Source organism: Leptosomus discolor, chromosome 18 (genome assembly GCF_034619465.1).
Source record: "Leptosomus discolor isolate bLepDis1 chromosome 18, bLepDis1.hap2, whole genome shotgun sequence".
Taxonomy (NCBI): domain Eukaryota; kingdom Metazoa; phylum Chordata; class Aves; order Leptosomiformes; family Leptosomidae; genus Leptosomus; species Leptosomus discolor.
This window is the reverse complement of record NC_141408.1, coordinates 8086993-8147940: the sequence shown is the minus strand read 5'-3', so window position 1 is coordinate 8147940 and position 60948 is coordinate 8086993. Positions and strand designations below refer to the sequence as shown.

The 60948-nt window shown below is 51.1% G+C and overlaps 1 protein-coding gene across 1 annotated transcript; it reads right to left on the bottom strand.

Moving 5' to 3' along the window:
* Nucleotides 1–439: 439 nt before the first annotated feature.
* Nucleotides 440–40640, bottom strand: TBX4 (T-box transcription factor 4). The gene is made up of 9 exons (XM_086475240.1): nt 40629–40640; nt 35245–35403; nt 34257–34351; nt 22231–22350; nt 20256–20403; nt 6908–7060; nt 3254–3342; nt 2445–2686; nt 440–1062 (listed from the first exon to the last, which is right to left on the bottom strand). The coding sequence occupies exons 1-9, from the start codon at nt 40638–40640 to the stop codon at nt 440–442; spliced, it is 1641 nt and encodes a 546-aa protein (XP_086331366.1).
* Between the last annotated feature and the right edge of the window lie 20308 nt (nt 40641–60948).

The following is a 60948-nucleotide window of genomic DNA, read 5'->3' as shown; positions in this document are numbered from 1 at the left end:
CCTTGAAATGCGCAACCAAATAGATCGCTTTTTCCTTTGAGTTTTGGGATGCTGTGACTTCATGAACCAAGCACCATAACAGTGAAGCTCATATTTTTCCAAAATAGCCAAAATTTGCTCATGGATGTTTAGTATTACAAGCAAAAGAACATGACTAGCTACTTCACTTGTTATTCATGAAGATGATTTCTACTGGATCAGTAATGAAGACGTGAGAATTAATTTATTTGGGAGTCAGTAAGAGACTGATGAATCCAGCCCACTGAGACAGGAGATGTAATTCTCCATGTGTCTGAAGATACAAGCTCTTCACCCACACAAATCCCTCTGGAAATGCACGTTTGTCTCACTGAAGTGCAAGTTACCCACAGGTATCAACACTGATTGAACACTGTCCTGGAGCAGTAACGTTGGCTGTGGCATCGCTTGGCCGTCAGAGTCATCCGTCAGTCCAGTTCTCCACAGTCCCCATCCCTGAATGATACTGCAGCGATGACTCCCTCGACAAGGAAAAGCTTTGTGAGTACAGGAATTCGTTCGCCGCATTTAGGTGCGGAGAGGGGGGTTTTCTCTCGCACACAGACGGGTGCACCCTTTCCCTTGGGAAAGATGAAGAAGGAACACGCTCCCGAACCTGAGACTGGGACAGCTGGTTATAGACACTGAAGTGGCTGCTACCTGGCGGCTGCGAGCCTTGACCCGTGATGGATGGGAGCCGCGGCATCATGGTGGTGGCAGTAAAATGAGCAGGGAAAGGCTGGTAAGGGACAGTTTCCATTGTCTGAACACTGTAGCTGGTGTAAGGTGCGACAGAAGTCCACATATTGCAGCTCAAGGGGGGAGGTGGAGGCGGCAAGTCATCAACTGTTGAGACACCAGCAATTTCGGCCCCAGAACTAGAGTACATGCACGCTTCCCTCGGAGTCACCTCGCTGCAATAGGAAGGGCTTAGCATCTGCTGGTCGTACGGAGGCGGGGAACGGAAATAGTGATCGTCTCCTACAGAAGAGGAGGCTTCCAGGTAGGAGCGTTTGCAGGGCAGGTCCAGGTGCCGAGCACTTTCTGCAACAACAACAAAAAAAAGCACATTCAGGAGTAGCTCCCAGAGCAACCATGTTTGACAGCAATCAGCTAAGAGCCTGGGGTGGTTTTATGGAGTCCCCTTAAAGCCGAGCATGCACTCTGTGATCAGTTCACCAAACAACTCGTGCTCTTTTTCAGATTAATCCAGTTAAACCATTTCAGTTTGGAAAGACAATGTACAGCATCAAAAAGACATTGTGTTGCAAATGTCAGGCTAATCCCCTCAGCCTCAAAGCATTCTGGTGACATTTATCAGGTTAAGTGAGTGGCTCGGGCTACTATTCTCACATCAGAGATTACTCCACGTTCATCCAGATAACAGAGGTCCCGGACACTCTCGCAGTGTTACTCCTGACAAATTCAAGAAGTCTCTTAAAGGGTCTTATCGCAGCCTGCCTTCCTGTCGTTACAAAAATGACTATACATTTCCCAGATATTCACGTCAAAAGCTGCAGAAATATTTCCAGATAAAGGAGCCCTTTCCCAGTCATCAGTCCTTCCCCTCAGCTTTATACTGAGAAGCTGTAGCCCCTCTCCTGCGGGTTACATGACCATGGCTGTGTTTACCAGCAGCTTTCTGTTAGTTGTTAGGAATATTCTCTGGATGAATTAGTGAATACATCTGCTAATTAAACAGCTGCTAAAATTACACATTTGCCTTGCAGTCCTCATTACTGGTGCTGTTAGAGTCTTCATTTGCCCCTGATCAGAGGAGTCTCACAGCTTAAATAAATTAGCGACCAATGAGACATGCAAATAGGATTCTTTTTTCTGTGCAAAATTTTTCCATTTGACCAAAAACATGCCATGATCTCATCTGGCGCTGGACTAAAAGGAAGAGAATGTAGTTACAGCTCACTTAAACTTGAGAACCAGTGGATAAGAAGAAAGGGGTGCTTACACCCAGCTACTACAGTCTCACTAATCTGCAGACATTGAGAGAACTGCTAATGGCTTCGTCCTGGAATAGTGTTGGATGTGTATAACTTCATTAGTGCTAACGGCAGTCAGAACATTTGGGGATAGATAAGGCCTCCTCCAAACAATTATTAATTCAACTGATGCTAACAATGGATAATTTTCCAGCGTAGATGCCATTTGAATTATGCATCCTGATTATTTTTTTTTCAGCTCTGACTCAGAGTCTGAATTTGCCTTCTATGGGACAAAACCACTAATAACTGCCCAAAACCCAGCTCTTGGGCCCTGACCCTCTAAAACACTTCGATCACATCAGTATCTTTGAAGATGGAGGCCTAAGAGACTGAGCCAAAACGAACTGGAGTTAGCAGTATGCTTTCAGTGCTCATGCTCTTAGGTTTATTTGCTGCAATATTTTTCTAGATGTAAACTCGAGTTACCTCTTCTTTTTAGGCAATGATAGAAGAGCCCTGAATCTCTCTGTGCTGTGAAGGTGTTGAGTGGCAGATCTTGAGTATCTGAAGCTGCAAATTGCATGTGAGCACCGTTCTCATACTGATAATGTTGAAGAGTCTGGTGATTCCCATGAAGTGGGTTAACATCTGGCTTTGTTGAAAGCTGGCCATGACTGGACACCAACCTCTGCCTCATGATGCTTTTGGAAATTACTGGATATTCTTTGCTAAAAGAGGTGAGAAAAAGTTTTTACCAGTTAGACAGCAACCAGCATTAGCAGAAGGATGCAATACTAGTTTGGCTTCCCTAGAGCATCTTCATCCAATGACTTCTACACCCTTTGCCAAATACGATGAGCTCACACTCACCACACTGCTGGGTGTGGGCAAGTATTACAACAGCAGTGTGTGTCATTGAATTATGGGAAGAGCTTTTCAGGGGTATAAATGGCATTAAAAGCCCTAATGCCCTCAAGCACAAGAAAATGGGATGTCTCCACGGTGTAGGCACCTTTTAACTGTTTCTCCAAAGAGGTGCAGCACGTTAGGAGCAGAGTAAGGATTCAAGCCCAGCTGTGAGGCTGTGTTTCTGCACAGGGCACGGGTCTGAAGGGTGTGCTGGCTGGTTGCGTGTCAGACCCTGCCTGCCCATACGTGGGTTCAGTGCACCCATGCCCATGTGTGTGCACCCACGGTCACACTGCAGCAGCTCCCCGACCCCGACGAGGCGGGCAGGAGGCCGCCCCGCTGAGCACCTCCTCACCGCCGTCCCTCCTGGGGCCCCTCAGCCGTACCTTTGCAGTCGTGCCACACGCAGGTCGCTGTCGTCGCTCCCCCTGAATCCCTTGGCAAAGGGGTTGTTTTCGATTTTCAGCTGGGTTATCTTTAAAAGAATGAAACCATAAAGCGTTTGAAAAGGGATCAGCACCGTACATGCCGCAGCAGGTCTGAGGCTGTAGGTTTCTGGCTGCCCTGTCCTACACCACACCCCATGAAATGCGGAGTCCACAAGAGTTTCGGCCCTCTAAAGATGCCAGTGGCAGAGATTGCGCCTCGGCGTTCAGCACTGAGAGAGAAACTGAGACCTTGCAGAAGCAGCTTTTAAAGCTGACAACATTGCTGATTACGAGTGAGGACAAGAATGCAAATTTCCTTAAGTTTGGGTCCTGCATTCTTATTCTGGGCTCTTGTTAGAGAGAATATATTTGTCTGATTTAAAAGAAGATTCCCTATGTCTCCATGTAAAAGACTCCTGTTCCTTGCAGCGTGGCTCTCCCTCGTGTCCATAACAATTTTAGATCTCTTTACATTCTTCACTCAGTCATTCTTCCTCTGTGAAAAGACTCATACTGCAAATAGTGAATTGGCTTTGGGCGAGGGAAAGTTGCTGCCTTTTGCAACAACTGCCTTTCCCCCCAGGGGCTGTGGTGTATTAAAAGGGTCAAAATGCCTTAGAATCGGCTTAGGCTAGACTTAATTTTGATGGAGCACAGCTTTTTTAAGGGAACTGTGAAAGCTCTGCCATTTCTTGAAAATTCTATTTAAAAAAATGTGTGAAATTTCCTTCAAAAATATTCACTACTTCGTCTGTCTTACAGCCCCAGTAATTATAGTTTTCCCTTGCCAACCCTGCCACCCAATCCCTTCCCTTTGTAAGGCAGGTACAAACCAAAGCCATTCAACAGTCAGGAATGTTGGGAAGAGGTACTTGCTTGTCCAGTGAAAAATGAATATACATCACCTCTTTAACAAACGATTTCGTAAAGACAAGCAGGTAGTGAACAAGCTCACCTGAGAGGGTTTCAGGAGATGCCAGAACAGCACCAGAACATTTGTAGGTACATAGGAGCTCCTAAAAATATCCCTTGTCCACCTCCCAAAGAGATGTATGTATGTCTGTGCCCAAACATACACCAAAGGCTCTTTGGCAGTAAGGTTATAGATAGGTCTAACACGTACATCACGGGCAGAATTGGTCAGGCCTTATTAATGAACAGGTCTTATTAATGTCCTTCCCTGCTAAGGGACACCAGTGGGTAGGATCATCTCCTTGGGCACTCATTTATCACTGAAAATACCTTTTCCAGGAGGAAGCGAGGTGACAGCGTGGCAGGACACTGGTAGGGAGGCGAGGACACGTATCTCCCTGCAGACCCACTGCCCTCGGGTCCCATCTCTGTCCGAGGCAGCACAGCCCTCTCCTCCCTGCTAGCCAGCCGTGGGCCTGCACCAGCCTGCATCCCATTTTAGCGGTGAGGATAACGAGCAAGTTCTGCCTTCGGATGATTTTGCAAGAATGTGGCTATAACGAACAGCCACACTTTTAGCAATGCTGAAAAATATCCCTCACCAACGAACTCCTGAGAAAACAGCTGGTCGGTGTCTGTGATGGAGAAGGAAGGTGGTGACATGAATTTAACCAGCCTCGAGGGCTCGAGCTTTTCCTCTCTGCTCCCGCAGTCCGCAGCAGCTCCAGGGTAGCTCCCAGTCAGCTGAGGGAACACGTGAAGTGTAGGGCCCTTCCTAACCCTCAGCCTGACATCAGGTTTGTACATCTTAATTTAATTTTGTTATTTGGTGACTGTGGTTTTCCTCTGACATGAGGAGAATCAGGGCTTCAGTCACTCCTTGTCACCTTCCCCTGGCTTCACCCAGCCCAGGAGGGAGTTTTGGATAAACACCTACAACTTCCTCACCAAGCTGCACTCATCAGCTTTCTGTCTCTGGGAGCCCACAGTCAGCTCTGCAACCACAAACCTCATTTTTTTTTGTTTAGAAAGACAATTATTCGTGCTCCCCTTGCCAGGCAGCATCCAACCCCCACAGCCTGCAAATCACAGAGCAAGTGCTGGGCAGCAGCACAGCGGCTCCCCGCAGGATCTTCACAGAAGACTTAGGGCTCGTCTGGGACAGTTTTCCTAAATCGGTTGGGTCCACCCTGTGCTGCCACCCAGGTACCAGCCTCCCCCCAGCAGTGGCTGTCTGGCAATGACAGTGGAAGTGTTAAGTTTACGAAGCACTTTGGGAACCTTAGGGATGAAAGGCACTATTGACACGCCAGACATTTTAAGTAGGTATTAAATAAGCTCTTTCGAGCCTTTTTGGTTAACCATGTTTGGGCAACTGGTCATTTCACACCAACAGCTACAACTCTTCATACAGGATTCACTTCAGTGTCCAAATAGGGACTTCTTTTTTTTCCCTGTGTTTTACCATAACACACACATCCATACTTCTGCTCTGAGCCTTTTAACTGGCTCACTAATTGCAAAATCTTGCAAGGACTCTACGCTACAAGCATCAAAGGGCATACAGGCATCCTGCTTGGGAGGAAAAGGTCTGGTCAGATTATTGGGGAGGAAGAATTTCACATATGTTCCTGTTCCTGTAGTATTTTCCTATGAATGTGTAGAAAAGCAGCAGATACAGTAACACATGGCAGATTTCACATTCGGGGTGACAGGAGGGCTCCAGCGGTGCTCCTTCTCTCTGCACCTTTATTTATGAATCCTGATGTACTTTTAAAACTCCAATTAATCCTCAAACAACCCTGCAGTCAGACTTTACTCTTAGGAAAACCACAGGGGAGCAGCAGCTTGTGCAAACACAGGCAAATAGGCTGCAGGATTGAAACCAGAGCCTCGCCATCCCCTGCCTGGCATCCTCTCCTCCCCTTGCCCTGGTGACAGTGCACCCTCTGTCACGGGGAGGTGGCAATGAACTGTCACATTGCTGTCCATCCTGCTAGTAACCTGGGTTGGTAAAGCCCTCAGAGGGAACGCTACCCACTGCTGCCACTACCAGCACGCTCAAAAGAGAAGCGAAGCCAAACCCTGCAATAAGCGGGTGTCAGTGACACGCACCCAAAGCACAGCCCTAAGCCCTTTGTACTTTATATTCCCCCCAAAACAACCCCAAACCCCCGAACTCCCGCCTGCCTTCATGTGTTAACCACAGAGCGGGCTCTTAGCTGGGTTTTTATGGTTACATTCCTCGTATGTCTCGCTAAATACACACACCATAATTACTTTTCACTGTAGATTTATGAGCAAGCTTTACTAGTCATTATTAGATTTGCTTGCTGTTTTGAATGACATCTTAGCGTTTATGAGCACAACGATTCATCAGTGTCTGGACTCGCAGGGTTTGCCAAGATATTGTTACCCAGCGATGTTCATGCCGCTGCTTAGCTGCATCCTCCAGCTCGTTGCTCTTGCTTAATGCTGGGATGGAAATATGTCATTTAAAGCAGGCATTTACTGCCGCACAATAGCAGCATAATAACCTCTCGTCCTCCCTCCGAGTGAACAGATCCTGTTCATCAAAGCAGACGTCGCTGTGCCGCTGCAATTTGGACGATCGTTTTGCAGCCATCGGCAGCAGAGAGCTGTGAGTGGCAAAATCCCACAAACAAAAATCAAGTACATTTAGCCAGAAAAGCACCCTACCTTGTGATTCTGGTAGGAAGTCACTGATATGAAGGATGTCTCTGGAAAAACGTGGGTGCAGAAGGCTGTGTTCTTCGACCCGAAAGCGTTGTTCTCATCTGCCTTCACAATATGCAGTCGTGGCTGGTATTTATGCATTGAATTAAGAATGATCTGAAAAAACAATTGATGCTAAAGTAAGAAATCCAGTTTAAAAAAAAAAAAAAAAAAGGACAAGGCATAGCTATTCAACAGACTTTGCTAGCAGGACACAAAAGCCCGCTAGCGCTCAGCTTTAGCTTTGCTTTCGAATTAGAGGAGAAAATTACATTATAAAAGTGCACATGAACCAAGGCAGAAAGGTATCTGCTGCTCTGGCAAGCAGAACTGAACTTTGAGATTTGCTGTTAAACCCTCATCTTCTTACTGCTATTGGACAGAGTCAGTCTGGGTGGAAAAAAAGTCATAATTTTTTTCTTCCCAGCTCATGCTGAAGCTGTACTATATATATATATATAATTCAGCAGCAGACTGGTCCGTAAAGATTCCTATTAAATACTTTACTGAGCTGAAAAATACACAGTTTAGCAGAGGCAGAAAAATATCACACAAACCACAGGGGGGGAAAAAAAAGCAACTTATTTTTCTTTTATCTGCTGGTAAAAGAAAACTACAAAAGAAGATTTATTTTTTCCTTTCCCGTTTGTGGAGCAGCCCTGCCCTGGGTCCAGGCACCCCTCGCAGCCACCCCACAGCTCCTGCTCTTCCCAAGTCTCTGTGAGTGAGAGGCAGGAGCCGGCCAAGCACTTATTTTTGGTGGGGGCTCGGGGAGGTGAGGAAGAGCCGAGCTCCAGTGGGGATTGCTCATCCCAGGCTCAGGCCAACGCAGGGCTGCTCTGATGAGGCGTTAGGGGCCGAGCAGGGCTGCCCGAGCAGGGAGCGGCCACGCTGCCTGTCCCAGCCTGGCCCCGCAGCAGTGATCTTCCACAAAGAAGGGATGTGCCCAGACGCTACAGAAGAAAATGGTTTTAAGAACTGGAATTTCTTTTAAGAACAGGGACAGTTTTAAGGAAAGCCTTTATTCCTTTTACCGCACAAAGAAGAAATACTGCTTTCTTCTTGTTTTCTTGGTGTAACCCTTTTCATTCTCTTCTTCCCTTTCCCAAATTGCCTAATTGAGTCTGTCTTCTCCCTGCCCAGCTGGTCCTAGCGGTAAGAGGACCTCCAGCCAAGCTTTGGGCAGCCTTACTGGGGTGCCCAAAGCAGCTAACAAGGGCACATCTGTCCTCAATGGAGACATGGCCAACAGGTCAAGTAGGGAAGACTGCAGTAGGTGGTGTCTTCAACCGGTGGTGGATGGATGGATGGATGGATGGATGTACACAATGCATCAGAGCAACATCAGTTTACAGTAATTGAGGATTTGGCCAATTTTAAATGAGAATTACTAAGAAGACAGAAGACATTTGCTCTATGCTTGGCTTTCGTGTTCAGGAACCCCTTCTATTTCATGCCCGACCGTGCTGAGGAGAGCTCGCAGTGGCAGCACTGCTCTCTGTGCTCCAGCTGGGACAGGAGGTAGCGTAGGGAGCTTGTGCTCTTTAAACCCCTTCGTCTGGCTGCACGTAACTCTGCCCACAGTAGCTGGCTGCATTATATACCACTTAAATGCAATTTTTATTGTTGACATTTTCCAGACAACCCTCCCTGCTCCCCAAGAGAGAGAATGAGGAATTTTTGGCATTTTATCAGCTTTGCATCAAGTCTCTTAACCACTTTGCGACTGTTGATGTGCAGGGTGTAGATCTGAGAGGGTCGGCTCAGGTTTGGGTTTGGAGTCTTTTCTCTGCTTTCATGTATCAGCCACTCGTAAAACAAAGCCAAGATGAATAATGCTAGAGGGCCGAGACTTTCATAAGAAGGGGCATTTTAATTTTCAATAATTAAGAGTTGAGCCAAACTGATAAATAATAGTTGTCCAGAGCAGAAGCTGGGATGTGCTAAGCTCTCCTCACCACCTGTCCCAAACCACCGAGGTCTAGCAAGGATGGGTGACTTGTCCCCAGAGTCAGAGCAAGTCAACAGCAGGACAAAGAAAACAATCTTAAACCGAGATTCCCAAAGGGAAAATTAGGAGCCTAATTTTCAATACACTCTGAGTGAATAGTCTGTATTCCTGCTCCAAAGTAGTACCCTGGGCTATAATGACCCCTCAAAAACCTTTTCCTTTTCTTTTTTATAACCTCTTTAAACCCAGGGCATCCAAACAATTTCTAAAATGAACGAGGCATTACTTTTTGGAGCCTGATAGACACACGCAGGAAAGGATTTCTGACAGATGCTCGAGGATACAGTTGTGGCTGGAAACCTGCCTGGAGGTTCATCATAACCGCTTGATATCTGTGGGATGTTGCAGGTGCGGGGGGAGCCCTAAATCCTTTAATTTAGCCACTATATTTACAAGGTTGGGCATTTCTGTCCCTTGCACTGAAGTGACTATTTGCCCACACATCTCACTGTAAGTACTCGTTGGAAAGTGCCGAATTTCTTTGAGTGCACAACTGTGAAAGGAGATCCCCCTTGAGATGTGCCAGATCAAAGCCCAACAGCCATCACTGAGCGCGAAACATGATTGATAGATGTGAGGACCGCAGAGCCCCGAGGTTAACTTCACTGAGTCAGTGTCCACGGACATGGATGGGGAACAGCTTCCAGCAAAGCAAAGCCCCATAAAAATACACCATTCTCACACGACAAAGAAAAATCCCTTCAGATATTTGGCAGAGCAGACAGCATGTCAGATTGGGGATGAAAATGGGAAGTCGTGGTGTTATTTCGGATGACCTCCCTGTGCCTGCTGCATGGGTGATTTCTCACATCTTTTGGGGGGGGCAGTGACTGCTCTCCGCATACTCACAACCAAGGTTTCACAGGCTTGAAAACATGAACTCATGTACAGAGGCTGTGTCTGTACACGTACCCTCCTTACTTGTGCTTGGTGTAAGCCTTCTGCATTCAAAAAGCCTACAAATCATTCAAAAAACTCTCCCAACCCTCGGCTACAAAACACTGTGCCTGTGCAAAGTGAAATGCCAACAATTCAGGCTAAATAGTTTTCAAGGCTGCTGTGGAAAACTGGCCACTGGCTAAAAATATACAAAACAAATGCAAATTCCACTCCGATGACGAACATCAGTGGAAAGATTAACTTAAAGAATTGTGTCAAAAATGAGAAGTATTTTAATTGACGGGACAGAGCACGGCTGCTGCTGGGCAGTGCTGGGCAGGCAGGGCTCCAGCAGCAGCACTGAGCAGGACAGAAGGTGATGTGGGAGCTCTCAGCCTTGAAGACGATGGTGAAACAATAACTCTATATTTTCCTGCAATGATCATTTTCTTTGCGAGGGCAGATTAAGTCAGTGCCAGACACTGTCACACTCATTTTAAAATTGATTTTGGTACAAAATGTAAGTAGTTTTTGAAACAGGTTAGTGACTAAAAAAGAAATCGTGTTTGTCTCATCTTGCCATGGAAAATAGTTACTGGTGTATAGGTTAGAGGGGAATTTTAAGATGACAAAGGACAAGGATATAAAGTTAGTATGGGAAACTGGAAAACAGCGTTTCTTGAGCAGCACTGGAGAATGGTGGGTTAGTAACTGAAAGCCTCTGTGACTTGGTGATCTTATCTATTTGCCTATGAAAGAAACAGCTCAGCTTACATGAAATAGCGGCATATTTAGGAGTCTAACAAATACAACTTTTTTTCTGTATCCAAAAAAAAAAAAAAAAAAGTAAATCAAACAGATATGCTAACCAGAATCCTCAAATTATCTGGGCAACCCCAAATTTAGGAAGCAGATATTGGCTCAATATCCTGACGCGGGCCCCCGTGGGGATACCATCTCCCACCACCGCCACCCAAGAACTCTCTTTGCCTGGAAAATACATATTTTCAAGAAATAAAATGGCTGCTAAAAAATACCCATGATGTTTATGTCAACCTCCTCTTTAAGAGCACCAGTGCAGGCGGCACCAGAAGGCTGTGAGGAACCACCTGCGCTGCTGCGGGCACCCAGCAGCGGGGACCCTCCCTGGGCTCCGCTGGGCAAGACCCAAACAGCTCCTCTAACATTTGAGAAACATTTTACGCCTCCTGCTGTCCCAGGCGGTCACCGTGCTGCACGGCCCAACGCAGGCGGGGTGCCTCCCCCTGCCCGCGCACCCCCCGCCTCGCTGTGGGGCTGTGTTATTGCTGGACGGAGAGGAGCCAAAGCGGATCTCAAGGGTGATGTCACTTCTACCCCCTCAATGTCGCACGTGTGGACCAGATTGTGAGAGAGATGGACTCCAAAGTCAAATGTGAGCTTACACAAACATCTTTTTTTTTTTTTTTTTTTTTTTAACCTCCCCACCTCCCTCCTTTGTGCTGATCACACAGTTGGCAGCTGGAACTTAAGCCGTAATAGAGCTCAACTTCTTTATTTTTTTGGCATTCCCCAGTCAGCAACAAACGTCAAAAAAAATGGTGTCATTCGCTCCTTCCATTTCATTTTACTTAGGAAAACACGCTCCTTTAGCATCTAATCTTGCACACTGCTGAGTAATGTCAGCTTCAGGGCTTGAGGACATTTGCAGGATCGGGCCCAGAGGCCAGGAGCTTAGCAGAGTAATGGCACCACATTGCTTGTCGCAACACAAACTTGCCTTGGAATCACCAGTAAAATGTATTTACTTTCATATGAAATTTGGGGAGTTGATTTAAGAGCACTCCTTGTCTCGCCAAGGTATCAAATGTCGTATGATGCAGTGGTTGTTATGGCAACTGCCCTTTTTATATTGAATAGTAAATGGCTACGAAAAAGCCACATAATTTTATGGTTGCTCCCGGGGGATCACATAACTAATACAAAATCTCTCATTTTAATATATTTTCTGCTTCTTTCTTCCTTCCTTCTATTCTTTCAAAGTGGAAAAGCCTTTGAGCTGAGGCTGGCTCTTGTCCCACACGGGGACACTGAGCTGGGGCGCAGAGGACCAGAACAAAAACCTGACAACTCAGTGTTCATCAACGGGGCTCTTGCAGAATCACAACCACTGCTGCACTTCATCTGTATTAGTATTTGGAGCATGTGATGGTACAAGCCATCCCAAACCTAACCTTTTCTTTACTAGCAAGCAGTTCAGGGATGCCACACGTCGGTACGGGAGTTGCCCCAGCCGGGCTGCCCGGGATGAACGGGACGTCTCCAGAGGAGATCTGATGGGAGCACAGTGCCACCGTCCCAGCTGCCCTCGCTGCATCCGCCTCGGGGGTTCGCAGAGATGCATCGCCCCAAAGCAAGCAGTTAAAGTCATAGAGTCATTTAGGTTGGAAAAGACCCTTCAGATCACGGAGCTGACCAAATAAAACGGTATATTCGGACAACCTCTACAGCAGCTAAAACACTAGCTCTAAAGTTTCCTGAACTTCACCCTATTTATTTTCAGTCTTCTTCAGGAAACGATTCACCTGGCTCTGCTCAAAGCCTGGCAGAGCCGCCCAGGGCAGGGCTGTGCCGCAGCCCCCCACCGATGGAGGGAAGAGGCTCTTCTCAGCCCGCCCCAGCCCTGAAGCCGCCCAGGCTGCTCCCCACCGGGCTGCCAGAGGAGCAGCCTCCCAAACCCACACGTTTGTCCTGGCAATCTGCACAATGGGGGGGGGGGGTGGGGGGGTGGAGAAAAGAAAGAAAGGCTGGAAAATCCTGGGAAAAGGTTCAACATGAGCTCAGACAAACTGTTCCTTACGAGAGGGCCAAAGCTCAGATTTTTTTTTTTTCCTCAGTCCTTTTTCATCTAACGTCAGCTGAAATTCGTCACAGCATTCCCTGGTCTTGTGATACAGCTTTGGGGCGGAGGAGAAGGCCACCTCCACGCTTGCTCGTGGGCATTTGTTTCTGACAGGACAGGGCAGGGCAGAGCCCAGATGTGCGATGCTGGGGCACCCCCAGCTGTGGGGGGCAGAGCACGCCCTGCACCACCCCACGCTGCTGCGGGGCCTCGTGTCACCCGGGGACACAAAAGGTCTTTGGCGAGCTGTGACATCTTCCCTTGCCCTTCCCCAGGCCAGCTCCCCACGCGAGACTGGAAGAACAGTCTCAGGATCTGATTCTAGTTAAACTTCACTAAAAGTCACTGCGTTTGACTCATATAAACTAGTAATGTAACAACAAAAAGATTTAACAGGAGAGATGTAAATCTTTTCAAACAAGAACTCCACTGGGCTTTTCTTACCAAGCTATTTAAATCACACACTTGGATCTATTCACCCCTGTGAAACACATGCCATCCCCAGGAGCACTCAGCTCCGCTCCTTCTTTTTTGCAGGAACAAAATGTAAAGCTTCACATTGGACTTCACAATTTACTTGGACACCACTATTTCTCAGATCAGCTGTAAAAGACATTTCCTAAAATGGATGGGTCAAAAAAGAAGAAAATACCCTTTTCATGGACAGTTTTTCAGCAGAAGACTTAGTGATGCTCCAAAAAAAATTGACTTCAAATTTAGGGCTGGACAAAAGGTTTTTTTGAAGTTCTAAATGGACCAAGAAAAAAAGCTAGTTTAGTTATGGGAGAGCTGTATATATATGAAATTCTTATATATTTCTTATTTATAAATATATATTATAAATTTCTTATATATATATAAAAGAAATCACATATATATAAAAGAAACCATATATATATACATGCATAAAAAAGAAATCTGATATAGATATATATATAATATATATGTAAGACATTTTTAGCTGAAAATAAGGATGTCAAACTGCTCTCTTGCTACAGAGCTACTACAGCCTTGCTCTAAGTGAGGATGAGCGCGGTGCAGCCAGCGAGGCTGCGTCTCTTCCCACCAGGCAGGACTTTGCCTGGGAGCTGCCGCGGCCCCATCCCTTCAGCCACAGGCAATCCAGGGCCGCAGGGAGCTGCTGCCGAGGCAGCACATAAACCTCATACCAGCACCCGGTGAGGAAACTGCTTGGCCGCAAATCATAAAGCAAACAAATAAAAAAAAAATCTAAATAAAATCCAAGGTTTCATAAGATTCCTAGGACATTAACCTAATGAAAGTGCCTGAGTGTGCCTGACGAGCAACGACAGAAAAATGCTAAAATAGAATTAATATAGAAAAATGAGAGGGAAATCCCAAGAGTAAGGGAAAAATTAAGCCTTTCAGTGATAATCAAATAAAACCAAGTGTGCAAATAATAAATCTGGAAAGAAATAACAAACTCATCAGCATTAAAGAGTAAAGGCATCAGCATTAAAGAGTAAAGCCAGTAAATAGCAGGTTTGGGACAAGAAAACCAGGAATATGATTTAAAATGCTATCATAAGTGACAGACCATCTACAACATCCTGCAGCTTTAAACCTCAGCAGGTTACATCTCAGAAATTAAAATAACCCCACACTTTAAAAGCAGATGAAGTCTATTACAGCAATTAAAAGGCACTGTCAGCAGCCAAGGAGCAAGGTAGATACAGGGCTGTAACATAACCAAGCTCAGCAGTACTGTATCGGGCAGGGGGGATTAAGTTAAATATCTACTTTTATTTGTCACAGCCTTCACTTGTAATCTTCATTTATTCCTTGCCTTTCCCCCCACCCTGGAACATCTTTATATATTCTGAAAAAAAAAAAAAGAAAAGCATTTCCAATTGATCTGGTCCCAGCTGAACCCTGCCAGAAATACCGATGTGACGCTATCGCCCTTTCCAAGCTGGCCTGGCTGCAGAAGCCCATGAGAAAGGCTGATTCCTCTGGCAGAGGTTTAATTTCAGCAGAGTCATTAACAACAGCAGCAAAAGCAGAAAGCCCTGATGTGATGTGCTTGCTCCTCTGCCGTTTTCCAGCATAACCCCACGCCTACGAGCGCTGGCCTTACGTGGCTCTGTGTGTTCACAGCCTGCCTAAAATCGGGGGCAGAGGGGGCCTGAGAGTAAGACAAGGTTTTCTTCCATTGCATCTGTGAGATGGGCTTCCCTCAGAGCTGCCATCCAGCCCATTGTTAACTCCTCTGGATACCGAAAACCCCATTCAAAAGGCCCTCAGGAGAAAGATCCAAGCACAGCTGGTCTCCTGTGCTGCCAGCACGTCTTTGGAGACAGCTCAGGAGCTACGACCCACAGCCCTCCCCACGGCCGTACCTAGAGCTGCCGCTCTTCACAGCCAGTCCTCTTGCCGACGCCTGACAGGCATCCTCATGTCCTCCCTATCTATCACGCACAGAGTGTAAAACCCAAATTAAAGTCTGCCCTAATCAACAGCCTCTGCTTCTTTCCTGCAGCCCTTGTGTTTTACGACATTGCTTAACCCTTGCTGGGCGGTTTCTAGCCCTTGCTGCTCATCCTCGCCACCCCTCAAGGTACATTAAGCACCTTCATGTACATTATTATGTACCATTAGCAGGAGGGCTGGCTGGGCCAGGAGCTTGTCGCTGTCGGGCACGGCACGCCGCCCGATGCTGTGGGCACTGCGGGGCAGACGGCCCCCGTGCCCCGCACGATCCCGTGGGAGCAGGGACCCTGCCCAGCAGCCTCGCCAGCTCTGCCCACCGCTCAAGCCCAGGGCAGCAGTTGCAGGGTCTTGGGGAGCCAGAGCTGCGGGCCTGTGTGCGCCACGGGGTTATCAGGGCTACCTGTGTCATCGCTGTGCCTCGGGCACTCGTGCTGTACTGCTCAGCACGGCAAGTGGAAAAGAGAAGAGATGATTTTTGCTTCGAAAATCTGCCGGTCTCAGCAGTTTAAATAATACCTTGAGTCAGAAGATCAAGAAAAGCCCAAACAGCGAAACAACAAAAACCTGATTAGCTGAAATGAGTTGCACAGCAGAACAACCTCACCGCGGGTATGAGCCAAAGCCCCTCAGCAAACCCCCCTGTGCCCCTTCGGTGGCTTCACACCCACCCTGAGCACCCCTCACCTGCCGGGGCTGAAAGCTGCTCACACCACCCCGCAGCTCCCCGGCCATAAGGACTGCCTCACGGGCACCCTCCACCCTGCTGTTTACATACTTTAAACCTCTGAAAAAAAGTGGAATTCCATTCATAAGCATTTATCACAACGAGGTTATTCGTCAGGACTCGCTCAATATTTCCCCACATGCCCTGAACTAACCTTCCAAAAGAAATACAAGTATTATGTTACCCTTTCCAATGGAGAGGTTATTTTTGTGCATCATCTACAGCTGCTATTAGCCAACCGATCTGTTAGCACTTGCAACGCTACAACCTGGGTCATTATGAAGGAGTCATTCCCATTTTTCACTTGGAAAACACAGCCAGGTGCTTCCCAGGCAGAATACCCTGGGAATGGGTAAGTGATGTGCCACCCTTGAGCAGCTTGCTGGCATTTAGGAGAGTATCTTTCTCTCCACAGACAGGCTATATGTAACTGCCTATTATTCACGTGGCATTAGAGAGAGAAGCATCAGCTCTGCCAGAATCACTAACCCTGTCACTCACCAGCCCTGCATAAATCAGAGGCTCTATCAGGCTGATTATCTCTGCATGTAAAGCTTTGAAAATACATAAATTAAGATTTTACTCTAAGCATAGGTGGCTTACAATGCTTTCTTTAGGATCAGATAGACCTCGCCATAGCTAAACATTACAGTGGCTGCTGATTTCTTAATCCATACTCAACATGAGCATTTCTCAGTTGTTAAGCCTGGTGTGAAAGAAGCCTTTCATGGTCAAAAAATCCCCCAAGAGGAAAATATACAGCCCACATTTTCAGGCCGTGGTGTGTGAGCTGGGCACAGGCTTACCTGCCACAAAACCTGTTCAACCAAAGGGGTTTGCAGACAGATTACAGACCTCTGCACGCACTTTCTTCTTATTTAAAATCTGCATTGAAAAATGCCTCTCATGCCTCTGACTTAACTAATAATTTGCCACAATAGATAACTGGCCAGTGGAAAAAGCAGGAGTGAGGGGTTTTTTTGAGACTGAAAAGGAAAGGTTGGTGGCTGGGTTTTATGGACTGGGTGTCAGAAAGCAAGGCTTTCCAGAGCTGCCTGTAAGCCATCCCCTCCCACCAGCACAGTAAATAATCTTCAACCTAATTCCGTGGACTGCAGCAAGGGCTTCAGCTCTATGGCTTATTAATTAAGCTGTTTAACTTACTTATTTTAAGCCTCAAATGTACCTACACTTCTCTTTATGAACTCCGTGGGGCTGCTTGTCCCTGACATTAAGTATTACAGCGCATGGAGTCAGGGCACAGATTCATTTATCAACGAATTCATTGAAATAATGCAAAATTTCTGCTCATTTATATTTCAGGTGAGATCCTAGGTGCCCAGGAGCCAGGCTCAGAGAAGCTGCGCCCCACGCCCTTCAAACTTGCGTGTCCCCACACACCACGCAGGGCGGCTGTGGACAGGGACTGAGCCCAGCAGCCTGTCGTGCTCCAGCTGCGTCTGCGACCGTGAGGCCATAAAATCCACCACGTTCTTCTTGCAAGACCCCTGTAACACCACGCACGCTCCAGCCTGACGCCAGGATCAGCTCCCCACGCCCGATGTTAACTGACAGGTGAACAGGCAGGGCAGCTGGAAGAGCTCCTTTCTTTCCCCCCTCCCCCCCATATAAATGTCTACCAAAAAAATCGTCAACCCAGATAAGGAATATTTAGCGCGAAGATATTTCGTCGTGCGCCTCTCCCCCACCTCCTTGCCCCTCCTGCCCCTGAGCAGCAAGAGGTTTCTGTTCGAGTCCCTGCACATCAGAGCACGGCAGGGGCTGGAGGAGATTGCTCCCACACAGCAAAGAGCTGTGGGCAGGGCGGGGCTCTGGGATTTTGGGATGCCAGGAGGAGCTGGAGCATAGGAGGGTGGGAACCAGGTAGGGATCTCAGTGCCTACCTGCGGGCACCCACAGTGGCCGAGGGTGCCAGGGAGGGTGAGCTGGCACAGCTCTGGCTGGGCAGCTGCCCGCACACCAAAGAAAGCACCAGCGGCAGCCTGCAGAAATCATCGCTCCGCGTGGGTTTTGAGGTTTGGAGAAAATCAAAGACAAAAGGAAATGGCAGACAGGCTTCGCTGGAGCACGAGAAGGCAAACAAACCCTGTGGGTTTTCTGACTTGTTTTTTCTTAGGGAGCTTTAAGAGGCAGTTTGCAATCGCTGGGAACAAATTCCTAGAAATGAGAAGCTGTTATTACACGTAATGTAATGCCTTCACAGGCGGGGCTGGGAGGACTGTGCTGTGCTGGGCAGGCACTGCCTGTCCCAGGGACATCAGCCACCCCTGCGACAGCAAGAGAACTGTTCCCAGCATGAACTGGTAAGAAAATTCACCCTCACCTGCTGCAGAGTCCAGGTCTCCTCTGTGTGCACAGCAAAAAGTGAGGTACCACTTCTCTAAAGCAGATGATTAATTTAGAAGCCTAACGAGGAGCTGTCTGAGAAGGGGCTAAATCCCATTTAGCCAGGCAGGTTGTCAGTGCCTGAACTGCACAGCGACACTTAAAACAGGTCATTTTAGGCACTTTCCCAGCAGCGTGAGGCAGAGCTCACTGGGCTGTGGTATGAGGCTTGCACGGCACGTCGGGACTGAGCAGGGCTCATCTGGAACATGGCCACTGCATCATGCTGCGGGTATTGCCCCAAAACACGAACCAGAGTCCCCTCTGTGTCACTAGGGTTGCTTTATGGGAGGACAAACAGGCTGTTTATTAAAAGGCATGGGCAGGAATCTTCCCTGTTAAAATGCAGTGTTAAAATGGCAGTTAAAAAATGACAAAGTCAGGAAAAGCAAACGTTTAAAGTTGCAAAACCAACACTGCACATCCTGTTTGTTTTACAGCCACATCGAACATCCTGTATGTTTTACGGTTTACATTTTACAACGTAAACAGTCATATATTAAGCTACACAGTTAACCAAGAGAAAAACACAGGAGTAAAAAAATGCCATGTGCAAAGCAAGTGGGTCGGTACTGCTGCAGACGCCAAAGCGTCAGCATTTGTGGGCTTTTTGTAACTTTGACTGTGCGACCCTTAACGCAGTTGTTTTCATTTCCGTGGTGCTATCCCCCTTAAAGAAGAGTGAAGGGGTGAGATCGCCTGTGATTAATAACGTCAGCATTAAACGGTCCTGATTAGCCTTTGAAGTTCACACATGTTTCATTGGGGTCAGTAGGTTGGGGAAGAGGGTCAGTTCCCGGCGCTGCTGACGGCTTCGCGCGGGGCTGGGTTATCACCGTGTCACGCTGCCAGAGCCCGGCTCTGCTGCGGCACCGCGCGGAATCGGCACGCTTGTTTTTTTAAGGTTCGAAATTCACAGAAAATTATGAACACAACGAAAAATTCAGGATTTTTAGCAGTGTTTTAAGCTGGTAGGGTCACCCTGCCTCTGCAGTCAACCCCATAAAGCTCCTTCTGATTTAGCTGAGTCAGAATCACACTTTCTGTACGGCTTTAGGTGGCATCAGGACGATTGACTCCATGCAAAAACCTGCTCTTTAGAGGCTTGATGCATGATCGTTTCAAGCCAGACTTAAAGCAACACCCTTTCCCCCTCTGTACCCTTCTTCAGGACCTTTTCACAGCCCCTCTCACCCCCCCAAACTGCTGCTGCTTAAAGACTGCCAGATTAAAACCCACATTTGATGATACAAAGTAGATTCTCTTACCTGTGGTACTAGGAGGAGCTGATGGCACTAAATCTAACAGGGTTCTAAACTCTATCTTCCCTTCCTCCAGCCAGTCAGGTTTGTTTATTGTTATGTGACTTCCAGCTCGGACAGTGCAAACCAGACAGGTCCGTGGTTTCAAGTGCAGTACCTAAGCACTTGTTTGCCTGGCAGGCTGGAAGGGCCCCTTGTGCTAAGTTATCAAATGCACTGTGGTAGATGATAACTGTGCGCTTCCCACTTCTGCATTCGAAATACACATGAATCAAGATTTTCCAAATAAAATACTTCATCTTTTATAGGGCTGCCAAAGCCAGCTTGGAAAATAATGAGTTTATGCAACCTGTTTCTGCGAGCTGTATGTACCGCACGCAGCAACAGCCGGGCTGAAAATCCCACAGCTCTGCCTGGAAAGTTCCTGGGCAGAAAATAAAAGGTTGGTGGCATCCAGCAGGACACGACTGAGCGAGTCAGAGGATGCATTCCCAAGAGCAGGGGAAGCAAGCAGGCAGCCATGACAGCCCCCCGCCTCCCTCAATATTAAACACCCCCTACCCAGCTGCACTGGCAGCACAAAATAAATTTGCTTCTCATTCTTAACTGCAACATCCCAACCAGCATCCCAGTCCAGACACAAATTCGGCATCGCGGGCCCGCCTCTGACCAAAACCCTTGCAGAACATCTCTCTTACATGTCCAAAGGGATCCAGGTGGTTGTTGGTGAGTTTTAGCTTCTGAAAGGACACCAGCTGCCGCATCCAGTGCGCTCCCGTGGCCGGTGAGTCAGGGTGCACGTACAGCCGCCCCGGCATGGCCGGCTCTGCCTTCCCGGCCACCATCCTGCAAACACAGCAGTTACAGATTGCATCACCTCAGCAGCCTTTACCAGCCAGACATAGGAGAGTGTTTTGTCCTTGAACTCAACCCAGCAACCCTCTTGCCAGCCGTGGGGGGACACGCTGGGGCACTGGGGCTCAGAGAGGCTCCTGCTGCTCATGGGGGTTTCAGGGCTCCTCGTTTCAGCATCGCAGGCTGGCAGAGGAACCCCATCTCTGTTCCCACGTGGTATTTCCTTGGGGCAGCGTGTCTACACGGCAATTGTGCTGGCATCGGTCAAGGAGGAAATCTCGTCTGGGTTTTTGGAGAGGACAAAGCCTTCAAAGGCCATTCTGCAAAGGGAGGTGGTCTCACACATTTCCCCCAGGAGCAGGAGCAGCTACCGGCGTGGATGCACCCTCCGCAGCCATGCAGGGCTCCTGCAGACCTCAGCCGGGCAGCAGCTCTGGTGGGAAGGGGCTGCTCGCTGCTCCATGGCTGCATGCTGGCACACCGTGCTGCCCCTCGTACCCTTCTGCCAGCTCCCCTTGTCCCCATACCAGCACCACCAGCTCTCATGGACACAAGACCCAACCATGAGACATCACTTAATGGCAACTCCTCCATTACTGCGCATTGTTCTCCTCTTATAAAACACCAATAAAAGCAATATTACCAAAACCAACAGTGACTTTCCAGCAGCAATAAAATGAGAAGGGGAAACAGCTCTAGGGCTGGCAAAAGCTAAATTAAACAGAGTTAACAACTATCCATCATCTAGGGCTTAATGGTTAAAACACAAAGTGGCCGCCACACCACAGAGGCCCTCAGTCCACTCCTCTTACCCAGCGGCACTTCAGGACAAAAGCAAGTGGAAAAGGGATTTTTTTTTTTTTTTTTAAACTAGAGCAGCCCTAATGTGCAAGTAAATTATTACTGTTTTATAGAATGTCACCAGGCTCGTTCCCATTAAGATGACTACAAAATTTTCCATTGCTCGTCTTTTCACCAGGCAGTGGTTAGCGGAAGGGTTTGGGAAAAGCACAGTGAACAGTCGCAGTGAGGGAGGCTGCTGGGCACATTTGGGGGTAAAAATCAAAAAAGAAAAAAACATTCTTCCTTCGTCAGAAAGCAAAAATCATAGCTGCCTCTCAGGTAAGTAACTTTTTTCTATCAAAGGCACAGGGAAGGGAAGAATAACAGAAGAGAAAGAAACTACAGAGGAAGAATAAATTAAAAGAAAAAAACTTCTAAACTGAATCTGGCATTGGACTGTGATAGGGGGAATTGCTGCTCCCTTTGTCTGCCAGATCAGCATGGCTGAACCAGGGCTTTGAGCTTTGAGTAAACCACCCTACATCTTGCTTTATAGCTGATGGCCTAAAAGCAAAATATTACCATAAAAGAAAGGAATTTAAAACTTTTCTCCACTCATGTGGATACCTAATTTTAAGATCATCTAGCCCAGCCTCTGGTATAATGCAGGCTGTGGCTTTACCTTCTTACACCTGCACACAGCCAGGTAACCTACACTTGGCCTAAAGCACCTCCTCTGAAAAGACGTCCAGTCTTGAGCACTCTGGAAACGAACAATCCACCACCTCCATTAGCAGTTTGTTCCAGCAGTTAGTCCCCCACCCTGGCAAGAATATTTTATTTTATGTTTGTCTGGTTTTAACTTCCAGCTGTTGGCCCTTGTATCTATTGCTGCTCCACAAAAGAAGAGCTCTGGGATGTTGGCATCCCTCCCGTGGGAAGGTATTTATGTGGGTTTCTGAGTTTGCACAGCAAACGGTTGATCCAGTTGCAATTTTCTTATGGAAAAGAAGGCAAACAGAAATGTTATCTTACCATTTATTGTCACAGAATTTATACCGGTGGTCATCAGCTGGGACAATGTCGATCAACAGGATGTACTTGGTCTTGGGGTTCATTCCGGTCACTTTAACCTTGTAACTAGGAAACATCCTCCTTAGGAAAAGCAAAGGGTTAACACATTAGTCAGCAACCTGGAGCAGTGCTGGAACTGATGGAAACTTGGAGCCCTGCCTCAAAAGGCAGAGCCACCATGTGATGAATTCACACTAGGACAAACGAGCTACAAAACATTATTGCTGCACATCCGTCACCTGAATTAAACTCACCCTCCCCAGAGCATGGGCTGCACAGGGACAGTGCAAAATGGGTTACAAATAAGGATGAGGGTATATAGAGGGGGTTTATGTGCCAGTGCCAGGAAAAGGTGTGTGTAGAGAGAGATATGATGGAGAGGGGGGGCCTATCACACATCCCTGCTTAAAGGAGACTGAGATAGGGAGCCCTCACCCTGCATGGTTTATGGCAGCCTCAAAAATGTAGATTTCTTATTGCCATGAACATGCGCGAAAAGGTCTAACGACAGTTCAGAAGAAATGAAGCACACACAGCTTTCTCATTCACATCTTCCCAATGTCCACGACACCACATCCCACCACGTCATCTCCCAACACAGTGGCTGAACCTGCGTTCCCTGCCACAGACTGAAAACTGAGGATTGACAATGCCTGGGGGGAGACGAAGGGTTAAGCCCTGTGGTAGTGTGGACAGCCACCCTCCTCTGGCCTTCCCTAATTTCCCGAATTCACAGCAAGCCTGTTAAGCCTTGTTTGAGCCAGAAGCACGGCAGTGTTCCCCGCTGATAAACGCGCCGGTCTCCCTGATTTACCATTGACTTTAGCGGACACGTAGCAACCAACACCAAATTGGGATCGTCCCATAAACCACTGTATCATTAAAGAGTGTTTATATATATATTAAGTACCTAAAGAATCTTTCCAATATTAAAGAACACTTTTTAATGCAGCCATGGTTGTGGTATATACCATTGCAGTCTGGTCTTGTGATCCAAAGGAGATGGGTACGGGCACTGTCATGGGCTTCCAGAGCCCTCGAGACTGCATCAGGAGCCAGGGTTTGCAGGATCAGGCACTTTACGTCCTCAGACTAACTATTTTCTTGGCTTCATCTTCCCAATCTCCTCCTCATCCAGTAAAAAAAAACAAGTCAGTTGAGCAAATTAGCTCACCCCAACCTTCAAGCAACAAGCCGGAACAGAAAATTCTCCTTCCCACTGGCATAACGGGACGGAGGATGAGAATTGGTACATCCTGGAGTAATTGTAACTACCTTAATTAAGAATGACCCAAATTCTGATGTCATTTCTCCATTGGAGGTCGAGGACACTTTGCCCCTTGCCCTTTATCCCTCCTTCCCCCAGCCAAGCTGGCCCAGGTCTGCAGCACCATTTTGTCGCTGCTTGGCGAGAAGGCAACAAAATGGGCCCTGTTCGAAATCATTTCAATTGGCTCCTTTAACCGCCCTGCATAAATTCCAGATGTTTACCATGTAATTAGCCGGGACTAAAAAGGGGTGGTTTACCAATGTCCATATTTGATTTTCATTCATAAACTCTGCACTCCTCTTAACCTTGTCCTCCTACAGGTAAGCACCTGGATAAATACAGTAGGACATTTCAATTTGCGAATACACAGCCCAATTCACACATTGAAAAAAATTGCATAAGGAATCCAACCCGAATGCCAAGATGGGTTTTTTTTTAAAAAAAAAAAATAGGTCTTAAAATGACATTTAAAAATGTAACAAAAAAGAGGAGAAATTGATTAAAAACCAGCAATGAGATGGACACGATTTGACAGTCACTGCATCGTACCAGGCGAACATCCTGCATCGAGGATTTTTATAACATCTAGCTTCTGAATTTCTTTTTTTCTCAATCATTTCATTTACTGTAGTACATCCAAGCTGCTAAAGTAGCCGGACTGATATATTGTAAATGTTAAGTGCTTTTTTAATGGCATTTAAAATTAAGCTTCAGCATATGGAGTTCATATAGCATGGACATGCCTGAGTTTATAATGTTCTTTAGTATAGTCCTCTAAAATAAATACAAAGAGCCAAAGTACTACTATAATATATACAGCTGAAATTCTTCAAGGATAACAAATGGGGACTCACATCTGATTGAAGGTGTTGCTTAACTTGCAAACCGCTCGCTATCTTGCAGTGGTAGCATTGTACTCAGCAGTCGACAGACCCAGCTACAACCAGGTTTGCCAACTGTCTGCATTCTTTTCCAGGAAAACATGGGGTAGATTTTAGTAATTTGGCTGTGCATGAACATTTCATCATTATTATTAGCTGCTGCATTTTGGCCTTAAAAAAAAACCAAAACGCAACTAATGTGCTGTCCAGGGACTTGTCAGTTTGATTTTCTTAATGAAAACATATTTCTCAACCCCTTGGCAGGGACTCATTTGGTAAATATCTCTTTGCAATACGATACAAACATGGGTTGTGCATTTCTGGTGGGAAGGCATGACAAACCAAAGAGCTGCATCCAAGAAAATGCAGTCATAGAGCTTCAATTAAAAAAAAAAAAAAAAAAAAAAAAAAAAAAAAAAGGCAAGAGAAAGCACCTAATATCATGTCCTGGCCTTTATTAAATGTCCCATGTGAAAGCGGGGAGCAGAAAACCATGGCAGAGACACTGGACTGCACCAGCCCTTCCTGGGAGCAAGGCTGTGCCTACAGTGGGTCTATACAGCTCCCCATCAGCCCTGGGAAGGGGCCAAAAACCTGCCTGCTTCCCCAAATTTACTACAGGTCAATGGAGCTACTCACAGCCATGGGCTCTACGCTCAGTAGTAGCTTTGCATAACCGGCCCCTCTGCCAAATCTCTGTAGGCAGGAGCTCTCGGGCGGATGGGCGTCTCCGCAGAGGATGCTTCGTTTCGGCCAGCTTTCCCCGACAATAGCTTGCTTCATCGCCTGTTGCTCAGGGACCAGAGGTGGCAGAAGAATATCCCAGTGCCGCAATAAATACTTGCCAAGGTCTTGCCAAGCTCTGGAAAAGCTCAGCCTGGCTTTGGTGGGAGGTCTGAAGCAAGACCCGGGCAGATCCACATTTTACTCACCCTCCTTCCCGCTGCCGCGCACAACTCCAGACTGGGTGAGAGCTTCACTGGGTGGAAACCAGCTACAAAAATTGGGAATCTGGGGCTTCCCGGGGAGTGTGTCCGAACAGGTGGCATCTGATCCTCAGCGACACCTCCTGCGCCAAGGGCGGCTGCAGCCCTGCTGCGGCTGTGCGAAGGGGGAAGCTCAGCATGGTTAAGGATGGGGCACATGTGCAGCATGGGATAAACCAACTATTAGGTGAAGTTTAAGTCACTGATAATCAGGAGATTAAGAGCAGCAATTCCTGGCCTCATCATCTTTTGTTCGGACCCAAAGCCTGGTCAGACACAGTGTCCAGGGGCTGCATCAAATGCCCTGAATGTACGAACAATGATGCCATCTCTGGAGTGAGGGAGTCCAGAACCGGACCAATTTCTTCCCCTTTATGCTCATATTTTTGACAGCCACACAAGGTGTGTGTCTAACCCACTAGTACACAAGAAGGGACCATCCAGACTCCTCAGCACCATCTTGCTGGTCTCCTGTGCCCCTCAAAGCTCCCTGCTGGGTTTAGTGGCTCTGACAGACACGTTCCTACCTCCCTCCCTGTGCTGGCAGGGGCACGGTGCTACTGTGCGATGGCAGCAGCTCTCACTGCCCTTCAGAGGGGAAAACTTAAATCATTTTTTACATTCACACAAGGAAGCTGCCCTCAAAGAAAGCAATCACAGGAGAAAGGCTACGGTGTCTCACTCCTGTGTGAGCTGAACATCTGATAGGGCATTAAAATACCTTGGTCACTGGGGCTGAAGTGCAGGGTGATGCCCTGGGGAGAGCAGAGAGGCCGAGCCTGGCTCTGGGGACCAGAAGCAGGGCTGGCGTCACCGAGGCTTGGCACTGCACTGCCACAGCCCCGGCTCAATCCCTCCCTGCAGCTCTGTGCAGATGAAATGTAGCAAAAACAGTAAAAGCCAGGAAAATAAACAAGCAGCACAATTCTGTAGCCCTCCCAAGCTTCAAAGATGATGTGCGAGTGAATTATTTGTTCTGATAATGAAGCAGTCATTGCTTAGCTAAGTTTATGCTAGGCACATTTTATCTCTACATGATATTCACAAATTGTTTTAAAATGAACTGTTAGAATAAGCATCTCTTGTTTATTTATTTATTCTATTACTATCCAATCCCCTTAACCATGGAGCAGTTACTGACACGGAGCCAAAGCTTCTATTATGTTCAAACAAAGCTTAATTAATGTGTAATTGGTTGGTTAGATTTGGAAGCGAGCGATAAGAGGAAAGCTTTGCTTTCATTTGGGCAGCAGTTCCCAGCCTTTCAGGCTCTCTAGGCTTGGCCACTTCATGGGCATCTCAGTTGTGTTTTGATCCGCATATGAGCAGGCCTGGTTGGTCCTGGAGAGTTGGGCAACTACAAGGCTCCCAGGTCCAATAAAATCTTACTTTTTGGGCAGGGGACAGCAAGACAGAAAAGCCAAAAGCATCAGAGCTGATCAAAGAGCTCGAAATACTCATCTGAGCACCGACTGCCCTGTGCCATGCTGCACACCAGGACCTGTATGCAAGGGACAGGGACACTGGCTCATGCCTTGGTACTGCTGGGTGATGAGGTGGCCTCTGCAAACCATTTGGGCCTCATCACCCCCCTGCTCACAAGGATTTGATCTGACCTTCCCTGCTTAGATGCAAACATCATTTCTGATCCTACTGATGGGACCAGAAGGGGTTTCTCTGACCAGCACGTGGTAAGCGAGGAACTCAACCGGTATTTCCATAGAGAAAACTGCAGGCAAACAGAACGCCTCAGTCCTGTGGGAGCAATCCAAGCCATGCCCTCTCCAAAGGCTGTCGGTGCTCTCTGAAGCCCATGGGAACGAGCAGACTGGAGCTCACTGCATCTCCCTGTGGTGTGGATGGTGCTTCCGATACTACCGAGTGCTTCCTTCTGTCCTTTCAGAGAGTAAAAATGTCCCCCAGTCTTTCAGGAACTCAGGAGCTGAAGTCGTATTTTTGAAAGGAGTTTCAGTAAGACAAAGCTTTCCAAAGACAGACAACGAATTTACAATCTTTGATTTTGGGGCAGACAAGTAAAGCGACGACTGGATTTTCAGAACCTCCTGTACAGTGCTGTTGGGAAAGGTGATGCTTATGGCATATCAGGTTGTGAAGGAATCAGAAAAACAGGAAATCACTACATCTTGGCTAACAAGCCATATCATGGCTGAAAGACCACCTCCTCAGACGCTGCTGGGCATGCCAAGATGCCTCCAGTGATGGTTTCGAAGCACCGAGGCAGATGATATGCCTACATCCCTGACAATGACTAATGTGGCCCCAAATTCTTCTTGAGAATTGGCCATAGCTGCTTAAGGATGCTTCTCCTTGTCTTCATTGTTAGGAGGGAAAGGAATGGTGTGCAGAGGCTTTAAGAACCACTTTTCCATTCTGATGACCTTTCTGGTTTTTTTTCTAATTTCCCTTCTTTTGACAAGTATTTCTTCCACTGACTTAACGCATCTTTAAAAATAATATTCTCCGGGGCAGATTAAAACAAATTTGGGGATGTCAGCTGTTTCTTTTAGCCTTTTAAATGGCATTTCCTTTTTGATAGATTCTTGCTTTCAGAAAATACTTTAAAGAGATCAAAGAGTTTTTCAACAGGGTCCCATTTTCCCAGTGTATCCTAACCCTCAGTCCCTTATTTCTCTTATCACCCACGCCACTCCGCTATGACGCTCTGTATACAAAGTAAGAGCAGTTAACTTTGAAGTGCTGGATTAGCCCATGCCAGATCCTTGCCTCAGAATAACAAACAATACAGGTTCAACAGGAGTTCTCATCAGTAGTTCATTTTTCAGCCCCAAATTCACTGTCACTAACACAAGCAACATTGAACTCGCAGTCTATGGACAGATAGGAGAGATTTATCTGGTGGCAGGACCATGACCTAGTGATGAGAAGGTCAGACAGTTAAGGGATTTTTATATTTTGGAATGGCGAGGTTGTATTTTTTTCTTCTGGCTAGCGCATCTAATTTTTAAATAAAACATTGTTTCTCACATACTTGAGAACTTGGTTAGCTGGATGGCTGCTTTCACGGTCTACAAACTTTTCATCTCTTTGCCCCACAGTAACTCGAAACACGGGCAGGCTTCTTGCCGTGGGATGCTTCTCCGGTGCTTTCGTTTTACCGCAACTGAAGTTGAGCAGAAAAGGTCCCAACGTGCCAGAGGATGGGACAGGTGGGCGCTGGCAGCCTCCGGCAGCACCGGCAGCACAGCACACAGGTACCGCAGTGAGAAGCTGTGCGAGAGCACGGCCAACAACGCAGCCCTGCAGGGTGTCAGGGCAGGTTTGCTCCCTCACCAGCCCAGCTCCCACTGCAGCGCAGCCCCCCCAGCTGTGCACGCTGCCAGGGCTTTCGGAGGAGCCACAGGCAGCCTTGGTTGGTGCCAGGCCATGGGCCAGCTCATCGGTGCGGAGCAGGAGATGATCCACAGCCCCTTTCCCCAGGAGCCTTCAATGCAGAGGCAGAGCCCGAGCGATGGCGGGGATCTTCCCCAGCCGGTTTGGACTTGACCGAACCCTTCCCTGCAACCCTGGCCAGCGCTGCCCCAGCTCCAGCGAGCGGGGAAAGCTTTGGGAACACCCTTAACCATGAGCACCACACGCCTTTAGCGAAATAAAAGACAGGATTGCTGCTTGAAGAGAGAAGCGTATTAAAAACTAAAATCCCATCCCTGCCCTACTCGGCTTGCATGAGCTCTGTCTTCCTTGCCAAAGCTGTCGACATCTTTAGCCACACGGCCAAGAGCCATTGGAGTTTGCTCCTGCTCCTTTCTCTAAAAGCAGGAGTTTGCCCTAACAGGGTAATTCCAGGACCCCGAATTTAGGACTAAGCAGATCAAACATTCCTTAAATATCTACTTTATTTCCAAGTTTTAAATTGATGGCTCACATTCCATCGCTGATCTCGGATATTAAGGTTTGCTTTTGGATCAAAAACCTTTAGCAGAGATTCTTGTAACTGCCTCAAAAGATTCTGGGCAAATATTTCCCTTTAATTGTAATGAGAACTGGGCATCCATATGCCCTACAGAGCCATGGAAAATTTAACTTTTAAAGGATTATTCGCAGAGGAAAGCTGCACCATCTTAGCCAAAGCATTTATACTTCTTCAGACCTTGATGTCCTAAAAACTAGTTTTATTTTGGTTTACTAAAGTTGATTAGGAACAGATTTATTTTTTTTAACTGAAATAAGCCATTTTTAAAATGAAACTGGAACATCTAAAGGGGGGGTTGTGTCTTTTCCACACATGCAAGTTGCTTTATTGATTTTTTTTTTTCTGTGCAATATTTTCCTACATATGCTTCTTAAAATCTGCTACCACAAAGACTGAAGATATCTTTGTACCTGTGCACATCTTGCACTCCTGCCAAAACTCTATTTCACAGTATCTGGAATCTCCTGTTCACATCTCTGGGATGGTTATGCTACCATGGAGGAATGACACATATTCTCTTCAATAACTGTTCACAAAAATGTGACCAGACACCCTGTGAACTGGTATTTTTTTACTGATTAGCCATAAGCTTCATGAAATTGTTTGTCCCTGGCAATATCTGGATAGAAACTGCAATGCTGCAAAGACTGGCACCTTGGAAAAAAAACTAGGGAACAACTGGAGCTAAATAAAAACTAACAGAAAGAAAGAATTCCTGAGCCAGGAAGACTCTGTAACCAAAGCTTAACTTCCTGCAGAAATAAAGTCTGGAAGATGCAATTTCACAGAGAATTATGAGAGACAAAGCGGGTTTTGCCGCAAGGTTAAAAAAAAAAAAAAAATTGCAGTTGTTCAGTGAAATAACAGCACATAAGAGCAAGAAGATGGAATTGGAAAGCAAGATTTATAATGAAGTCTCTCGTTTGCTTTCTGCTGTACCCACCCCTCTCACAACTTCACCACTATGGAATGCCCAAAATCCAGCAGGAAAAGTGGGCGCCTTGCTGGGACGGGCTGCGGCTCTGCAGAGCCCGGCAGGCACCACCGGAGAGATGCACCACACGGCGAGGCTGCTAGGAGGGAGGAATTCAGATGGACATCTGCATCTCCATCCTCTGATAAGCCCCGTCCCCTTCATTGCCATCTGCACTGATTTTATTAATTCGATTTAACAGGACCTCACTGCCTGGAAAAAGACCCTTTTCTAATTTTTTTTTTTAAATAAAGGGGGGATTTGTGAACAATTAGAGCCTTATTTATAGGCACAGGCAGGCACAGCTCGATGGGGTGCTGGGCTCATTCACCCGGCGCAGGAAGGCGACCCGGCCGCGCCAGGAGCGGGGAGCGGCCGCCGCCGCGCCGGGACTCAGCGGTGAGGGGCTGCTCGGAGGAGCGACCCGGGCTCGCAGCCACCCGGACCACGGGGTTTCAGCTGCAAACGCCCCGTTGCCTTCCGAAAAAAGCCGCTCTGCAAAGTGCCACTCGCCACGGCCAGCGCTTGAAGAAAACACGCGGGGCCGGGTTTCTCCTCGTTTCCTCCAGTTGAGGCAGCCCTTGGGTACCTACAGCCCCAGGGACCGGCGAGGACGGGGCAATATTCGCACTACGTGTAATTTAGCCGCGAAAACCCATCCTCAGAAAAGCCTCTAGAGCAGAAATTCGTAACTAGAGCAAACCCCAAATAGGAGGCACAAGGAAAGATTCTGATGGATGGAGCCCAGAGTCGCATCCTCTGGGCGCTGCGACGGGCAGGATTTGATGTCTGAAGGAGGCGAGCGGTTTTATGTAAAGTTCAGGGAACTTTGCTAACATAAACTTTTTATCTTTTGATGATCCTTTTAATATAAAATAATCTCTTTTTTTCCCCTCCCACAATGAAGCAGTAGAACATTAAAAAGATAGCGAGTGCATTTTAAAGATGTTTCCACTTTATAAATCAAGCGTTCTTGGCAACAACATGATTTCTATTTCAATGCTGAGCTTGCTGTGTTCTCCTAATGTCTCCTACAGATCAGTCCTAAGAGGGAGTAATAATCCCCCAAAGTAATTCTCAGCCCTAAATTCTCGATAATTTATAGTTGGCTCGTTCTGCGGAGCTCTACAAAGAATGAAACAAATGACTCCCCCTCTCCCCCCCCCCCTAAGTTATCAATATTTGCCTTGTTTATACAAAAAGGCTATTTTACACCATTGCCATGGAATTAACGCTTCCGCTGAGCTTTACATTTCCTCTCCATTGAGTGAACTTGTCATTAAAGTAACTTTTTTTGTTGTTTGAAATTTAGAAATCAGGCTTCAGTTTCTTTTCGTTTGTGCCCCTTGAGGTCAGACAGACCGACACTTAAGTGATTTCAACTAACTGCATTCAGGGGCATCTCTGTGCCTGCTGGGAGGGGGATTAGAGTCCTAATTAGTGCCTGCAATTAGCCGTTTTCCCTCTTCTTCCCCCCCGCCCCCCTCCAATGCTAAATGCAAGCTCACACAAATCTCCATTAACCATCATTTTTTTAATTGGGCCAAGAGGAGGTTGATTATTGCTAGTCCTTATTTAAACAGCTTGGGTAAAATAAAATCTGCATGAAGTAATAATTTTCATTTCGTCATTTGCATGACGATTAACGGCATGTTCCCGCTTTGGGGCTGCCCCGGTCTCAGCACGGACACGCGTGGCTCAGCCTGGCTCTCGGAATGAACGACGAGACTTAGAGCGATCACGGGATTTAAGCTGCTCGATCTTTCTGCCGGTCTCACACTACTTGTTTTGTGCCTTTTTTTTTTTTTTTTTTTTCTGCTTTCGGTGCCGCTGAAGAGCCCGGCCCGGGCCAGGGCGAGCCGAGTCCCGGCCCCGGCGGCTCCGCTCAGCCCCGGCCCGGCAGCATCGCCCCCGGCCGGCTGCGCTCCCGCTGGTGGGCTCCGGGGCTGGGGAGGCTTTAGGCTCACTGCTAACACGGATAAAAAAGTTGTCCTTTATTTTGACGCCATTTGCAGCTGGACACCGAGAAAAGCAATGAAGTGACTGGTTTGTTTCATCTTATTCATCAGCATTTCAGCTGTTTTGTTTGGGTTTTTTTTTAATTTATTTATTCAAAACTATGTATAGAAAAATAAAATCGCTGTTAGCTTGCTGGTGCTGCACCGATTTTTACAAATGGAAGACCTGGCTTAGGTAACTTAGAAAACAGAGTTTTGAACATCTTGGGTTCAATCGCTCCATCCCTCAGCCCCATCCACACGCTCATGAAAGGTGACTACGTGTGCACTGCCAGCTCCACCGGACAAAGAATGCGGGACTGAGCCCCATACATATGGATTTGTTTAAACAATCCACGTTAAGACTTACAAAGAGATAACATGCACATTTGGGATGCTTAGGGTCTAGAATTTGGTAAAGATATTACACGTCCCGCACAGACACACTCAGATACTATAAATTAAGGGTGAAATATTTGAGGTCTTGATCCCCTAGTCTTAGCTGACTTAGGTAGCAGACCTATCAAAATGAATCCGGCTCTTCACATCAATAGACGCTATGGAACAAGCCCTAAGATTTTATTCACCAAAAGGTAGCATGATAAGGACAGAATTACCTGCACAATCACTTCATAAATAGGCCAAATAGCAAACAAATTGAAGATCCCCGGGACATACACCCCCTCTCCAGAGGGACTAATGGAATATCTTGGTTATTAGAGTAAAGCTTCCCTACAACGGCCAGCTGCTGCACAGAGCAGCGCTGCCGGGAACGGGGGAAGGAGATGGAAACGACCCATCACTCCCCAAATCCGAAGCCAGGGGTTGGGGTTTGGGTCTCGCAGTGTGAGCAGCAAATAGGGGAGAAAAGACACACACACACACACACGAGCGATCCAGCTGCCCTGCACGAAGAATCGGGGGCCACGGGGAAAAAAAAAAGACTGCACAGATATTGATTGTGGGATTTATTTTTCTACTTTCTCCCCATTATTTGCATGTCCTCCTCCGCAGCTGTCTAGCATGGTGTAAAATCAGCAATCACAGGGCACAGCAGAACCACACAGCTGTGTTGTTAGAACTAAACGGATTTTAATACCTAAGTCTGGCAATTTTTCTTTTCCAGCAGCAGCAACATGAGCCCACTGCCACAGAAGCCAAGGACAGATATTTTGGTGCCCACAGTAGTAGCTGTCTAGTTCTGTTAAGAACCATCTGATTCCCAGGCTGGTGATGGCCTGAAGCTTGATTCTGGTGTTTAATTTTCTGACATTAATTCTATCGTCTCCCACCTGATGGGAAGGAAGCCCTGAGCAGGCGCAGGGATGGGTTCCCCGGGGAAGTGAAGCCTCTGGGAACCGCTGGGCTCTCTCCTGCCCAGGCCTGGGTCTGCACATTGAGGGGGCTCTGGTTTGGTAAAAATCACTGGGTTTTTCTTTTTCCGAGAGAAGACAGAATTTTTTTTTTCCACGCCTAACAAGAAAAAAGTAGTACCTGTCTTTCAATTCTGAGATTAAAAACATAGCCTAAGCCTTTGTATCGCTAAAACTTCGGTGCAAAGTATCCCAGCACATGCCAGTGCATAGTGCAGAAAAGGGGCGTGAGGTTTGCTTTGGGGGGAAAAAAAAAAAAAAATGAAAGCAGAGCCACAATCATGCTAACATCTTAAAAAATTACCAAAGAGAATTAGGACTAAATTTAGCAAATGACTCCACAACTGTTTCTTGCATGCACAATCTCGTTGCCACGCTCAAACCCGTGCACAGTTTACACCGAAAAAACTATCTTACTGAAATCTGCAATCACAATAATGTGTTTTTTTTTAAATGTCACTGACTGCAGTAGTTCTGCAAAAACGCACTCTCGGCAAAGAGGGACATTTCATAAGGATCAGAAGCAATACACGTTTGCGGGGAATTTTCACTAACCTGCCTGCTTTGGTTATTATCATTTCGGTGCCAGCTTCATGAAATTTCTTCCATAGCTCCTTCTCATGGAGATAGACTTTGATATTTTCTATTGTCTGGTAAAATAAAGATTAGCAATAAATAACTGAGAAAATCTAGGAGAGGGGCAGGCAAGGGCAGTGGGGCTGGGTGGCTGCGCACCCAGGACCAGCACCGCAGCCGAGGCGCCGGGCAAAGCCGCACCAGTCTTGGTCCTGCCTGTGCGGGAAGAGGATGGAGTCCCAAAAATTCCACTGCCCTTTGCCAAATGTAAGAGAAACAAACCGAGGCCGGTTTTAATTGCAGACTTTCACATCCAGGCCGGACACCGCGGCCAAAGGGATTATTTTTCTTTTTTTTTTTTTCCTTTTTTTTTTTTTTTCTGTAAGGGTTTCCATGCCCCGATGGGGCAGATGGGCCCCACTCTTGCCGTCGGTCTCCCAAAAACCGGGGTCAGGAGCATCCGCGGGGACACCCGCGGGGACGCCTGATTCGCTGAACAATGCGCGCGTCCAGGGCCGCGGTTTCTGCGCGGACCCGCTCCTTTCCGCGGGATGCCGGGGGCAACGCGAAGGCGCCGGCCGGGCGCGGGGGGCGAAGGCAGAGAAGCCGCGATGTGCCGGGAAGCGGAGCCGATCAAAAAAAAAGACCTAAGCAACCTAAGGAAACCCACCGCCGGGCCGGATCCCGCTCCGACGGCGGGCGCGGAACGGCCTGCTCTGCACGCGGGGGGGGGGGGAAATAATTTATTTTTTAAAAAAAAAAAAAAAAAAAGAGGAAAAAATGGAAAGGGAAAAAGCGATTTCGTCGCACTCCCCCCCCCCCCCCCCCCCGGCAAGGGTCGTGGCCGAGGGAGATGCGCGGTCGCGGAAGGCCTGGCTCCGGCCCCGCCACCCGCGCTCCGGCCGGGCTGGCGGGGAGACCGAGGGGCGAAGCCGTCGGGCAGGACGCGGGGCCGGGCGGTGCGTACCTGCTCGGGGTCGGGGAGCTGCGGGCTGCTGAGCGGCGTGCTGCTCCCCCCGGCTACGCCGAGGACGGGGGAGCCGGCGGAGGAGTCCGCATGGCCGGGCGCGGGGGCTGTTGGAAACCCTTCCTCGGTTTCAGACAGGCTTTTCTCCTGGAGCATTTCCTTGGGGGGAAAGAGGCGCACCGTTAGCTCGCAGCACCGGAGGCCCACGTCCAGCCCCGGCTCACCCCCCTCCCCAGCAGTCCCGGCCACGGCCACCTGCGGGGTCAGGCCCTCCCGGCCCGGCCCGCGGTCCTTCTTCAGGCGGCGGCACTTGACGAGACTGGGACGTGACACCCCCGGCCCCGGGGGAAAGCCGCTGTGCCCGGGAGAGACGGGCCGGGCCCGCCTGCCCCCGCGGGGGAGCCGCCCACGCGTGGCTGCGCTCCCGCCTGAGGCCCGAGCAGTTCATCTCAGATGTGGCCGCAGCCCCCCAGCCCCCACTCTTTCTCCTCTTCCCCCACACCCCCTATTCTGTTTGCCACCGTACGGTGCTGGTACCCGTCGGGGAGGGCAGCCCGGCCCGGCCGGTCGCTCTGCTCCGTCCCGTCGGGGCTGCGCGGGCTCCGCGACGGCGCTCGGGGCCGCGGCGAAGCGCTTCGGTGGAGCCGGGCAGCGTAAACAGACGGAGTGCTGGGCTCCGAGATAAAAGGGCCCCTCTTAAACTTGGACGGAGACTGGGAAAAACCAATAAAGATAAGGCCTGACAGCTCCGCCGGGGCTGCCGCGCATCAACGCCGACTTTTACAGCGCGAAGGGACGCGGCCGCCCGCCCCGCTCCCTGCTCGATGGACGGACGGACAGGCGGACGGGCAGCGCCGGCGTGGGGAGGGAGTGGCCCGGGGGACAGAAACCGGCGCTCCCCACGGTGAAACGCTGTCGGGACCCAGACCCTCGGCCCCCGACGGAACGCTCCTCTCCACCGGCACCGGTCCCCTGCCCGGAGCCCTCCCTGTCCCGCGCCGCTGACCGGGGCGGCGGAGCCGGAGGGGGAGAGTGGGGCTGAGACCCCCAGCTCCAGCCACAGGGGAGCTTGAGGGAGAGCTCCAGCCATGGAGACGGACAGGCAGCCCGGCTCTGTGCGAGCGGGCACACACAAATTCCCGTGCGCAGCTGCACCGTGAGCGCCGCGGCCCCCCGCCCCCCCGCGATCAGGGAGCACCCGGCAGTCCCCAGGGGCAGCGGCTCGCCCGGTGGCTCCGAGCCCACCGCCGGTCCCCCTGCCCCGCTCGGGAGGACGGGACAGGGTTGCCCCAGCCCGGCCGTGGCGCGGATGTTCCCGGCGGCCAACCCGCACCGCGGGGCCGGGGGAGCGCAGGTGAGAGGCGGCGGCGGTGACACCCGAGGGCCCGGCTCCTGTCCGCGGGCGGGGAACCCGGTGCTCCCGGGAACGGAGCGGGGTCGCAGGCCCGGGGAGAAGCGGGGCAGGCTGGCGGCGGCCGCCCCGGCACAGGCCAGAGGCTCGGCAGGCTGCGGAGAGCCCCGCACCCGCGAACCCCACGCTCCCTCCCTTCCTTCCCTCCGCACCCTGGGAACTCACACGGCCGGCCGGGGGGCAGGAGGCGCAGCGGGGGGGGTCCGGGCTTCGCCTGGGGGCGGCTGCGGCATGAAGGGCATCCGCGGGGCAGCGCGGCGGCTGCGCGGGGCGCTCAGGCCGGGCGCGGCTCCGCGGCCCCCGATGGCAGCGGCGTGCGGGGCATCCCCCGCTGCGCGGATTCACTTTCCCTTGATCTTGGCGGAAAATGTTCCATAAAGATTCAGTTTGGGGCCTTTCGACTCCCTCCCTCTTTGTCTCCCCCCTCCCTTTTCCCTTCCCCTCCTGTTGCTGACGTTGCCGCTGTCAATCACGTCCCCACAGACCGGCTCTGGCCCGCTCCACCCGGCCCGGCCCGCTCGCCTCGGACCCGGCCCCGCGCCCGCCCGACGGCCCGCACCGGGGGGCACCGGCCGGGGCCACCGGCCTCCCGGTCCCCGCGCACCGGGGCAGACCGCGGCCTTCCCCGGCCTGCCCGGCCTGCCTCGGCGCTGCGCCGGGCCTGGCGGCGAGCGGAGCCGATCGCTGCTAGGGAGGGGGGAGCCCGGTGGGGGGGGACATGACACCCCTAGCCCCACCGCCCCCTCCCAGCCCCGATGGTCCCGGAGCTCCTCACTGCTCGCCGATGAGCCGGGCCGGCCTGGGGCTGCAGCGGGGGCAGGAGGGCCGCCACGGGCATAGGCCGTGCTGGAAGGGCGCTTGGCTTGGCGGGCCGGTGCAGGGCGGCGGGACCCCGCGGCAGGAGCAGGGGCCGACCGGGAGAGGCGATGGAGAAGGGCCGGGCCCGGGCGGGGGCCACGCTTCGAGAGGGGTTCTCAGCCTCCGGTGGCTTCCGCGGGCCTCCTGCACCGGCAACCGAACTGCCCGTGTCCCGCCGGCCTGGGGCCGGTCTTTGGTTGTGGGTTTCCCCAGAAGCCCGGGGAGAGGGGACTCCCCGTCCTGCCCCTGTCGCGACAGAGAGACACGAGCCTTGCCCTAGGGCAGGCAGGAGCGGGGCGGCCGCAGAGAAAGCGGCGGCGAAGCCCCCGCCGGGGCCGCCCCGAGGTGAGCGCGGCGGCGGGGTGAGGAGCTGTGGGCCCCGCACGCCGCCAGGCAGGAGCCCTCGCACGCTCCGGCCACGGACACTGCCTGCTCGGGGCTCCCACAGCCATGCAAAACCCCCCCAAATCAGAGGGAGAACCCCCTCGGTAGAGTTGCCGAGTGCTGTCTCGACTGAACGGGCCACTTCAGCTCTTCTGTTGCGATTACCGAGACATGCACACCACCACCCCGTCGCAGCGCTGCTGCCGGGGCTGCCCGCCCGGTGCTGAGCGGCCCCTCGCATCCACCCGCGGCAGAAACGCGCCCAGGCTCCCGCGCTACCCCCTGTAGCTATGCCTATCGCGACAGCCCCACTGCTACGCACCGCCCTATATCGCGACAGCCCCGCCTGCCTTTGCCCTACATCGCGCCCCCTCCGCACCTCCTGCGTAGCCCCTCCGCCTTGCTGCGCCTCGCTCCGCGCCTGCGGAGAGGGCGGTGAGCGGGAGCCTCTTACCCGAGCCGGCCGGTCCCGGGCGGGAGCCGAGGTGCCGCTCGCCTCCCGCAGCCCCGGGCTCACAGGGACACCGCCATGAGCCGGCGGGACTTCACGGAGCAGGATTTTTATCGGGGTTTTCTTGAAAGTGAATTTAAACCCAAACTCACTCCCACCGTCACGTGGTGCCGAAATTGGGAACAGGAGCAGAATAAAAAGTAAACTGGGGTCAACCTCTTAATGAACCTTTTCCCCACTCCTACCAAAAAAAAAAAAAAAAAAAAAAAAAAAAAAAGAAGCCCAGGCGGGTCGGGGGATGCTAGCAAGGGAGCGGCGAGCAATCCCCGCAGGAACCGGCGGGCCGGGGCTGGTGGCAGGTGAGACCGGGTCGGCGACGGGCCCCGACGTGCGCCTGTGGGGCCGGGGCGAGGAGGGAATCCGCGCCCGTCCAGCCCCCACATAGATGGAGCAGGGGCTGAGGACGGCCTGGGGGTGAGGAGCCGTTCCATGGGGCCGCGGTGGGAGCGGGAAGGCCCGACTTGTCCGGGAGAGAGATCCCGGAGCGTCGCTCCTCGCCGCTGACCTGCTGTGCTCGGTCCCGTGCGCCGTCGCGGTGGTTTCCGCGGGTCATAACTGCCTCTGAGCCACGGGCCGGCTCCGTGCCCCAAGGGGCAGGGAAGGACGGGAGATCCCGCGCAGAGCCGCGGAGGATGCGTGCAGCCGGGCAACGCAGCCGATCCCCGCTTGAACGGCTCTGTCCCGCTGCCGGTTCCCACCTGCAGGCCAGGCTTTCCCCGCAGGCTGCGGGGCCCTGGGCGGCTACCGAGGGCCGGGCTGCACGGCAAGGTGAATTTTTGTGTTTACTCCGCGGCTGGTGCCGATCTGTCGGCTTTGTTTGGATGAGTCTCCCTCCACCTTTTTCCTCCCGCATCCACGGACAGGGACAGCGGGAATCACGCATGCTGCCTGCGCTTCCCTAGGTTAAATCTTTTTTTTTTCTCCACCTTGAACAAAAAACCAAAACAAACAAACAAACAAAAAAACAAACCGCGGAGGGGTCCCGAGTGGAGAGAATTTAATTAAAGCAAAGCCAAAGCCTTCCCCTCCTCCCGCCAGCCCCCGGCCCTCCCAGTCTCTGCGGACGGGGATGCTGGAGCGGCGATGCCGGGCCCGTTCCGCTCCGTGCGGCCCCGGCTGAGGCTCCGCCGTGCCGTGAGCCTGAGCAGCACCTGCCCGGGGCTCCCCCAGCCGTCGCCCGCATCGAGGCAGCGGGGTCGGTGCCGGTGGGGCTTGGCCGGGGGAGGCCGCGGCCGGTTTCATCGTCACCCGGTCGGGGGGGACGGGGGACAGTGCCGAGGGGCGAAGTGTCCCCGTGGGACGGAGCCCCCCGGCTGCGGCAGCGCCGTGCGCTTTCCGGAGGCTCCGGCAATTCACGGCGAGGCTCGAAACCAGCCCGACTGTCATCACCCGGCAGATAAACGGCCGGATCCCCGACGGCAGGGTGGCTCCTATTCACGGCTCATCATCGCCGAGTCAAAGGAGAAGGCAGGGGGAGGATAAGCCCCGCTTTCAGGGACCGGCGCTCCAAACCACTCATCACTGTCACCGAGCTCGCTCATGCCTTGGCCCCAAACACCGGCGATTAATAAAAGTTTACTGTCGCTTTTCTCCAATAATTACACTCAGTCTGCGGGCCGGGAAAAACCGAGCGGGCTCGGATCTGCGGGGATGCTCCACCGCTTTTCCAGCTGCGGCGGGCAGCTCCGCTCCCTTTGGCTCCCTCCTCTTCCCCCCAAGAAAACCTGCTCTTCTTCCCCCCCCCCCAAGAAAATCTGCCAGCCACGACGGAGATGAAGGGAGAAGCGAGCCCCGAGCCCTCACCCGACGGTACTGGGCGGCCCCGACGGCGGCTGCGGCTCGAAGCCCCCGTGCGAGACGGAGGGCGGCGGGCGGAAACCCCGCGGGGTCCGGCTCTGGCCCCGGCCCCGCTCCCCGCCCTGGTCCCGGCTCCCGTGGAGTCAGGACCGAGCCTCGTCCGCATGGGTTGGCATAGATTTATTGGCTTGAGCGGAAACTCACCGGTTTACACTGCCGAGGAGGATTTGAATGGATGAGGACTGAGAAAAAGTTGCCGAATTTGGCCAGTAATAAGGCTGGAAGAACGGAGTGCTAATAGTGAATTATGCATGTGCTCAGGAGGAATTACACAGCATCAGACCCGGGCTTCTAAACAGGGACAGTGCCAATTTCTAATAACTGTGTAATATGCTTATTTATACCATACAAGGACTTACAAACCTCATTGTGCATAGCAGCTGGGTCATATTTCTTTACCCTTCCATTCCTCAAGCGCTTTTGCCAAGAGACTGGTACCAAACACTTCTAGGCTGAAAGGAAAACACAAAATTAAATTGCAAAGAAACGATGACAGAAAGCATGGGTAAGATACGGGCTGACATGCGGCCCTTTAATCTTAAGCATCTGCCTAAAATAGATGCACTAAGGAGGTATTGAAAATATGCATGGTTTTAAATGCAAGTGATTCTCTGCTTCTAAATCGTTCAGTCGAATTATGTACATTTATTCGCCTGACCTGGGTGCGCTTGTAGGCTCTAAGGCTTTGTTTTAGACCATTAAGTAAATATTTTAACGAATGTTTTAAAACGTTCTAAACTGTGTTACTCAGTCTTGCACCAAGCTCGACTGAAACAGGGTAAATCAAACGAACAACCATATTCTGATCTGGTTTTAAATATTTGGGAAATATTTGATAATTTTGTCCCAGCGTACCAAGTGTACTTACCCCTTGTAATTTCAAGCAAAGCTATGCAGGATGCAAACAGGCAATGTTCAGTATATAACCAGTAATAATTAAACTACAAACGAATATTTACGTATCTAAACATTTTTTAAAAGCTTAAGTATTTTACAAGTGAAACCAAACAATTGTGGAATTGTTTTCAATTTTAAAATTAACACTATTTTTGTCTAACTGCTCCAGATTTTTATTTTTGAGTATGCTATCTTACTATTTTTTAAAGTAGCATGTAGAAAAATAACATTTCAAGTCCATTGCATATTTTGTATGGAAGAGACTTTACTGTGAGTTCGGCAACACTCTGCGTAAGAATGAATAGTCCAGACATCACTGCCCTGGTGAACGTCAGACTGTGTTAGTCCCCAATGGTGTTTTCTAGCCAAAGGTCTGATTTAACTTCAATATATATATATAAAAAATTGCTCCATTTGATTTGCAATTACTTTTTTTGTTTTTAATGAAAAGAGCCCTGAAGCTATAGCATGCTGGAGCATGGGAGCAGGCAAACAGAGCCACGCCAAAATGGAAATGATGGTTTAAAAAGCAAAAGCAGAACAATACCCAGCGCTCAGCGCGTTGTGATTTTCATGCAGCCTGGCTGCAAGCACCACAGCAGCCCCAGCTCCGCTCTGCTTCCTGCACCAAGGCAAAATGGTGCTGCCGGGACGGCGTCCGAGCAGGCCCTGCCATCGCCGCTCCACACACAGCAGCCGCCAGCGCCATTTACGGCGGGTCAATGGGTCAGCACCTCTGGTCGCACAAGCCCCCAGTTAGATGTGCCGTGGTCACCAGCACCATCGAGTAACCTTGGCCAAGGCCCGGAGGACAGCCTGGGACAGAAGGGACTCAGGCAGCGGCATGGGTTGGAGCAGTAGCCTGACGTGTGCACGGAGAGGGGAGAGCACCCCCAGGGCAGCTCGGCATCCTGCGGGGACCTTGGTGGAGCGGGAGGACGCATGGAGCCTCCTGGGTGAGCTGCTCTGGAGCACATGGGCTACGAGCGAAAACGAGGCACACATAAATCCAGCAAGTGACAACACCACAAGTCACTTCTCACCAGGTAGGAAGAAAAGAGGGGAGGCTTGTCTCAGAAGCCTTGCATCAGAGCAAGAAACTGCCTTAAGGTATTGCAAAACGAGCCCAGCACACTTGGAGCAACGCATTGTGGCTCTGCACGGCGTACTTGGCACCATCCACCCGTCACTGTGCAGGGGATGAGGGGCTAAGGGTGAGTCCTGCCCGAAATGATTATCTGATTTGTGCTGGGGATGAAGTTATTGCTATGGGAAATCACCGTTCTCCAGGGCGAAGAGGAAAATGGTGGTCTGGGTAAGAAATTCCCAGCTGGAAGGATGAAGGCAGCCAGCTGCCAGCACTGTTTCTGTCATGGAGCTGGGTGCAGACCCTGGCCGAGCCCCTGATGTGGCACAGCATGTTGCTCTGCTGTGGTCAAGCAGGGCCAGTCGGGTCAAATAGCCCCATTTAAACATTACATCCCACCATGGACCCTCGCCTCTGGGACAGAACCCACTGACCAACAGCCCGAGAAAGGCAGCACAGCAACAAGAGCACGTGCCAGTGGTGCCTTGTGAGCACCACCGTGCTTTGGGATGGAGGCTGCAGCCCACACTCTCGCTGTTTACCTTGCTGCCCCAGTTGCTATTTAGGCAAAAGCATCACCTCAGCCATCGGCAAAGCCACCACCTCCCAGGCTGGCGGATGCAAGCCCTCACTCTCCGCCAGAGCCCGCAGCTCTTCTTGGCCAGTCCCTTCCCACCATGGTGCTGCCCAGAGGGAAGCCTCCTCCTCCCTGGGCTGGGACTAGACCCCGCATCATGGCCGCGGCTCAAAGCAGGGTTCAGCACTATAGCTACGGATGGGGAGACACCCCCCTCATTTGGGCTCATGGGAAACGCTAAGCCAGGAGCAAACGAGGACTTTGTGGATTTAAACGCTTGCCAGATGCCTATGATAGCTGCGTATCATGCTCCTGGGGGTCAATCCTGTCCCAAGTCCTTTCTAAATCACCCAGGGCAGATTTAAGGGGCGTGAGGCTTTCAGGGCACAGGAAGGCAGCTGTGATTTAAACGAGCAGAGGGGAGCGGCGAGCGGCACAAGCGGCCAGCCTCTGAGCACAGGGGCTCACTGGCCAGAGTGGTGAGGCACAAACACGCATCCGGATGTGGAGCTGCTGGCGAGGCGGCGGCCAGACAGGCTGGAGGAAGGCGAGGTGAGAGGCAGATGAGAGCAGGGAGGAAGAGAGCTGCTCGGGGGTCTGGGGAGCAGGAGGCTGCGGTGGGAAGGGCCACCTCTGGGAGGGGTTTTGCTTCGCAGGGCAGCATGTTGGCCTTGGGTTTCTGACCCACAGATGAAGGGGGAGCAACTGCGGGGCCAGCCCCAGCCCTGGAAGGCTGGAGAGCCACTGGGGAGCTGGTGGTGGGAGGGAAGGAGGGAGGAAAGGAGGAATAAAAGAACCTTTCTAGGAAGCAGGTTGGCAAAGCCCATCAAAATTCACTACTGCATCCCTCTGCCGTCAGGACATGCCGGGATGGGATTCCCCACCCCCCACCCTGAGCACCTCCCCTGAAGAGGCAAACCCTCAGGCCAGGTTTGGTTCCCAGTAACTCTGTTCACCAGGCAGCCACCCTGAATCGCAAGCTGGCCTCTGGGATGCGGCAGCTTGCTCCCTACTCAGTTGCATCCCTCCCACTCCTCCATCCCGCTCCTGAGACGTGGCAATGAAACACATTCCTTGGACTGCAGCAGGGCAGGGCCAGGCCTGGGACAAATGCCATTGTCCATTTTGGGCATTTTCCTTCTCACCCAGTGAGTGGGCTTGCTGTGAAAGCAGGGCTCAGTCCTCGGGGTGGCTTTGCCCTTATAGTAAGGGGGAGGAGAAGCTTCAAGAAGGCATCACACTCCCATTCCTGGGGGGGGCGGTTCTCAATAGGAGCAAATGGGAAGGGAAACTATAGCCAGCTGGGATGGGGTCCAGAAGCTGGGAATTTCCTCCTCGTGGGACATAACTTGCCATGGGACTCCAAACTTGCCGCAGGTAGAAGGAGGGAAGCTGGAGAGAGGGGAGAGATGAAGTGCTGGAGCAGAGTGTGCTCCCTCTCCTGCATCTGCCCCTGGCTCCAGTGAGGACAGAAAGGATGGCTGAGATTCATTAAATAGAGACAGGAAAACCTTGCTTAAGGAGCTGTCTGGGAAAGGGGCCATTTCAGGCCTGCTGTATGCAAGTGCCAGTAATTTGGGGCCAGAATAGACAATTGCTAAATACTCCTCCAGGCTCTGCTGTGCAGGGAGCTGCTCTCAAGTGTGCCAGTCACAGAAAGTTGTGGGGAGCTTAACAGTGCTTTTCTGCTTGGGGTGGGAGACCAAGCTCACTCCATCAAGAGAATGGAAGGAAAAAGATCCTCCAAATTAGCAGTTTTCCTTCTCACACAGCAGCTCAGGGCACTGACCTGGTGGTGCAGCAAGGCTGGGGCAGCTCCAGCTGGAGGAAGGGCATCATGTGTCCACAGCCATGTTGAACAATGTGGGCACGTGCATCTTGCCATGCAGTGGGAACAGTGAGAGGGATGGAAAAAGGGGCTTCTCAGTCTTCTTGGTCAAGCTGTACCTGTCATAAACCAACAGAATGAAATCTGGGGAGAGGCAGGAGCAGTGGGGTCGGCAGGAGCAGTGGGGTCAGCAGGAGATGCTGCTCTTGCCCACAGAGCCCTGTTGCCCAGTGCAGCGGGATGGAGAAGGTTTGCACCACCAAGCTTCAGCAAAACCAGTGCTACACACGGAGACCAGGGGCTTCTGCCCCTGCCATTCCCCATGCTGAGCTGGGTGGGACCCAGCTCCGGGATGGGGCAAAGGGGGCTCTGCCCTGGACCCCAACCACTGCCCCACCACCACGAACATGCGCCCAGGCTGGCAGCAAGGACACCTCTCTGATCCTGATGCAGAGAAACCAGGGTTCCCATCTCTCCTCTCCCCTGTTCTGCCGTGTTCCTCACCGCTCTCGATTGAACCTTCAGTCCTAAAAAGTGTAAAAAACATGGATAAGAAATGCTGGTCAGAGTTTTACATACAAGCATCCTTCTCTGCATACCACACATACTCAGCACTTCCAGTGAAGGATGCTGTGGTTTTGCCTCCATGCTGGTGCCACCGAAGCAGCGCAGAACAGCCACAGAGCTCAAGATAAATGCCCTGTAACAGATGAAATCAGCCGAGAACACCTGATATTCGTTCCCACAAGGTTACGGTAAAGGTTGAGAAACGAAGGAAGTGCTGTGCTGGCATGCTGGCAGCAAATCAAAGTAAATGACATTAATTAAAGCATATGTTAGGAATAGGAAATTAAGCTAAAGCAACATTTCATCTTCTCTGGGCACTTTAGAAAGGGTATAAGTTTACTGTAGAGAAAGAGAAATGAGGAGGCTGGTGCAGAGGATAGATGTGTGGGAAGTTAAAAGAATTAGACAAGAGTTTTAAAAGCTTTAGACTATACACTCAAGGTCATGTTCACTCCCTGTATTTATTTTGAATTGTGAGTGAATGGGAGGATTGACAGTGCTGGCTGGCACTGCGACGAGCCTCAGCCTAAGACAGACCCCGGCATCCTCAGCAAGGGGGCCCAGCCCCGAAATTGTGACCCTCCGCACTCCTCCCTGCATGGCTGTGCCAGGCGCAGGCAGACCTTGGCACCTGTTTGCCTGGTTTTGCAAAAATACTAATTCTGTCCAAATTTTGCTTTTCTCCAGCTCACTCAGCCCCAGAACTTAGCAAAGCTCAGGACACCGCCATGGGCACCCAGGGACAAGGGCAGTGCTGTCCCCTGTGCAGAGGGGAAACTGAGGCAGGGCACAGCTAACAGTCCTGGGCATGCAGCAGGGGTGGGGCTGGGGGCACCAGCTGGGGCTGTACCTCAACCCTGTGGGGAAGCATGAGCAGTCCCCCAGACCCTCCTGCGCCGGGTCTGTCTCAGCCAGGGGCCCTTCCTCACGCTCCCACCCTTAGGGCTGGCAGCCGTGCCGCAGTCCCGACCCATTGGGTGCATTTCTGGGGCCGCACTGACTCACCAGTCACCCGTGTCATCCCAGGTCATTCAGCTTTTTTTAATCAGCTGTTTTCAGGGCTCCCTGTCTGCCTCACTCTGTCAGGGCTGCGGACATGGCCAGCCCATGGCCGTTTCACAGCTCCACGTGGCCTTCAAGCCAGCTCACCGCAAGCACCAGTGCATGTAAGTGCCTGATAGCGAAGGGCATCAGGGACCCAGACCTCCTCATGGCGAGGGGCGTGACATCCCCACTGCCCAAGCTGTGCCGGGAGCCATGCTGTGCAGTGGGACGGGAGCACGGCAGGTTTTCCACCTGGTGCCCCGAGCCATGCCCCATGGCACGCGTGCTCCTCACTTTCCCTGCTGCATCCACCGCGTAGCCAGGGTGGCTGCGGCATGCGCAGGGGAGCGATGGGCAGAGTCAACGCTTGAATAACGAGCTCCGAGTGAGACAAACCGGGCAGCAGCCTGACCCCAGGCGTGCTCCTCCTGCACGCTGCTCTGCTCCCAAACCGGCTGCTATTTTTCCCCTGGAGCCATAAATTGCACGTCAGGGCCGGCAGCCCTCGCGCAGTCGCCCACTGCCTCCCCACTGCGGGTGTCCCTGGGATGAGTTACGAGGAGCGAGCGCCGCAGCCAGGGCTCCGCTCCAGAGCCCCAACACGAGCGAGGCAGCACGGCTCCCTCCGCATACATGCGCCAGAGTCCTTTTCCTCCCTTTCCCACCCAGGACCATGCTGCCGCCCTGGCGGGGTTCACCCCGTGGGACCCCTCTGCTTCATGGCTTTCCAAGGAAGGCTGGCCGCAGCGTGGTGTTTACCTAGGGTGAGCGGGCAGATGGCTTGCTGACAGCTTCAGGAACACCTTGTAGCAGTTGTGGTGATTCCCGAGATCCATTGCTTCCCATTTCAATTCACACATCATGATTTCTAAACCTCAGCTTGTACCTTCCCAGCAGAGCTCCCCACCTCCGCCCTGGCTGCGTGCACATACCGCTGGCTCGGGAGCGATATAGAAGGGGGACCCACGGCAGCAGCAGCCATCCCATCTCTGACACTGGCCTCTGACCTCCTTCGATGGCCTGGGGCAAGTCCCTTAACCTGCCAAAGAAAGGGGCACAAGCCGTACAGGAGCAGCACAGGGGCTGGAAAGTGCTTCTTAGGCACGAACAATTCTCTTCCCATCGCCTTCTCCGGCTGAATAATGGTTGCAACCGTATGGACTGAAAACACGGAGTGGTGGGTCTGAGGTCAGCACATGTGGGTCTCTCCTGCTCTTGATGCAGAGCATCTCCACTTGGGATAAGCTCCTGCCATGAACTGCTGGGGACCAGCGCTGGCCTGCAAGAGCCTGGTCAGTCCCCAATGGCAACTGCAATGAGCTCACAGAGGCAAAAATAGAGCTGGGACCAAGCTTGGCCACAGCAGCTCCTAAGATCAGCACGGGTTTGGTCAGCAGGAGGCTGACACCCAGGCTCCCCACCCAGGATGGCTGCTGGTCCCCACCATCCCCTGGGGAATTGGTCTCAGGGTCCAGTGGGACCCCAGAGCTGGCTGCAGTTGTGGGGGCCTCTGTGCTCCCACCAAATCCCTTGAGGAAGCATGAACCAGAGCATCCCACACTTGTATACATTCCCCTGCCCTCCCTGTGCTGCTGTGGTAGAGTCTTGGCCTCAGGGTGATAAAAGGAGTATGTTTTTCCAATTAAAAGAGCCAAATGTGTTTTCCTGCCAGTATTTAGTCCAGCCTAACATGCGATGTCTACATTTTAACCTTGAGGAAGCCTCTAGAGACACTGCAAAATAAATCAATACTAGTCCACGTGCTGGAAAACAGAACCAATAAATAACTTCAGAACAGCTTTTCTGTTTACTGTATGAAACTCCTATTCTTGGTCATGGTTTTCAAAACAGTGCCTCAAAATAAAATAGAAAAGAAAAACACCCCCCCGAACCCTTAATTAGCTGCACAGCGTGAGGCTCGCCAGCCAGGCAGAGCTGGTTTCAGGTTGCAGGTGCAGGGCCAATTCTCCACTGACCTCTGGACTGGGATTTGGTGTTGAGATTGCCTGTGCAATGGTTTAAAAATATTAAATAAAAACATAAAAAGAAAATACATCCTGCACAGCTTCTTACAGCATGGAAGGTGCTGGAGCAAAACCAGCGCCTGAGTGCTTAGATGTGCATATCCCCAGCCTGGTCCCTGAGCCCTGACCCACAGCTCCACGTGCTGCACCCAGGGACCCTCATCTCCTCGAGGCCATCCCAGGTACAGGGTTCTGCGCCCCACGAGCAGATGGAGTTTTTCATCTGGTGTCACTGATGTGTCCCCAAATGTGCCAAACGGCAAGGGAGAACCGTGGTGCTCAACCTGCTGCCTCTCAAGTCACCCAGTCTGGGGCCAGCCAGGGACTCACCAGTTCTTCCTCCTTTATGACAATAATAAATGTGTCTTTAACTTTAGCATAAAATAAGATTTACAGGAGCTATTAAATGGAAACTTAAAGGCATTTTTCTGCATCCTGTTGCAAAGAGGTCTCATGTGGGAGGCAGGTGGGTCTGCAGGACCCCGGTGGGGAGGTGCTGCCCTGGACCAGGAACGTGTGTGCAGGGGCAGACAGGGATGCACGGGCAGGAGGCAGGCAACGAGTGGCAGTGGGGATCCGCCTGTGCATGCAGAGGTTTGCAAACCCTTCCCCACACACACTCCGCATGCAGCAGTGGGGTAAACTACCAACAGCCAGCGTTGCCATTAACAGCCTTTGCTGGCAACACCAGAACTGGATTGAACACGTGGTGGGGTAGGATGCACAAGGACATCACCCATGAGGACGAGGACAGGGGCAGATCACAGCACAGAATGCCACTGCATCCAATGGCCTGGGACAGACAGGGACACACAGAGCCCCAGGCAGCTACGATGGGAAGGGCAGCAGAAGGCAACTCTCTGGTTCCCCAGCCTCGCACCCCAACACGGCAGGGTTGTAACACCTACAGAGAAAACCCATCTACTGGCTGGGGGATAAATTTAAGCCATTTTCTTCATATCCCTCTATTTCTATTTCCCTCCCCTGAGGCTCCTTGTTGTCAGCGTGCATTATGCAGCCAGGACAGCTCTATTAGTCATACGTTTAATGACTGGAAAAACACACGCAGCTGTTATTAGCAGGGCTGAGCCGCACACTCACGGTCCGCTCCAGGAGGACAAGCCCTGGCAGTGCAGGGTAACCCGATGGAAAAGCATCCGGGGGAAGCAGTGCCCTGCAGGGACCCCTGGGAACCAGCCCCAGAAGGAGGCAGGAGGGGTTTTTCACATGGAGATTCAAGAGCAAAATCTCTGCTGTCCCATCCCCGCTCAGAGCTGCTCCTCCCGAAGCGGGATATGTTTCCTTAGGGGCAGAAGCCATTGACATCTCTCTGGGCTGGGCTCTGCCTCTACAGCACTGACCACATCCTGGGAACTCCAGATCTCCTTCCTGGAGAACTCCTAGCAAGGAGGAACAGGATCAGGAGTTAATCATGTCAGAAAAATCAGTACAACCAGTACAGCATCAGGGTTCAGGCTGGTTCAGCACCCAGCCCTGTGGCCACTTTTTCAGAGCAGCTCAACTTTCACTGAGGCATTGAAAGTTGCTGAGCTCTCAGACAGCCGCAGACTTGATGCCGAGCTCTTCCCCAACCATCCCCCCAAAGCCACACAGGAGAAGGTGCCAAGAACCTGAAATCCCAGCCCTACACCCACCTGCACAGCTTTTATCCCCAAAGGCAAGGTCAGCAGGACACCAAACCCCTCCAGCCGCAGCCCCATCGCTCCCCATTGCCCCATGCCTGCAGGAGCACAGAGCAGGCCGGGACATGTCCACCGCAGGTGCGACGGTGGAGCGGCTTCAGGCACTCACTGCTGGGAGGGTCTGTGTCCCTGCGAGCGACCATGACATGCAGAGGATGAGGGCATGGGGGTATGTGTTAGCCCCAAGCGCCGCTGCAGGCTCTGCAGAGGGAGGTGTCTGTGCCCTGCAGCAGTTCTCCAGCAGGTCTGCAGCCACTGGGAAGTGGGATGGTGGCAATGTCCGTATTTTTTAATTGGATGCCAGAAGAGAAACATAGGGGGAGAGGGATGCACAAACCTGGAGCTCATATGTGGTGCACCCCCAAATGCATTACACGGCTGTGTTACACGGCTCACACATGCACATCCCTGTCCTGCTTCAGCAGCCACAACAGCAGCCCGAGGTCCCCGTGGCACTGCTGCCACTGCCCCACTCCTGTCCCTGTCCCGGAGAGCGAGGGGAGAGGGGACAATCTCACAGTGCCACCAGCCCAGCCGCAGGCATGGTGTATGTCACACTCATCACATGCCTGCAAAAACACACCATGGACATAAACTGGACAGATTTAGCGACTGTGGGGGCCTTCTGTTCTTCCTTACATCTCTAGACCATTTCCCCACCCCTTAAATGCTTTACATTATTTATTACATTTCATTTAACCCCAGCCACGTCCTCCAAATAAAATTTATTTTGCAGCTGTCATTCAGGTTTACTCCAGCCTTAACCTCGTAATCCTATTGATTCCCTCATTATTCTCAGAGCGCAGGATTGATTTCATGCCTTCTGTGTTATGGAGAAGCCTTTGCTCATTAATCTCATGCACATTTACAAACAGTCGATCCTGGTCGTTCATTATTTTCTCATTCCCTACACAGTCAGACTCACAGACATTCTTCGCTTGTTCGCTTTGCCTCCTTATTTTGGGGTACGGATGGAGACAGTACATGATCCCTCTCCTAAAGGGCATCACCCTGCGCCCTTGCAGTCTGGGGCTCCACACCCCAAGGCAGAGGGTGACGGGCTCCCACGCAGAGGTGGGGTACCGGAAGAGCCCCTGGGCTCATGCCCTGCATCGCCTTTGGGAGATGCCCTGGGACTGTATCCCGCTCGGAAAGGTCCCTGCAACCGACTGGGCTGGGAAAAAAACAGAGAACCAGGGCAAATCTAGGTTGGAAAGGACCTTGGGGGTCTCCAGACCAGCACTCTGCACACACCAAGGAGCACTTCAGAGTCAGACCATGTTGCTCTGGACCCTGTAACTGCCTTGTGCACAGGGCAGCAGTACCTGTCGCTGCAGACAGCGCTCTGGCTGTGCAGTATGGAGGTACCACTGACGTACACACGCGTGCACACCTCCAAACACAACAAAAGTGTGTTATTTATACAGTGTGATTAATCAACCTGAGTGTTTAATATAGCCCCATCGGAGTGCACAGTACTGTACTGTATATGGAGGAAGACATGACCCCTGTCATAGAGGCTTAGAATAAAAAATAGGCAGACACTATAGTTCAGACATGTAATAAATCCCACTGACGGGCCAATCTCAAATATTTCAGCTGTTTCCCCCTCCCCCCATAATATATAATTGTCTTTGTTGGATCAATACAGAGGGGCTTTGTGGAAGGAGCACGTTTTAAGTGAAGATTAATGTAGTGAATTATATATGCAGCTAGAAAGAATTCTAATATTTAACTTCCAGAAGGAGAAGGAAGGTTTGTGTGACTGAATCCTCCTTCCAGGATGGGAACGCAGCACCTGGTGGGTGCAGTGCAAGTACCCCTCATTCCCAAGGACCTGCTCCCGCAGGATGGTGGCAAGAGCCTTCCCAAAGCGATGGATGGTTCTGGCCAGGATGGGTGGATTCAACTAGCGGTGGAGCTGAATGCAGCCCAGGCCATGCCAGGGCAGCAGCAGGGACGGTGTGGGGCAGGGGGCTCTGCTTGGGCTGGCCAGCCACGCACCGGCACAGGAAGAGCGGCAGCGTGGGCTGCCAATTCTATTGCCTGGATGTTGGCACAGCATAAACAGGTGTGGCTGTGCCGCATCCCTCAGCCCTGCCTGGGGTTTTTGGCAGGTTTTGCCCCATCACACCTACCTGCAAGGCCACGCTGGCCGGTGCTGGCATGAGCCGGGCGGCTGTTGGACACGAGGCCAGCCCGCTGTACCGCAGCAGCGCATCTCGCCCTCTAGATGCAGCCAACAGCAGGCAAACAGGGCAGTGCAGAGGGAGCAGGAACTATATTGGTTATTAAATACGTATTATTTATCCACAGTAAAGCCTCTGTGATCATTTCCCTGGGTACACATAGACACCCCGTCCATTGCTCAGAGCACTGTACACAAATTAATACCCCTAATCTTATTAATGTGTAATGACACAGGGGTTGATCCCTCCCTCCGGTGAGCGGTGTGGAGCTCCCTGAGCTGCACCCGCAGCCCCAGCTAGGTGTGCATCCTGCGAAGCGCACGCCTATCATATGGAATAAATTTAACTGAATCAAGTTTTGATTAAATGCAATAAATATGATTGATTTGGTTACATACCCTCCGTATGATGGTCTGTTTAATTTATTTTTTCATTCTGAGAAGGGATGTTGCATTGATCCAAAACATTAGCTTTGACTACCACCGTAAATTCCCATTTTAGGGCAACCCACAGCAGCTTTATTAATATTTTTACACTTACCCAAGCAGTCACCAGGGTTAACCCTTCAACAACGTGCCCAAATTGTGCTGTGCCATGGGGACAGGAGGGGTGACCTTACCCGGGACCGGGGGCTGCAGTCAGCAGGGGAAAGTCACGTATTTTAATGCCACCACTGCAAAGCCATCAGCCCTCCAGCAGCTCCTAAACCTGCTCCCAGGACTCCTTAGGGCCAGGGTGGTCAGCATTAACCCTGAGTCAGCATCTGCTCCAGGCTGGGCTCCCTCCATGAGCCCTTTGGCGGATAGGACCGTGTCCCAGGCATTGCCATCGCGTGTCCAGAGCAGGCTGTTTGCTTTCTGAAAGCCCACAAAACCCAGCACACCGCTCGCCCTCTGCACCATGCTGGCATTTGGACCAACACTACCACAGATTTCCTTGCAACAGCTTCTATATCTTTCTTTTTTAACAAGGGGGGGAAAAATGCCCAAATATTTTTTTATATTACTAATAAATCGAAAAAATGCTTTATGTTTTCAATATATTTTAAATTTACTGCCACAGTCAGTATCTTGATTGCTATGTATATTTTATAAGCAACGTGAATGATAACCAGATTTTGCTGTTGGTTTCTCCATAAATACAGTGTTATCCACCGAAAGTGATCTCTGGTAACACAGTGTCAGTAAAAATAATGCTGAAAAGCGTCAGGGAAACACAAAAAGTGAAAAGAATAAATCGCTTCCAAGCACATTTTGGAGATACTGGAATTTCTGAGAGTTTATTTGGAAGATAAGCTGATTTTTAACATACATTTTAGATCCCGCAATCCCAGTATCCACAAAGCCCTGAAGAAACACATGAGCTCATTGCAGGCTCTCCCTGCCCACAGGAGAAAAGGTTTCTACACACTTGCACCGAAGACAGTAACAAAAGCCACTTTGAGCCCATCCAAGTCCCAGCAGTAGCTGGGGGCTGGTTTTGAGGTGGGTGCTCCCCTGATGGCATCAGGTCTCCACAGGAGCCACTGCGGCTGCAGCAGCTGATTGATCTGCGAACAGCCCCATGGTGCAGCTCACCAGATTAATACTCCAGCAACACTAAAGGGGACAAATTTAGTCCATATATTACTGAATAATTTAACTCATGATGAAATCATTGCCTTAGCAGGCTCCAGATAAGGATCTGAACATCTGAAGAGGACATGTGCTGTGAGGTTGTCTCCAAATACTGAATTATTCAGCAGAAATGTTTCTGCTGTCCTCCCTCCAATCCAATTAAGCTATATGCTTAATTGCAAAGCACACACCCCTTATTTTCACATAACAGTGGGACCTGGGACTTGGTTCAGTCATGTCTTAGGGAGAACGCAGCTGCAGCAAGGACTTTGCTTAAGATTAAGATTTTTTCCTACAAGTCCAAGAGTCCAGGCTAAGAAGGGGTTGCGGGAATGGAGTGATCTGCCCTCGAGGAGCAAAGATGGAAGGGAGCCACTTTGTCCAGGCTGGGGCTTTCTGCAGGAACGGATCCAACCTACTCACACCTTCCTTCTTTCTGGAGGTAAACAGCACAAATCCACCCAAACTCACTCAAACCTACATGGCCCCTATCAGGCAAATTTTAGTCTCTTTGCAGGCAGAAGATCTCTCACTCACCACAGCTACCTTTTATGAGCCAGACAGTTTGTCCTCACTGAAGTCATGTCCACCTTTTCCAGGGGTGCTCTGCAATCAGGGTGATCAAGGGAAAGCATCCAAATCACTCAGCAAATGACCCAGCACAGCCCAAAACACCTCACAGCTTCAAGTCACAGCTCTCCCAAACCAGTGCCTGGAGCGGGGCTGGGCTGCAGCCCTTTAATTAATGGATTAAAGAATGCTCTACCATTAATTCACAAATTAATGAGAGTCCCAGGCTTCCCAGGACCCAGCAAACAGGACACAGGAGGAGATAAGCCATCACACCACCAACCCCCAGCTACACGGGGGTGTGCATGGATGGGTGCTGGCACCCAGCAAGCCCTGCAGAGTCTCGCACTACAGCTCTGGAAATGAAAAAACCCAACATGAAGCCATGGCAGAACAAGGGGCTTGCCTCCCTTCACCCTTGGCAGGAGCCTGGAGAGCCTCAGCAAAAAAGCAGCAAAGTATTTTCCCATGGCACGCTGGCTTTCTTGCTTTAAAAAAAAAAAAAAAAAATTATTTAAAGCTTTCATAGACCCTTTTCATCTAATATTTAACTTGCGAGAGTTTCTGCATGCCCAGGTTAGGTAAACATTAGAGAAGGTTGTTTATAGAAATTATATACACAGTGGTGCTGGTTTAATTTATCAAAAAAGGTTTTGTTGAAATAAATTCATTTTACAGTGAAGCCCACTTAAACCTGTTAAAGGGGTGACCTTGTTTAAACAAACCTGTTTGTGCTTCACCTCCAAAGACAGCTCAAGCAGCACCACGATACCATCTTCCAGTGTAAATATTCCCCTGCTCTCCCGGAGTGCGGGACCTCGCTGGCAGAAGCTCTGCCAAGGAGAGGGGTGCCTGGGTCAGTGGTCCCCACAGGGGGTGGGGAGGATGCGGCCGTGGGCCCCGCGCAAGGCGGGAACGTTCGGCTGCTGGTGCAACGGTTTAGTGCCACATCTGCCCCGCTCACCCACCAAGAGGGATGGCAGCGGGGGTTCAGGAGCTGTGCTGGGGATGACACGGGGTGTCGTGGGAGAATCCCCGCTCTCGGCAGCCCTGCAAATGACCCCCGAATCGCAGGATGAGGGATGGGGAAAACCCTCCAGCCTCTGCCTGCCCCACTGCTCCATCCAACGCTGCTGGTTTGCTGTTGGACCGATTGCTATTGACACCACGGTTATTATCAGCTTAACCGGATCGCTTTTATTTTGGGAAATAATAATAAGCCAGTAGCCATTTTTCCCCTCCTGAAATTTGTTGCAGTGGGGAAAAGCAGAATCTCTGCTCTCGCCTCCCCTCTGCTGGCTCTGGCCAGCTGCAGCACTCGGCTCACGCCCGGTTTTGCTCCTCTGCTTTAACAAAGTTAAGCCCAGCGAAGCCAAACCAGGACTACCCAGAATACAGGGAGAAAAACCCGTCAGCATCTCTCCTTCATGACACAGGTCAGATTAACAGGGGGAAATTAATGCTAGTACGTTTAATGGAGATGAAATGCTTTATGAATGAGCAGATGCAGCAATTTGAAGCACGTGGCTGCAAGAGTTAATCTGAGTATGAAGTGATACTGGGAAGCACATTCATCCATTCAGGAGGCATCAGCCAGGTACGGGGCTTTGTGCAGTTCCCAGAGTCTGGCCTAAAGGTATTTATAGACTAGAGCTGGAAGGGGAAAAAGAAACAACAGAAAAAAGGATGGGATAAAGGAAACTGCGCTTTGGAAGCGATCTACACAAAACCCACCAAGGCATAATTAATATTGTCTCGTTAACAGAGGGAGCAATTTGAAATTATATGGGAAAGGTGGATAAAACCTGGAAAGCATAAGAGCCAGCTCTGATTTCAAAGTCAATGGGAGCATTCCAAGGCAGAGCTTTAAAATTAGAAACAGCATGCAAAGTTACTTTTCCGCTGAAATGTCATGTTTTCCTTGAAAAGAGCTTTTTCCATCTCAAGAACGCGTTTTGTCACCGAGCAGTAAGTGCACTTCTCTCAACAGATTTGCTGAAGCAAGAGCTCTTGGAAAAAACGGAGACTCGCATCCGGGCGCTCAGCAAACAAGTGAAGGCCAAGAAGAGAAGAGTCTGGGCAGCACGTTTCCATCTGGGGTGGTTTGCTGCTCATCCTCTAAGCATTGGGGGAAGAAAAAAAAAACCAAAACCAAGCACATCTATACTTAGGCAGCCTGGGTTTCCAACTCAGCCCCTCCACTCGGCGCTGCCCACGCTGCTCCTTTTGGGGCAGGGAAGACACCCCACAATGCCCAGAAGAGTGTTCGGGAGCTTATTTCCAGAGGGCAGACACTGCTTGTACCATAGCGTGCTGCGTATCTGGTATTTCTCACTTGAGGAAGAGCCAAAAAGGAAGCACAAATACGGCTGCTGACTCCAAGAGTCTTCCCAGTAAATTGGCGGAAATCACCATCAGCTGAATTCAGGTCTTGCCTCCAGCCTAAAACACAAGGTTCAGATCCTTGAGCTCCTGTCCAAAGCAGCACTGTTGGGGTGAAATCACTTGTGCATGGCTCTGGATGGAGCAGACCCCCATCCCCAGCCTTTGCTCAGACTGTGGGAGAGCCCCAGCACTTTGGGGAATGGTCCCTCTGTAATAGCGGGGATCCAAAAGCACCACCCGAGCTGAGATAGGCATAACAACCACCCTGATGGCCAACACAGTCACAGCTCTACCGGGTGCTGCATTGCTTGCTGGTTCTCTCGTTTCCAGATGGTCTAAATGCCTAACGCCACAAGCATGTTCTGTAGCGCTGTGGGATCCCTGGTATCCCCCCAGAACTGGGTACGTGACAGCAGCTGTCACCGACCGCTCCTGGTGCTTGTCCCCAGCCACACCACAGAGCGCCAGAGGGGAGAAGAAGAAATTTAGGTAAGTGGGAATATAAAAAGGGGATGCAAAACTCCAAGAGGTCACTGGCCCCTGGCTTCCCACTGCAAGGCTGAGCTTCATGCTAGAGGGACAAAAAGGGTCTGGACAAAAAGAATACCCCTGGCATGTCCCCCACAAGCAGCCCTGTACCACCATACTTCCCTGGGAAGACACAGACCCATTGCGGGGGCAGACTCCTGGTGCACAGGGGGGTTGCTGAAGCCCAGACCCTCACAGCACCCAGGGATGTGGCTCCTGCAGGGCTGGCAGGTCCTGCTGGGACACAGCCCTCCCTCTCCTGCCTGCGCCTCTCCCTCCGGGCCGCTCCGAGACAGCCCCGCTTTGAAGCTGTGCCGGGGCTGGCGGCAGCATCGGTGCTGGAATAAGATGGCTTTTAAACTCGGAGTGAGATGAAAAGCAGCCGGAAATGCATCTAACGGGTGACTGGAGGGCTAAGCCTGCTTTTCTCATGCTCGCTTATCCCGGGCTGCTCTGCCAGAGCCCAGGTCCCTGGGGAGCAGCTTTCTCAAGCTCTGCTGCCTGCCCCAGTCCTTTGCCGCTTGCATCCCTCCTCGGCCGAGAGGTGAAGCAGTGACAGACTTTCAGCAGAGATGTAAAAACCATTTTTTTGTCATTAAAGCTCCCGTCGTGTTTCCTGTCGCGACTCCCAGGAGCCCAACCCAGACCCTGAAGCGCCAGCCGAGGTGCTTTGCCCCAGGAGCAGCTGCGGTTCTGGAAGAAGGGAGACTCCTGCATCGCTTCTCGGAGAGATTTGGGATGAGAAATGGGAGACACAGAGGCCTGTCGCTGCCCAGGAGCTGGCAGTGTTCAGCAGGCATGCACAGCACAGCACCAATGGGAGAAAAACCATTCCTTTCCTCAAAGCACTCTAGGCTAAACCTGCAGTTTCCGTGTTTTCTGGGCACTGACCATCTCTGCTACTAAACTCTTAACTGAACACACTACAAATCCCTGCTGAGACAGCCCAGTTCCCCGCGGCAGCAGGCCACTGGCCAGCCAAGAGCAAGAGCTGGTGGAGAGCAGAGCTGCCAGCGATGAACACCACAGCCCCACAGGGCTGGTGCTGAGCCGGAGCAGAGCACATCGCCGTGCACCGCTGCTTAACAAGGGGAGACATGAGGAGCACCCCTGGGCAACATCAGCTGAATCACTGTGCTAACAGAGCGACCAAAGCTTTAAATCAGGTTTAAAATAGCCAAGGACCTCGAATGGCTTTTTACCTATTAGATTTCTGCTCTCCCGCCCATTATGCTTAACGGAAATTGTTCTGAGAAAAGCAAACCCAAAATGCCACGGCTCCGCAGGGACGCAGCCACAAGGGCTGAGCACCCACAGAAGCAGCTCAGAGCTCATTGGAAAGAGTTTCTTTGCCCGGAGACCGCGGAGGACCCCTGTGAGGGGCTGCTCCTGGCATTAGGAACTCAGGAGGCCCGGAGAAGATCTAATGAGATTTGTACTAATTCACGTGATTGTTTATAAGAACAACGCCGCGCTAAGCCTGTTAAGCCATTCTGGCTGGCCAGGGCTATCCGCTCCCGCCGGCCGCAGCACCAGGCTGGCCTGGCAAAGCTGCTGCTTGGCTGTGCACACTTCAAAGCCTGAGGTTCGCTCAAAAAAGCTGGGCATACGTTTTGCCTAGGAGAACACAGCATGCAGAGAGAAATCTTTGCCATTTCTCCTAACCAGAGCTTTTGGAGCACTCTCAGAAAAAAAATCGTCACTCCAGTTTGATGAGGATGCCCTTCCTGCACAGCGCCAGGCTCTGCGACCCAGTGAAAGCAAGTGTTGCACCCATCCGTGCAGCCAGGACAGTAAAGCAGCAGCAGCCCTGGGGCTTTTCTGCATCCCACAGCTGCAAACCCAGCATCTCTGGGCTTCTCAATTGAGAATTTACAGCATCAAAGGGTGCCTGAAGAACAGGGGCTCAGAACCCCCCCAGTAACTCGCTCCCTGCCTCGTGTGTTGCAGTTTGCACAAACTGGTGGCATCTCGGAGATGCGCCTGACTCCTCCCACCATCCTGCTGGATCAGACTGTTGTTGTGTGTTCCCTTTTCTATTTTTTTGGGGGGGGGGTTGTTGTTTGTTTCCTTAATTGAAAATAATCTGAGCTCTCCTCGCGGTGCTCCCAGCAAGGGAAAACGCTACCCCAGTAATCAGCCCCATGGTGCCAAAGAGTCTGCGCCAAATTCAGCTCCAGCCTCCCCAGCACTGAGGGAAGCAGACATAAATACAGGTCTCTAATCTCAGACACGCTCGCTGATAATCTGCTCTGCAATTTGCAGATAGGGTAGTCTGAGTGCTCGCAGGCTCCAGAGACGCACAGGGAGGGCAGGGGGAGGCAGGACCCAGGTCCCCTCCGAGGGCTCGGTCTGGTCGTGCATCCTTCTTGCAAACCACCCACAGCGCACATGGCCACCGAGGTGCCCGGGCCTAATCCTGCGCCCCCAGAAATGGGAGTTTCGGCCATGGATTTGTGGCAGCCACTTGGGAAATCATAAACAGCCCTTTCCCAGTCTGGAGGCATCACAGGCATTGGTGGAGTCTCAAAGCAGCAAGACCTCGCAGAGGGGAGCAGTGAGATGGGGGGTGGTAGGACCCCCCAAGTCCTGAAATGGGGTCCCAGTAAACCACCCCAGGTCATAGGGCAAGGATGTGAGCTGCAAAAGCCACTTTTTTTTGCCACAAGGAACCACACTGGGGTATCCCAGGGTAAGGGTCCCTCTGACCATCCCCACCTGGGGACCTGGCCCAGCAATGAAGCACCTTCCGGCACTCCCCATCATTGCAGCCCATGGTGGGGGGCTTGCTCGGCCCCTCACAGCCAAGGCAGCCTCATGTCCTGGCCCACATCTGACCAAGACCAGTCACAACACTCACCAGTCAACCCCAGTAAAGGGGAATTCTTCCCCTCTTCAATGAATGGGCCAAAAGGAGGAAAACATCCTCCCATTCCCGCGATGCAGCACAGGGACAGGACCCAACCACCCACCCTGCGAAAGAGCAGAATTTTCCCTCGTGTCACCAAAGCGCAGCAGGACAATTTTCTCCAGAAAGCTGAGACTTCTACCCAGTTCTCCCCCCACCCCAGGAAAACGAGCATTTCATGCAGGGCTTCATGCAGGCAAAGGGCTCCGGCTGCCTCATCTGTCAGCCTGACGCTGGCCCCGACCTGGAGGGATGCATCTCTGCTTGAAAACAACAGGGAAAAAAAAAAATCTAAAAAATCCAGTGCAGCTGGGATAAAAATCCCTGCAAATGCTCCCTCTCGTGGAGGCCATCTCTCCCACTGTCTGGGAAACCATGAGAGGTCTTGCCCTAAGAATGGTCCCAAGGATGAGGGGCTCTGCAGGAATGAGGGGGTCCGTGGGAGCTGGTGACATGCTCCACTCCCAGCACTGCACAGCACCCCCAGGGAGCCAAGCCCTCGCTACCCCGTGGGGACCTTCAGTGTGAGCAGGAGAGCGTAGGTATGGGACAGGGTGAGCTCAGGGCTGGCTGCACGGCTGTATCCATCGCTTGGGGATCTCAGATGCTTTTGAGGCTTTAACAGCCAAACCACCTTCCGTTCTCACTGACGTGGGGAGAAAGTGCACATATTTAGCTCTTGAGGAAGCAGAGGGGAAGTTGGAGATACCCCTTGGTATTTACCTCAGCTGAACCCCACTCCATGCAATTTGTCTCTTTT

Bases quoted from the DNA above. Each gene is read 5' to 3' on its own strand.
- TBX4 (XM_086475240.1), bottom strand. The intron at 34,352-35,244 runs GTACGCACCGCC...TTATTTTACCAG, and splicing joins AGCTCCCCGACCCCGAGCAG to ACAATAGAAAATATCAAAGT. The intron at 3,343-6,907 runs GTAGGGTGCTTT...ATTCTTTTAAAG, and splicing joins CTTCCTACCAGAATCACAAG to ATAACCCAGCTGAAAATCGA.